The 72089-nt window shown below is 35.4% G+C and overlaps 2 protein-coding genes and 1 non-coding gene across 14 annotated transcripts; all 3 read right to left on the reverse strand.

Moving 5' to 3' along the window:
* Positions 1–771: 771 nt before the first annotated feature.
* On the reverse strand, positions 772–50056 carry LOC136042249 (uncharacterized). 12 transcript variants are annotated; one of them, XR_010621212.1, is made up of 6 exons: positions 49945–50055; positions 41216–41453; positions 38453–38661; positions 29990–30166; positions 16426–16513; positions 772–1231 (listed from the first exon to the last, which is right to left on the reverse strand). XR_010621212.1 is itself a non-coding variant. In XM_065727195.1 (6 exons), exons 1-4 carry the CDS (start codon positions 49945–49947, stop codon positions 30096–30098), a joined length of 396 nt encoding a protein of 131 aa, XP_065583267.1. In that variant the 5' UTR covers positions 49948–50047; the 3' UTR covers positions 772–1231; positions 16426–16513; positions 29990–30095. The 12 variants fall into 12 exon arrangements, 5 of the variants coding, with proteins under 5 accessions (XP_065583267.1, XP_065583268.1, XP_065583266.1 ...); XM_065727195.1 differs by lacking the exon at positions 41216–41453 and adding an exon at positions 36607–36719 and having other exon boundaries at positions 49945–50047; XM_065727196.1 differs by lacking the exon at positions 41216–41453 and adding an exon at positions 36607–36719 and having other exon boundaries at positions 16426–16526; positions 49945–50047.
* A 15367-nt stretch (positions 50057–65423) lies between these two features.
* LOC136042262 (5S ribosomal RNA) lies at positions 65424–65542 on the reverse strand. Its single transcript, XR_010621222.1, has one exon. It is a non-coding gene; the product is annotated as a 5S ribosomal RNA (ribosomal RNA).
* Positions 65543–66195: 653 nt separating this feature from the next.
* On the reverse strand, positions 66196–66576 carry LOC136042232 (histone H2A-like). The gene has a single exon (XM_065727170.1). It carries the CDS (start codon positions 66574–66576, stop codon positions 66196–66198), a length of 381 nt encoding a protein of 126 aa, XP_065583242.1.
* Between the last annotated feature and the right edge of the window lie 5513 nt (positions 66577–72089).

Genomic DNA, 72089 nt, shown 5'->3' on the forward strand with positions numbered 1-72089 from the left:
ACGCTAAAGTTTGACTCTCTCTCTTAACCCTACTTTATGAAAAGTAAAAACTTTTGCGTAAAGAGCCGGTCGTTGAGGAGGAAAAGCCCCGTTTCATATACGGCGTAATTTCTCTTCGTTTTAAGTTTTAATGTTGCTCCTTACTTTCAGTTAAAAAAAAGTTGTTTCTTTATATTTAATTTCTGAACGTTTTTGAATTAATGCTTGCTTTTATTTCGGCTCTCCGAAATAAAAAATTAAACGAAATCTCTTTTTCAGCTAAATTGCTTTCTCAGAGTTTTAATCGGAAGATTTTGAGAAAAAAGGAGTGGGGGAGGAAGCCTAATTGCCCTCCAATTTCTTATTACTTAAAAAGGCAACTAGAACTTTTAATTCTTTTTAAGAACGCTTTCATTAGTAAAAATATACGTAACTTACGAATTAACTTACGTAACGAACTTCTATATTCGTATGTTTTTACTGCGTATATGAGGGATTTCACCCCTCGTCGATACCTCGCTCTTTACACTAAAGCTTAAATTCTGTCCCAATTCCTTAAGAATGACCTCGACGTATTGGTCTATTTTATTAATTTTATGATTATTATTCTATTAATTCAGTAGTATAGATTAATGAGCGTAAAAATACGATACTTTGTTTTCTAACTTGTAAAAACAATTCTAGGATATGATTTTGAGGAAAATCACCTTCCCAACTGACTCACCCTTTTTTCCAGGATTCCTTAAATAATTCCTGACTCTATGAGCAACAAATAGTAAATAGCTTTAAAAATACAAATTAATAAAGTTTTATTTAAACAAGCCTTTCAAACTTTATAAAATAAAACGTTTCAATTTATTTTCTTTTGCAATTGTTGACTCAGGTTGCTATTTCGTGGCTGAGGAGCAGAGACTGTATAAGGAGCAAAGGAGCTTGAATGAGCAGTAAATTCGTTTAGCAAGGGATGAGCAAAAAGATAATTTATTGAACAAAGTAAAGGGTTCTATATATTTTAACATGTAAAAAAGAGTAGAGAAAAAAGGTATAAACAGCAATTTTATGGAGAATAAAGCGAACTTACGGTTGAGAACCCTATATTTTTATTTAAACTTTACAATTGCAAGTGGCCCAGTGTTTTGCAACGACTTTTTATGTAAAAATGAACGCCATTACACAAAAAGACGGCAACAGTATACAGACTACACGGAATTAGATCAAAATTTACTGCTCAGCTTATTTTCTGATTTTCAACCTAGAAAAGAAAAAAGACATTAATCGATCGGAGATAAAAGACATGTTAAGAAGTGATAAAAAATAAATAAACAAGGAAAAGAAGAAGAGAATTAAATAAACAAAGAACAGAAGAAAAAGGCTAAAACATAAAACTAACCTTCGAACAGAGAGAACCAAACTAATATTCAGTCCTCTATGAACTTTCAGCATTAAAATGCCCAAATGGGTGACTGCTTCCCTCGAACGTGAAAGATACGAGAAAAGAAAAACAAGCTTGGAGCAACACAAAGAGATATTAAACAAATAATTATTGCAAGGTGTCTGTCTAACAAATTCAAATCAATTTCTATCTCATGCATTTCGGGAAAATACAAGCTCTAGGGGGTATCCTCCATCCAATCAAACTGAATTATAAACAGGGGATTAGACCTTCTGATTATCGATCCAATGAGCCCCCTCCGAAGTTTATACAATCACCTTTTCTATATATAACTTATATGCCCATAGAGCATAGCTTACAGCCTTTACCCACAGAGGTATCTGTGTGAGAGTTTGTGCGTGTGTTGGGGGGGGATTGGTTGTCATTCTCAAAAACATAATTTCTGGGCCTTTTAATTATGTTGAACAAAATGGCCATCTCAAAATGTTGAATGAATGTGTTTTGAAAATTTTGGACGTGGGAGGGTGGTTAGTTGCCATCTAATTAATTTTGACTATTGAAAAGGGCACTAGCCCTTTTAATTTTGAATCGAATGAGCCTTTTTCGAAGTTTCTACGACAAGAAATGGCCACCTAAAAATTTTCTATCAGAGTAATTTTGAGAAAATAAGAGGTCGGGGGGGGGGGGGGGGAAAGAGTATTCACCCTACCATAGCTGTGAGTATCAATAAGAGCAGCAAAAATTCTGACTAGCAATACCATGAGCCCCTTCCGAAGTTTACACGATCATCTTTTCTATATAAACCTTCATATGCCACCAGGGCACAACTTACCACCCTTGTCCTGAATGCTCTAGGTGAGAGAGGAGTTGTCGTCCTCAAAGAGATAATTTCTGGACTTTTCAGCTGCGTTAAACAAAATGGCTCTCCAAAATTTTGATTGAATGGGTTTGGTGAAATGGTGGAAGTGAGAGGGCGGTTAGTTGGCATCCAATCACTTTCAACTAATGAAAAAAGCGCTAATCAAATCAGCCCTTTTCGAAGTTCCTACGACAGCAAAGGGCCATCTTAAAATTTCTATTAGATGCATGTTGGGAAAATACGAACATTTGGGGGGGGGGGTATCCACACTCTCATCCCTCTGAATTTTAAAATGGGCAGAAAAACTTCTTATCAGCAATCTAATGAACCCCCTCCGAATCATATACGATTACCCCTTCTATATAAATCTTATATGCCCCAAGGGTATAACAGACAACCATTGCTCTGAGGGCTCTGGGGGGGGGAGTCATCCTCAAAGATATAATTTTTGGACCTTTCGTCTATGTTGAACAAAGTGACTATGAGAGGTGGCTTTGGGAGGGTATCCACCCTCCGATCTCTTCGAATCTTAAAAAGGGTACTAGAACTTCTGATTACCAATCCAATGAGCTCCTCCGAAGTTTATACGACCACTCTTTCTATAAAAAGCTTATATATCCACAGGGCGTAACTTTTTAGACTTTTCAACTACATTGAAAAGAATTGCCATTTCAAAATTTTGATTGGATGTGTTTGGCAAAATGTTGGGCGTGAGAGGGGTGTTATATTGCCTCCATTTACTTTCAAATAGTCAAAACAGTACAAGCCCTTTCAATTTTCAATCGCATGAACCCTTTTCGAAGTTTCCACAACAACAAATGATCATGTCAAAATTTCTATCACATGTATTTTGGGAAAATACGAGGTGACGGGGGGTGTATCCACACTCCTATCATTTTGAAACTCAAAAAAGGCACCAGAACTTCTTACTAGTAATCTAGTCATCCCCTTCCGACGTTTATACGATCCCCTCTTATTTATAAGCCTTATAAGCCCCCAGGGCATAAATTACAACCCTAGCCCTAAGAACTGTAGGAGATTTTCAATCCTCAGATATATAATTTATGGGTCTTTCAACTACGTTGAGGAGAATGGTTATCTCAAAATTTTGATTGGATAGGTTTGGGAAAATGGTGGGCGTGGGAAAGGGTTAGTTGCCCTTCAGTCACTTTCGACTAGCAAAATGGCACTGGTCCTTTCAATTTTGAATCAAATATATCCTTTTTAAAGTTTGTTGTCCTACGACAACAAATTGTCATCTCAAAATTTCTATCAGATACATTTCTGGAAAATAAAAGGTGGGGGGAGTATGCACCCTCGTGCAAAAAGGGCACTGAAACTTCTACTTAGCAATCCAATGAGCACCTTGCAAAGTTTATATGACCAAACTTTCTATATTGACCTTATATACCCCCAGGGCATAACTTATAACCATTGCCCTGAAGGTTTTAGGGGTTCGTCGTCCTGAAAGACATAATTTTCAGGTTTTTCAACTGCATTAAATAAAATCACTATCTCAAAATTTAAATTGGATGTGTTAGGGGAAATGGTGGGTGCGGAAGGGGGCTAGTTGCCCTCCAATCACTTTCGACTGTTAAAAAGAGCACTAGCCCTTTCAATTTCCAATCGAATGAGCTTTTTTAGAAGTTTTTAGGACAACTGCGATACGAAGTACCCTGGTCTAAACAAAAATTAAATAAAAAAAACAAGTTTTTTTAACTGAAAGTAAGGAGCGACATTAAAACTTAAAACGAACAGAAATTACTTCGTATATGAAAGAGGCTGCTTCCTCTTCAACGCCCCGCTCTTTACGCTAAAGTTTGACTCTGTCTCTCAATTCTTCTTTTTAAAACAGTAAAAAACTTTAGCGTAAAGAGCGGGGCGTTGATGAGGAAGCAGCCTCTTTCATATACGAAGTAATTTCTGTTCGTTTTAAGTTTTAATGTCGCTCCTTACTTTCAGTTAAAAAAACTTGTTTTTTTTATTTAATTTCTGAACGTTTTTGAATCAATGCATGTTTTGATTTTGGCCCTCCGCAGAGGAATAATTAAAACGAAATTTGCATTTTTTTTTTTTTTTTTGGCTAAACGGCTTTCTCATAATTTTGATCGAATGATTTTGAGAAAAAAAGAGCGGGGGAGGAAGCCTAGTTGCCCTCCGATTTTTTGGTTAATTAAAAAGGCAACTAGAACTTTTAATTTTTTACGAATATTTTTATTAGTAAAAGATATGCGTAACTTATAAATTAGCTTACGTAAAGAACTTTTATATTCTCATATTTTTATTACATATATGAGGGGGTTCGCCTTGTCAGATCCTCGCTCTTTACACTAAAGCTTAAATTTTGTCCCAATTCATTAAGAATGACCCCAGAATCACAAAAGCCGCAGAATAAATAGTTGAAATTACTAAAAATACTTTAACGTAAAGAGCGAGGTATTAGGAGGAGGTGAGCCCCTCAAATGGGTATTAATTTCTGTTTGTTTTAAGTTTTAATGCTGTTCCTTACTTCCAGCTGAAAGAACTTTTTCATATTTATTTTTTCATTGTGTTTTTAAATAATGCTAGTAAATCCTGCACCCCCTTCATGGAGATTTTCTTCCCCCATGACAAATTATCGATGGAAAGTTCCCCCAGAATATCCCCCTCTTCTCAACCCCTCCCCCAACCAAAATAATCCTCCTGAAAACGCCTTTACACTTCCCAATAACCATTACTATATGTAAGCAGTGGTCAAAGTTTGTAACTTGTTGCCCCTCCCATGGGGACTGTGGGGGAGTAAGTCGTCCCCAAAGACATAGTTATAAGGTTTATCGACTACGCTGAATAAAATGGCTATCTCAGAATTTTGATCCGTTGACTTTGGTAAAATAATTAGCGTGGGAGGGGGCCTAGGTGCCCTCCAATTTTTTTGGTCACTTAAAAAGGGCACTAGAACTTTTCATTTCCGTTAGAATGAGCCCTCTTGCAACATTCTAGGACAACTGGGTCGATACGATCACCCCTGGGGAAAAAAAAACAACAAAAAAACAAATAAACACGCATCCGTGATCTGCCTTCTGGCAAAAAATACAAAATTCCACATTTTTGTAGATAGGAGCTTGAAACTTCTACAGTAGGGTTCTCTGATACGCTGAATCTGATGGTGTGATTTTCGTTAAGATTCTATGACCTCTAGGGGGCGTTTCCCCCTATTTTCTAAAATAACGCAAATTTTCTCAGGCTCGTAACTTTTGATGGGTAAGACTAAACTTGATGAAACTTATATATTTAAAATCAGCATTAAAATGCAATTCTTTTGATGTAGGTATTGGTATCAAAATTCCATTTTTTAGAGTTTTGGTTACAATTGAGCCGGGTCGCTCCTTACTACAGTTCGTTACCACGAACTGTTTGATAAGTAAATAATACATTGTGCCCACATCAATTTTTACTTAGGCAGCGTTATTGCACTGCCTATGATAAGAATCTTTTTGAAAGTGCTAAGAAAACACAGATAAGGGGCAAGCACCCCGCTCGTGTTTGTAATAATATGATGATCCATGTTTGTAAATGATGATCCTTGCTTCCATCTAAAAAGATTTGTTTTTTTATCACTAAAAGGTAGAAATAATTCTCACGAAAAAACTTTGACATGCTGCTAATTTTGAAGTGTCGAAAATAGCCAGTAGTTTATCCTTTTTTTTATCCTGAGCCGACCAATTTCAAATCTGGATTTATATGATATTCATTAATATAATTGAAGTTTGTTTTTAATACATGATTTTATATTATTCAAACATAAAAAATAACGTTTAAAATAATATTTAATTACAAGTTTTTTTACTGAACTTTGGCAAAGCCAAGAGTTTAACATGAAGAAAAACGAAAAAAAGATGAAAAACGAGGAAGTTTTGGGGAGCAACACTCTTCATATACGCAATAATTTCTCATCGTTTTAAGTTTTCCTTTCAGTTGAATTTTTTTTTTTAATTCAATTTGTGATCGTATTTTAAATAATAAGAGAAAATCTGGCTACTACTCCACAGAAAAATCCCTCCTCCCAAACGATTTATTCTCTAGATGATTCAATCGTGGTGAAAATCTACCCTAGACAACTATCCTTAACATCTCCACGTGTAAAATTAAATCAGCAATGAGAATTGAAGACATTAGAAGAATTTTGTATAAGAATTCAGGCAAATTCTACCAGTGTAAATTTCCCCAGAAAAATAAGCCCCTGTTAACTTCTCTCCTCATCGAAAATTAACCCAGTGGATTATCCCACAAATAATTCCACTTCTTCCCCCGAAAAATGTGTGTATACTTCCCAATAACAAATACTATACCTAAACAATGGTCAAATTTTTTTTTCTCAAAGATCTAGGGGCTGTGGGAAGCTCGTGATATACCCAAAGACATAGTTATTCGGCCTTTCAACTATGCTTAGCAAATTTGCTATCTCAAAATTTTGATTGGAAGACTCCGACCAAAAAAAAGAGTGGAGGGGAGTTTCATCCCTCTTTCTATTCTTTTTCAGATAAATAACCTGTTTTTATGGCACTTAGTATTAACCAAGTGACATATAACAATCGCAAATTCCGTCGGTCTGTCTGTCGGTCCCGGTTTTGCTACTTTATGCACTTCCAGGTAAGCTAGGACAATAAAATTTGGCAGGCTTATCAGGGACCTGACCATATTAAATTAAAAATAGTCATTTTCCCGATTTGACTATCTGGGGGGGGGGGAGTGGGGGCCATTAATTCTGAAAAAATAGAAAAAGTGAAGTATTTTTAACTTACTAACAGTTGATCAGATCTTAATGAAATTTGATGTTTGGAAGGATATCGTCTCTCAGAGCTGTTATTTCAAATCCCGACCGGATCTGGTGACATTGGGGGGAGTTGGGACGGGGAAACCTAAAATCTTGGAAAACACTTAGAGTGAAAAAAAAATTTAACTTACAAACGAGTGATAGTATATCGTTGAAATTTTATATTTAAAGGATATCCTGTCTCAAAGCTCTTATTTTAAATCCCGACCGGATCTAGTGACATTGGCGGGGGGAGTTGGTAGGGGGAACCTAAAATCTTGGAAAACAATTAGAGTGGAGGGATCGGGATGAAACTTGGTGGGAAAAATAAGCACAAGTCCTAGACACATGATTTACATAACCGGAATGGGTCCGCTCTCTTTGGGGTAGTTGGGGGGGATTAATTCTGAAAAAGTAGAAAAAATGAGGTAATTTTAACTGACAAACGGGTGATCATACCTCAATGAAATTTGATATTTAGAAGGATATCGTGTCTCAAAGCTCTTATTTTAAATCCCGACCGGATCTGGTGACAATGGGGGGAGTTTGGGGTGGGGGAACCTAAAATCATGAAAAACACTTCGATTCGGGGGATCGGGATGAAACTTGGTGGGAAAAATAAGCAGAAGTCTTACATACGTGATTTACATAATTGTAATGGATCCACTCTATTGGGGGTGAGGTTAATTCTGAAAAATTAGAAAAAGTGACGTATTTTTAACTTACGAAGGAGTGATCTGATCTTCATGAAACTTCATATTTAGAAGGACATCGTAACTCAGATCTCTAATTTTAAATCTCAACCGGATTCAGCGTCATTGGGGAGGGGGCAGTTTGGGGGACCGGAAATCTTTGAAAATACTTAAAGCGGAGAGATCATGATGAAACTGGATGGTAAGAATAAAAACCTGACTAAGATATGTGACTGACATAACTGGACCGGATTTGCTCTCTTTGGTGGAGTTGGGGGGGGGGGGGTAATTTTGAAAAGTGAGGTATTTGTAACTTACGAAAGGGTGACCAGATCTTAATGAAATTTGATATTTAAAAGGAGTTTGTGCTTTAAAGTTCTAATTTTAAATTCCGACCAGATCCTGTGACATTGGGGGGAGTCTGAGGGGGAAACCGGAATTCTTGGAAACGTGAAAATTGGGGTATTTTTATCTTACGAATAGGTGATCGGATATTAATGAAATTTAATATTTAGAAGGAATTCATGTCTCAGAGCTCTTATGTGAAATCCCGACCAGATATTTTGACATTAGTGGGAGTTGGAGGGGGAGATCTTGGAAAACACTTGGAATGGAGGAATCGGGATAAAGCTTGGTGGATAGAATAAGCAAATCGTCCCCGGTTTTCAAAATTCCGAGAAAAACAACTTTGAAGTTTTCATCTTTGCTGGAACTTACATGGTACAACCGATTTTCTTCGCAAATACATCAAAAAATAACTAGGAGGGTCTTCTGAATATGAGATGAAAAAGGTGAAGTTTTCATTGTCAAACTTGAAATGAAATACAGATGCGACGACAATCTGACCTTACCAAAATTTTAGTAAACTTAGATACGACAAAATGTTGTGGGCTGCCTATTCTTTTCACCATGAAGATACGACAAACGAGTTCTGATGCAGCAATACTATTTGAAAAAGTATAAAAATTTAAAAAAACCTCAGTAACATTCATTTTTTTTTTAGTTTCTTTGCTGGCCACCGTTTTGTTTCAATGGAATCCTCCTCTGGACATGGTCTCGTGCAGATGGAGAGGCTTCCAAACGTTCAGTATCCCCTTTGGCCTTGTAGCACTGTTCAATCTTGGTTTCAAAATACTTCTGGTCTTGGTTGGGGATGAAATTCAGGAGATACTTGAAATTTTTGATTTTCGCATCAGGTAGATCAGTATTTTTGCCACAAAGTTTGGGCAAAACAAGACGTTCAACAACACGGACAGCCGAAGTGTTGGGATACATTTAACCGAAGTACATTCTTGTAATATAGTAGCCATTTGCAAGTTTCCAGAGAAGGAAGTTTTGAACCAAACTCTCTTAGCGTTATCCTGACGGGACTCAAGTTGTTTTACCTTTGAATACGGCACCAACGAGTACTTGTAGAGCTTTGCTGGCTATTGAAAGTCAAAGAACTTTGACTGGGTCGCTTGCGGGAAATTCAAAGGACGTGTCTTTCTAACTTCCAGCAACTTCCTCACCAGATCTATTGGAGAAAATAAATCAAGGTGCTTTAGCCCCCATTCAATAGTGCTATGTACAGCATCAACCTCTTTTATAGTCGAATGACGTGGTTCACAATACTTCATAACCACTTTTTCTAAGCGTGGAAATGTTCTTAGAACATCTTGGATGGGGAAGCTTATAATTGAGTTTCGGTTCTGGGACGCGCAGGAGTCCGACCAAGTAATTAACTGACAGATATCAGGATAGGCATCAAAATTTTTTTTAGAATGGTCAATAGTCCACTAACTATTTCGTTTGCTCCACGTCCAGCCTCAAACTCGGACCAAATGCAACAGTATACCTCATTGATTTTTTTACTGTTTCAGACTGTTAGAGAAACTTACTGTTTCATTATGAATCCATTTTTTTAATGTTATATAATCTACAAGCACCTATTTTCAACGATTAAGTTAGATAAATAAATTTTACCTTGCCGTTTATGCCATTTTCTTCTTCCTTGACGCCAATTTTTCAATTAATGTAGCCTATGCGTTTTCGGTCGTTTTTGACAAAATTATACTAGGTTTTCTCAACGCCAAAATTATTTATAGTTAAGTTAGGTTGAGTTAGTTAGGTTAGGCTGGGTTAGTTAGGTGAGGGCAAAAGGTGCTTAAATTTGAATTTGCGATAGAAGCGATTATTAAATTCGTAAAGAACATAAACAAGAGCTAAAAGCTCATATGGCACTTGTAACGAGGCGAGAAGAGCTAAGAGGCAAGAGATCATATGGTTTGAGCTCTAACAAAATTCTATGAATCAATAGATTGATTTAAAAAGGAAAATAAGAGGCTTAATGCCGGTCAGGATTTAAAACAAGAGCTCTGAGTCACGATGTCCTTCTAAATATCAAAATTCATTAAGATCCGATCACCCACTCGTAAGTTATAAATACCTAGTTTTTTCTCTCCCTTTAGCCCCCCAGATGGTCGAATCTGGGAACACGACTTTATCAAGTCAAATTGTGTAGCTACCTGACACGCCTACCAATTTTCATCGTCCTAGAACGTCCAGAAGCATCAAACTCGTAAAATCACTGAACCCTTCCCACCAACTCCCCCAAAGAGAGCGAATCCAGTACGATTCTGTCAATCACGTATCAAGGACATTTGTTTATTCTATCCACCAAGCTTCATCCCAATTCCTCCACTCCAAGTGTTTTTCCAAGATTTCCCCCTCCAACTCCCCCAAATGTCAAAAGATCTGGTCGGGATTTGAAATAAGAGCTCTGAGACATGAATTCCTTCTAAAAATCAAATTTCATTAAGATCCGATCATCTCTTCGTAAGATAAAAATACCCCAATTTTCACGTTTTCCAAGAATTCCGGTTTCCCCCTTCAACTCCCCCCAATGTCACAGGATATGGTCGGAATTTAAAATTAGAACTTTAAAGCACAAGATCCTTCTAAATATAAATTTCATTAAGACCTGGTCACCCTTTCGTAAGTTACAAATACCTCAATTTTCAAAATTACCCCCCCCCCCCCAATTCCACCAAAGAGAGCAGATCCGGTTCGGTTATGTCAGTCACGTATCTTAGACAGGTTTATATTCTTCCAATCCAGTTTCATCCAGATCTCACCGCTTTAAGTATTTTCTAAGATTTCCGGTCCCCCCAACTGCCCCCCCCCAATTACGCTTGATCTGGTTGAGATTTAAAATAAGAGATCTGAGTTAAGACGTCCTTCTAAATATGAAGTTTCATGAAGATCCGATCACTCCTTCGTAAGTTAAGAATACGTAATTTTTTTTATGTTTCAGAATTAACCCCCCCCCCCAATAGAGCAGATCCGTTCTAATTATGTAAATCACATATGTAAGACTTCTGCTTATTTTTCCCACCAAGTTTCATCCCGATCCCTCCAATCTAAGCGTTTTCCATGATTTTAGGTTCCCCCACCCCAAACTTCCCCCAATGTCACCAGATCCGGTCAGGATTTAAAATAAGAGCTTTGAGACACGATATCCTTCTAAATATCAAATTTCATTGAGATCCGATCACCCGTTCGTAAGTTAAAAATACCTCATTTTTTCTAGTTTTTCAGAATTAACCCCTCCCCCAACTATCCCAAAGAGAGCGGATCCGTTCCGGTTATGTCAATCATTTATCTAGGACTCGTGATTATTTTTCCCACCAAGTTTCATCCCGATCCCTCCACTCTAAGTGTTTTCCAAGTTTTAGGTTTCCCCCTCCCAACTCCCCCCCCCCAATGTCACCAGATCCAGTCGGGTTTAAAATAAGAGCTCTGAGCCACGATATCCTTCTAAATATCAAATTTCATTGAGATCCGATCACCCGTTGGTAAGTTAAAAATACCTCTTTTTTTCTAATTTTTCAGAATTAACCCCTCCGCCAACTACCCCAAAGAGAGCGGATACGTTCCGATTATGTCAATCATGTATCTGGGACTTGTGCTTATTTTTCCCATCAAGTTTCATCCCGATCCCTCCATTCTAAGTGTTTTCCAAGATTTTAGGTTCCCCCCCTCCAACTCCCCCCAACGTCATCAGATCCGATCGAGATTTAAAATAAGAGCTCTGAGACACAATATCATTCCAATCATCAAATTTCATTACATTCGGTTATGTCAGTCACGTATATTAGACAGGTTTATATTCTTCCCATCCAGTTTCATCCAGATCTCACCGCTTTAAGTATTTTCTAAGATTTCCGGTCCCCCCAACTACCCCCCCCCCCCCAATTACGCTTGATCCGTTGAGATTTAAAATAAGAGATCTGAGTTACGAGGTCCTTCTAAATATGAAGTTTCATGAAGATCCGATCACTCCTTCGTAAGTTAAAAATACGTAATTTTTTTTATGTTTCAGAATTAACCCCCCCCCCCCCCCAATAGAGCGGATCCGTTCTAATTATGTAAATCACATATATAAGACTTCTGCTTATTTTTCTCACCAAGTTTCATCCCGATCCCTCCAATCTAAGCGTTTTCCATGATTTTAGGTTCCCCCACCCCAAACTTCCCCCAATGTCACCAGATCCGGTCAGGATTTAAAATAAGAGCTTTGAGACACGATATCCTTCTAAATATCGAATTTCATTGAGATCCGATCACCCGTTCGGAAGTTAAAAATACCTCATTTTTTCTAATTTTTCAGAATTAAACCCTCCCCCAACTACTCCAAAGAGAGCGGATACGTTCCGATTATGTCAATCATGTATCTTGGACTTGTGCTTATTTTTCCCATCAAGTTTCATCCCGATCCCTCCACTCTAAGTGTTTTCCAAGATTTTAGGTTCCCCCCCTCCAACTCTCCCCAACGTCATCAGATCCGATCGAGATTTAAAATAAGAGCTCTGAGACACAATATCATTCCAATCATCAAATTTCATTAAGATCCCATCACCCGCTCATAAGGTAAAAATACTTCATTTTTTTATTTTTTCCGAATTAACCGGCCCCCACTCCCCCCCCCAGATAGTCAAATCGGGAAAACGATTATTTCTAATTTAATCTGTTCCGGTCCCTGATACGCTTGCCAAATCTCATCGTCCTAGCTTACCTGGAAGTGCCTAAAGTAGCAAAACCGGGACCGACAGACAGACAGACCGACAGAATTTGCGATTGCTATATGTCACTTGGTTAATACCAAGTGCCATAAAAAGGCGTCGAGTGGTATGTTTACTTTATTTGTAAGGCAATAATACTAACTGCGAAAAATTTACCGACAGGCTGCTGCGTTACAAGGAAGCACTACCAAAATACGATCATAGCCAAGATTTATTCTGACCACTGATACGCAACAAAAATCATAACAAATCTGGTATTTGATAATATTAAATTATACTCTATATATGTACATTATATAATATAATATATAATATAAGATATAAAATATATTAATTCTTGGAACAAAATATTAGTCGATTCCACAAAAATGAGGAACTGGATTCCGGTAAATATTCCGCAGCTTGTGCAAATGTTAATAATGTCCGTTTGTGACTCATTGTGAAACTTTTACCAAATTTTTTCTTCTTTTAAAGTGTACGTCGACAGAGTTACGACAAAAATGCCCATGGAATTTTTCCATACGAGATACGACAAAACCGCTCTTAACAAAACGGTAAAATGTGAGATACGATAAACGAGAAATTTAAAATTGAGGCACTCCCAGTTGAGATACAATAAAATGATCGACGGAATCGGATAGAGCGAAAAATTTCACATTAGATGGCAGTCTTAACTCCACTTCCCGAAAAAGCTCCTCCACTGTCGTATCCGAGTGTCGCAGATACGACAAAACCACTCTCAGGGGACGAAATGTCCTTGATACGTGATTGACGAAATTGTACTGGATTCACACCCTTTGGGGGAGTTGGGGGGAGGGATTCAGTGATTTGGCGAGTTTGGTGCTTCTCGACGTGCTAAGACGATGAAAATTGGGAGACATGTCAGGAAGCTGCACAAATTGACTTGATAAAGTCGTTTTCCCAGATTCGACCATCTGGGGGGCTAAAGGGAGAGGAAAAATTAGAAAAAAATAGGTATTTTTAACTTACGAGTGGATCAGATCTTAAATAATTTAATATTTAGAATAACATCGTGACTCAGAGCTTTTAATTTAAATCCTGACTAGCATTAAGCCTCTGATTTTCCTTTTATATAAATCTATTGATTCTTAGAATTTTGCTAGAGCTCATACCATATGAGCTCTTGGCTCGTCACAAGTGCCATATGAGCTCTTAGCTCTTGTTGTTTCTGTATTCAAATTTGCTTAGATTTGCCAATAGCAAAATTTTCAATGATAAGTTATAAGTCTCTCTGTTAAGCTATGGTGGTTTTGCAATAATTGAGCATTCAAGTTAAATTCAATTTTTTCCTTCCTGGTCTGGGCCACTGAAAAAGAATGCTATGCAAAGAAGCCAACGAATTTGAGCTCTAATTTACTGGATTTGTCTGTGCGATTCTGCCCCCCTTCCCAAGACAAGTGTTGATTCTTTGAAAATAGGGAATTTGGAATTGATTCTTCTATAGACTTCAGAGTCTAGGTTTTTGTGTTATATTGTGTTTTATCGGATTTGACATCGGAAAATATAAATGAGCCCCGGAAAACCTGACGGGTAGGAAAAGAGTCTACGAGAAGTACAGTCATTACAATTTCGATAGGGGATCAGCTTATCCTTCAAATAGATAGCTATATATATTAGGTGTGCCCCAGTGGGTGCACCCTTGGCCAATAGTTTGGCCCGTTTTATCGTTCCAACACGTTACCATACCTTGGAATATGGTATATCATAATAGGGTATTACCATACCCTCTATTTACATTGCGGTAGTGGTGGCTGCCAGGTTTTCCACTCCAATAGTATTTTTTCACTATGTATTGTCTCTGTGCCCTTTATAATTTGTTTTGTTGGTGATTTCCTTATTTTTTTTTTAATTTTTGTGCGTATATGGTCCTTGAGCTTTTGGAATACACAATCTATCTATCTAGAAAAAATAGTCGCTAACAGAATAATGAGTTAACGAAAGATACAAAATTAGATATCAGGAAGGCTGTACAAAAAAAACCATTAAGATAGAGTTAAAAAGTAAATCCACCTTCATTTCAATAGGTAAATAAGATTGTGTTCTATTCATAGTCAAAAAGTCGAAAACCACCCTCAAGAAGGACGGCTTCAAAGCATAAAAAATTCTACCAAAACAGAAATTACAAAAAAAACACACATAAGAATAAAAATAAATGGGGATAAGTACATTCATTAAAAACAGCTCTTCTTTTCCACAAAGAAGATTGACCCGCCTTCATTAGATATTTTACTTTCATTTTGGCAATATTAAAGAGGAAAATTTGCAACACAAGACTTTGGAAGGACCGTGCTAATGAAATTTCACAATTTCTGCTAATGGACATCACTGTACCTGTGATCAAAATCTTAAGAAAATTACTACTACTACTACTACTAATAACTCACTGCAGCACCAATCCACCTGAGGCCAACACAGCTACGCACGCTCCTCCTCCAACCTAATCTAATACAAAAATAGTCGCTAACAGAATAATGAGTTAACGAAAGATACAAAATTAGACATCTGCAAGGCTGTACAAAAAAAAGAAAGAAAAAAAGATAGAATTAAAAAGTAATTCAAACTTAAATTCAATAGGTAAATAAGATTGTCTTCTATTCATAGTAAAAAGTCGAGAACCACTCTCAAGAAGGACGGCTTCAAAGCATAAAAAATTCTACCAAAACAAAAATTACAAAATAAAACACATAAGAATAAAAATAAATGGGGTTAAGTACATTCATTAAAACAGCTTATCTTTTCGACAAAGAAGATTGACCCGCCTTGGTTAGATATTTTACTTTCATTTTGGCAATATTAAAGAAGAAAATTTGCAACACAAGACATTGGAAGGACCCTGCTAATGAACTTCCACAATTTCTGCTAATTGACATCACTGTACCTGTGATCGACATATATAGACGGTTACTACTACTACTAATAATAACTCACTGCAGCACCAAGCCGCCTGAGGCCAACACAGCTACGCACGCTCCTCCTCCAACCTAATCTATTTAAAGCCTCCCTCTTTACACTCTCCCAGAAAGTTCCCATTTCCTTTAAATCTTTATTTATGACATCCTCCCAACCCAGACAAGGACGACCTGCTTTCCGTGTAGCCCAAGACTGTTAAGTCCGATGTCTACCTTACCTAATATGCTTAAATCATTAGCATAATCTAAGTCCAGGAGCGATTTCCCTCCCCATTTGATTCCATGGTCTCCAATTGCCTTTCCTGTGCTCCCTAAGACGAAGTCCATCAAAATGATCCATACAAAGGGGGATAGAACACAACCCAGCTTAACTCCTGATTTAATACAAAACCAGTTGCTAACCTCATGGGATTTTTGACCTGTGATCGAAATACTAAGTCTTTTGCATCTTTTTTACTTTCAAATAAATAAACTTATCCATATCTGAATGAAATGAAACCAGCAGCTGACCTTATTTTCTACCTTAACCTTCACACAATTTTTTTTATTTAATTTCTATTCATCTTCACTATCATTTTCGTTGTAATCCACTATTGGATTTTATACCAAAGTTTACAGAGTTTCAGTTCCTGGTGTCGCTGTTTATTTGGTTTGGCAAGGGCTAGTGGCGTTATTCTGTATGCTTAGCCCAGAGTCGACTCAGTTTTAAATTAGTACCTAGAGAATCCACGGAAGGTAAACAGGAGGGGCTTGCGTGAGCAAAAGGTGGTTGTCTTCCCCCATCATACTTCCAGACGGAAGAGCCCTAAAACGAAGATCTGCACTACAATTAAGAACTGTTAAGTCTAATGTCTACCTTACCTTACCTAAGTCCACTTTACCTTTACCTTTAGTTTCCATTACGATGTCATTGAGGGAGAAGCTATGGGAAAGCGGATATAAACGTTGTTTTTTACTGAGTATTGTAGTGGTGGAAGAAGACTAGAAGGAATTTCAAAATTGGAATAGGGCAGTCAAAGAAGCAGAATACGGGAGAGGAGATAATTAAAACTTAGGCAATCAGTAATTAATTAACATGATATGTGGACTAATGTTTCCTGACATCTCACTGTCTGCGCTACAGCGAATACAGTTTGTCATTTCTTCACGATTATTCCCATCCAAGTGTGAAAATAGAAAACAAATCAAAACCACGCTTTAGAATCATACCCGACCAGTGTGATTGTTTGCTTCTGGTTTTCTAATCTTAGGTCAAAATTTCATCTTCCTATTTTAAACTAGGAAAAAGACTCTGGGCCTTGGCTAACACCTTCGCAACACCAGTCGTCTTTGCCAATAGTATTACCTAAATAAGTGCAGCTGTCCAATTGATCAATGTTCTTGTTACTCAACATCACCACTAAACATTCTCTATTTCTAGTATCAGTGACTTAGTTTTCTTAACATTAATTTTCAAACCTATTCTAGTACCCTAAACTTAAAGTTGAAAGAATTGTTTTTTGTTTGACCGTTTCCAAATAATGCCGGTTAATCTGGCTCATCCTCCATGAAAATCCCCCCCCCCTCACAGGAAATTACTCTGTGGAAATTTTTTCAATGTAAAATACATCCCCCCCCCCTCTAGTGGAATTCTCTTCAGACAATTCTATTATCGCTAAAATCTCTCCTTCCCCTCCTGTCAAATATCTAGCGGAATAATTCAACCAGAAAAATTCTCCTTACCATATATTTGGACAAAATTCAATTTCTAATACTTTTTTCGATCACTCCAGAAATCTCCCATGTCACGGAACATCTTCCAAGAAATCCAAACCTGCTGAGAATTTTCCCTGGACAATTCCTGCTGAATATCTCCACCCATAAATCAAGTTGACAAAGAGGAAATAAGACAATGAAAAAGAATATCAGATAGAATTACATTCTCCACGCAGAAACCCAACCAAATCACAAAATCTACCCCCCCCCCCAAATATATGTTTGGCTCAACAGAAAATAACTATATGCAAGCAATGGGCAAATCTTATGCTTTAAATACCCGGGGGTTGAGGGAGATCATGTTATCTCCAAAAGCATGAACAAAACAAAGAAACACACATTCATAGTCTCTCTTCTGGCCAAAAACACAAAATTCAACAATTTTAAAAATAGAAGCTTGAAACCTCTACAGTATGGTTCTCTGATACGCTGAATTTGATGGTATGATTTTTATTAACATTCTTTTACTTTTTGGGGGTGGATCCCCCCTTTTTTTAAAAATAGGAAATTTCTATGGCAGGGTCCGCTCGAATCTTTTGACGGGTAAAACGAAACTTGATAAACCTTGTATATATTTGGAATCAAATAATAAGCCAATTCATTTGATATATCTTGTTGTTGTCAAGGGGAAACCATATGTCTCCCTTTTTTATAGCAGGTGAAAAAATATATAATAACTTTCTATAACTTTCCCTGTTCTTAGTTACGCGGTTGAAATCTTTACATTAGAAAGGAAGCTTTCTATGGTAGATCGCATGGAAAGAACAAAACCACCTCGACTAAAGAAATTCTAGCCAAGCCTCGGCACTGTTTCTGTTCTTATTTCTGTTTTTGTCTAACCTGTTTCTGTTTTCAAAAATCAAAAGAGAAAACAGAAACAGTTTATCTACTTTTTTCGGTTAAATTTCTCTTCTTTTTTCATTTCTATTTGATTTTAACCTGTTTACGGTTTGTTTGCTGTATGTTTTCATTTTACCGAGCACTTGCGTTTGCGCAAACATCTAGCAGATAAATGACAGTGAACTTGTACGCTGCTATCCGGTGGCAAACTGTTTGGATACCGCAAGAAGAAAATAAAAGGAAAAGAATAAGTCACGTATGGTCTTGAAGGACAAGGAGTAAACCCTTCCTCAGCATACTTGATAATTCTCTGAAGGACCCGCTCTTATTCCATTTGAAGAAGTACTTTGTTCAGAGCCCTAAATTCAAATTGGAACTTTACCAACGTGCAGTTTACTTCGATCCATCTATCTACGAATGACTTTGGCAGAGAGAGAGATGCGGCCAGACAGAAAATCACAAGCTTACTGAGCAGCTCATGTTAAATTGCTCCCTTTGGTGAGAGCCAGAGTCTGAGTGAAGTTGATGCATACTTTTCTTTGTTTTTTAACAAAACAGGACAAACACACTCTGTCCAAAGATCAGATACTAATTTATATATATATATATTTTTTGTATATATATATATATATATATATATATATATATATATATATATATATATATATATATATATATATATATATATATATATATATATATATATATATATATATACATCAACCCTCGTTTCTTTCTTAAGGATTTCAGCCTCTATTGACACAGGATTCTTAGTAATGACCATCTCCGTGAGTGGTTTTCGGTACTTACCTGGAGCTGTGTGGGTACTTTTGGTTAGAAATTATTGTTTCGCTTCATCCTCGGCAATGATTGATTTTATGATTTTAATGTGCTTTTGCAAAATCCTTGCGCTTTTCTTCCATAATTTTACCGAAGGTATTTTTTTTGTATTAGGAATCTATTCAGGTAATAGATTTATGGTTAAGCATTGACAAGATCGCAACCGAAGAGGAAATTTTAAAGCTTAGTAATTCGATTAGTAAAATTTTAAAGCTTAGTAAACTTACACACACAAACAGACGTTTGTGTGTGTGTGTGTGTGTGTGAGAGAGAGACTTTTATTTCACAAATGACTTTCACAGCGCGTGGCTTCGAATTAGCGATTTACGTCGTATATTGCAGTCAGATAAATTTGTAATTGAGCTCTAAAGTGAAGTAGAAGTTATATTTAAGGATTAAAAAAAGCTAGTTATTTTTTCTTTCACTTTTTTCTATTCACTTTGCTTCTTTGAAGTAATCATCTGTTTTTTGTTTATTCATTTATTTTATCACTTCTTTATAGGTCTTTTATCTCCAATCGATTAACGTCCTTTTTATTTTCTAGGCTAAGTCTCTGCTGCCATCTTTTTGTGTGATGGCGATAATTTTCACCTAAAAAGTCGTTGCAACAGACACGTCTTCTTGTAATTTTAAAGTTTCAAAAGTCTTTTTCAAAAAGAAAAGTTGGTAAAAGCAAGAGAATTTGTGGATATACGTCTGTTAAACTTCTAAACCGTTTAGCTTAGACAAACATAGATGGCACCAACAGAAAGAACGTGAAAATTTACCATGGAAAGTACTAGTATCTCATTTTTTTTCCAAAATGACGTTTACGTCTGTTTCACAAAAACGGCTAAATTAAAGTCGTATAGTATGCGCATATGGTTGACTAAAAAAGAGATGTGTAAGTGGATTTGGGATGGTTTCAAGACGGTTTCTTTACGCTAGCTTGGGAATCGCAGCCTCTATTCTCGCCATAATGTGTTGAGTATTTATGGCTGGGTGCTACATCCTTAAAAAAGAGGAAGATAAACAAAGGAGAGGTGTTAAAACAGCTGTTCTTCTTATAAAAACAATCACCTGTTTTTGTTGGACCTGTTTCTGTTGTTTCTTTATTTGTTTTTATTTTTTTGTTTCTATTTTTCTGAAAAACAGAGACAGTGCCGAGGCTTAGTTATAACAGAAAAACCAATACATGATTTTCGCTTGACAAAATCACAAGGCTACGACAGAGTGTCAAACGTAAAAACACGCATCAAGGGAAATAATACAATTCAGCTAGACTGTTTTCATCCAATTCAATCATAAAAAGTGCAAATATTAAATCAGGCTATTAATAGGCTATTCCTCAAACGATTTGTCATTTTCTTCGTCTTCATCAGTCTCAAGAAGGGTCTCTTCCGTACCCTAAAGTTTTCAAACTTTCATGTTCATGGTGGAATAGACGTAGAATCACCTTCTCCCTTCAGAGGGCTACAAGATCGCTCTTTTTCACTTTTTCATTTCTGCCTTCAGTGCTTGTTTTTAACAGCAAAGTTCAAAGCGCCTCTCATTTATTTACGTGACTGGAGTAAAACTTTACTACTGACCAGTTTCAAGTAAAGTTTACCGACCTTTGCTTACTGCAAAAATTTTCAAATTGGTTTGTGTCCCATACAGTAGATGGAATGAATGGTGTCTTGAGCTGCCTTCCAGTCGTCAAAGTTTTTGAACGCTAGTAATTCGAAAATGCAAAGCACAGCTTAGATATACAATACAGTTATGAAGACTCCTATCTTGCCTATGAGAAGCTTTAGGTACAGACCTCTGAACTTGGCACCTCCTCCAAGCTCGAGCTCTGACACGTATATCGTACTAAAACACCATAAGCAGGAACGAAATTTTGTTTTGTTTCCAACCGGCATAATTTTGACATAGTAAAGTATCACAGCTTTACGGTTCTATTCACGACGTCAGTCGAATTGCTCCAACTTTGAGATTCAGATTGCGAGTTTCCTCGCTAGGAGCTACTAGGATCGCTACCGCTCTTTTGTAAATTATATGAAGGATTTCTGACTGATTGGCTCAAATCAAAAATTGAAGAACTTATTGACCCAACAATGTTTTAACCACAATGTTTTAGTTTAAAAACTCCTAAAAGAATTTCATGTTAACTCAAACCTTGTTAGAATAGTAGCGTCTTTCCTTTCCAGTAGAACTCAATGTGTAAATATAAAAATTTCTATTCAGATCTCCTTCCAGATTACTGTGGTGTTCCCTAGGGTACTCTCCTTGGCCCGCTCCTGTTCCTGATTATGATAGATGGACTTGCTACTGAACACCCTGACCGCAGGAAATTTGTCGACGACATGTCCTTACTGGAATAATTTGAAAAGCTCAGCGAAGGATATCTTGGAAGATATTTCCAGTGACTCTGCACAGGCAGACATGACTGTGAATGCCAAAATGTCAAATATCATGACTATCAGTTTCTTGAAGAGCTTCGTTCAAGCAACCAATCCCTTCGGAGATGTCGGTCCAGAAGTGCAAACTCCTGGTTATCACTATCTTGAGCTATCTATCAAGTGGAAGGTTCGCGTTCCTACCATCACGTAGCAAGCTAATTTGACACTTTCTACAGTTATATTTTCTTGAGTTTTCTTGCCCTGCAATCCACTTTTCGAGAATTTATACAGGTTTCAGCCGCCCTTATCTTGAATTTGTTGTATTTACTCAGTTTTTTAGTTGATGATCGGTTTTTTTTTTAATCTGAAGTGTCTGTCTGACACTGTGTGTCAGTGTCTGTGTTTGCTTTTTTCTTTTTTTTATTTGACAAATATTATCTGACTGTAATACCTGACATAAAGCACTAATTAAGCGCCATTGGCTGTGAGTCTTTTTGAAAATAAAAGTCTCTCTCTCTCTCACTCTCATAATCAAACACCCCCCAATTAATAAGCTTATAAATTTCCTCTTCGGTTGAAAATTTGGACCATAGTCCCAAAAATTATATTTCACATCTTTGCTACTATTTCACAAAGCTAATTATTTATATCATAGTGTCTTTTACCCTATTTGTAGTTATTAAATGGTCTTAATCCTTTGATGCCCAACTGTTAACAGCACCCTGTTTTAATGGTCTCTTTTTCGCATACTTAAGAGCAAGTTGAGCGAAATTTCCTAGTTTTCCACACAGATTCTTATGAAAACACACAGGGTTTTCCCATGTTGAACACTTCCCAATAGCATGTATCCAATCCTCTAAATTATCAAACTTGAGACTGAATATATTGTTTGCCAATTGATTGCTCTAAAATTATATTCAACGTATTGGTCCATTTTCTAATTATTGTTCTATCATAATAATATGGTACTTCTTTTTCTAACGTAAAAAAAAAATTTTTTTAGGGTTCCAACACTATGATTTTTAGCATAGTGGCCTTTCTAACTGAATCAACCTCTATCAGGTCTCTTAAGTGATTCTTGACTTTAGGAATTGCAAGTATTAAGCATATGATAAGCTACAAGAATACGAAATAATAATGTTTTACTTAAATCTTTATTTAAATAAAAAAAAAAAAATGTCTCGAATTTATTTTGTTGACTCGGGATGCTATTTCTTCACTAAGGAGTAGAGGCTTTATAACGAGCAGAAGAGCTTGAATGAGCAGTAAATTCGTTTAGCGTAGGATGAGAAAAAAAATTAGTCCAAAAATTTTAAGGGCTCTATTTCTTTTAAAATATGAAAATGAAGGAGAAAAAAAGCCATAAACAACAATTTTACAGACAATGAAACGAATTTAAGGTTGAAAGCCCTTGATTTTTATTTTAACTCTAAAATTACAAGAAGTCATGTCTGCTGCAACGCCTTTCTCTGTGAAAATTAAAGCTATCACACAAAAAGACGGCAACAGTGTACAGACTTACACAGTTGCGAAATTTACCGCTCAGCTCTTTAATTTCTTAGCCTAGAAAAGAAAAAAGACGATAATCGAATGAAGATAAAAGACATGTAAAGAAGTGATAAAATACATGAATAAATAAAGAACAGATGATTACTTCAAAGGAGTTGAAGTGAATACGTCATCGGGTTAAAATCAAGATTTTGACCCACGTACAAGGAAAGTAAAACAGTTCAAAATAGGGATGAAACCTTTTTATTGAACTATTCAAAATAGGATGAAACCTATTTTGAACTGTTTTACTTTCGTCATGGAAAGGCAGTGTGGTCTTCGAAGTTATCCACATTCAAGGAAGACTACAACAGCCACTGGTCATCTTGAGGCAATCTTTTCTATTAGCTATTTCTATCTATTCTATTCTATTAGCTCTTTCTATCTAATCTATTCTGTTAACTATTTCTATTATGCTGTATAAAGACTTAAGTATCAAGATTCGAACCTTATTACATTTGTTCTTTTTCTTTGACAGCATTTGGAAAGTCATAGATTTTTATTTCCTTATAAATTGTCTTAACCACCTTCCCACAAAGGAATGTAAGAGCATGTTAAAAATTACATTTGAACGTACTTGCAAGTAATACATGCATTTAGTGTTCTGGTTCAAGTTATTTCAGGTTTATATATTGATACTTATAAATAGTAAAAAATATCTGGTAGAGAGTCAAGCTTTTTGATTACTTCTCAGAGAAGAAAAGAATAGAGACAGAGAAAAATGACAGTTTCTGAAAGGAGACAAGAATGTCAACCGCAGAGTAGGTCATCCTTTGACGGAGCCAAGGGTCCCTGAAATTCCCCTATACGCCATGTAAGGAAATGGTAAATTTTATGTTCCAGTGTTTTGTAAGCAATACACACGCTTCATATTCATTTTAGTACTCTTTACAAGGAACTTTTGATTTCCAATTGAATGAGCCCACACCAAAGTGTATATGACCACCTTTCCAATGAAAACTATAAAGTATTTTAACAATGGTTAACTTGCATAGTTTACAGCCCTTGCCATGGGGACTGCCAGGGGAAATACCAAACCTGGATGCATGGTTATTTGATCTTTGCACTATTTTAAACAAAATGGTAATGCATTTTTTCCCTGGTCAGTTTGAGTCTTACGAGGGCCAAGAAAAGTTGCACAAAAGAATTATGGGCATACCCCCCCCCCACTCTCCAAAAGTGGGGTCCGAAAAAGGATCAATTTGTCTCTTGTGATCAGCCCAAAACTTATATTGGTAAGTCATTAGACTAAAGAGACTTCAACTCAGAAGAGACTCAAAGATCCAACATATATTCCCTCTCTAGGGATTAAAAAAAGTTCTTGAGACGTAAAGGGAGCCCACAGACAGTTAAACTCTTTAATAAGCTTGTTGTACACTGGTAATAACAGCAGCCATTGACTTAATAAACTGATAAAAAAAAACATATTTGATACATAAAATACCAATAGGAAATAAATAACTAGCACCCTAGCCCAAAAGTACCTCCCTGACAGGGAAAAACAAGTCTGTGCGATTATCCTCCTTCCTATTAGGTCTCAGTGTATTAGGTCTTAAAGAATTAGGAATTATTAGGTCATTAGGAAGAACTCGTCTCTGACGCTATTATGACCTTCGATATTGATTGAAACACCAAATGAGGCGCAAAATCATTTAGGTCCATCATACTGATAATATTGGCATAATTGAGACATAATTCTCAAGACAAAGTTCCTTACTAGATGTTTTCAATTTTCCAGCAATCTACACACTAGTGTTTCAAAATCCAAAGTTTTCAAGTTTAACTAAAACTTTAGATTAACTACATTGCAAGCAGAGGCAGTTTCGGGGGGAGGGGGTCAGAGGGGAAACTCGCCCCAAACAGAGAAATTATGGAGGGGGACCAAATTGCAATTGAATAATACAACGTTTATAAATATTTTCTAATTTTTAAAATCTAATTCTAACTAAATTTAAGTAAACAGCTGACAGTACGCATTGCAGCTGACAGCAAATTGAATCAAAATTCTATTTTTCTCACATATTTTCCCATATAAAGTAAGATAAGTCAGATTTCAATGAATGATTTGCTTTTAATAATAAAAATTTTGTTGAAATGAAGCCTGAAATTTTTGGGAGACGGGAGGGGCAATCAAGATTTAGACCCAGACGCAAGAGGCCAGAACCGCCAATGATTGCATACCCATATATCTCCTCAGCATCCAATTTCCCACTATATAACCTCTTAAACATACATTGTCTTTCTATACCGTAAATACCATTCAGATTAACTCAAAACTAAGAAATGATAAGTATTGAAAGTTGAGTAGCCCTGTGTGTTGGTTTGAAAAAAGAAACCAGAGCAGTCATAAAAAAAATTAAAGAAAAAACATTGATTTGAATACACAATTGAAAAAGAAAACAACTAGTGCAGGTAACAATTAATAAACGGGTAGCTTTCAATTATTTAAACCATTGTTTTATCATAAGGAAATGTTAATTCTCAACTTCGGTACAAAACAGAAGCGAGTCGCATAGTCGCTCAAATAGATTTTTTTTCGTCAGACGACGTAAAATATTGTGTCGAAAGCAAAATCTGACTGTCGTAAGATCAAGGCAGTTTTTGGGGAGGAACAGAGGGGACACTTGCCCGGGCACAGAAATTTTAAGGGCACAAAATTTCAAACAAATAATCCAATTGTTGTGATCGTTTTGTAATTTTTGAAATATCATTAATAAAGTAGAGGGCGCAGTTAATAAATGAAAATAATTAGCAAATTGTTGATTAATTATTTAATAAAATAAAATCAAATTTAAAAAAATAAACAATAAAAATCAACAAATGATCAATAAACGGAAAAAATGATAATAAATATAAATTTTTCGGAGACAGGAGGGCACTAATCAAGATTTGGCCCCGAGCTTATAGTGCCTAGAACCACCACTGTCATAAGATCCTTTTCTGTTGCTCAACCGTCTTAAAAGCTATGCGTTTTTTGAATATAATTACAAGTTGAGGAGTATGTCATGAAGCTAGCAAAATAAGAAGATACGTTCTTATTTCGAAACAATCACAAGATCAAAATTTGTGTTTTATTAACTTAAAAAACATGGATGGATTGATACTGTCTTAGATCTTTATAGATTAATTTGGTAAACAATATGATAAAAAAGGGTGATAAAATAAAAAAATACACAAACTCAAAAAGGAAAAAAATAAGTCAAGATAAAACCGATATGAAAAGAAAGAAAACAGAAAACTACAAAACATGTGAAAACTTCTTAAACTTAAAAGTAAATCAAAGAAAAACAATTGTCAAAGATAGAAAGCAGTCAAAAACTAGACCTACGTTGCCCGGGCAACGTGAAGTGTTTCGGCAACCTTTGTCCGGCTTCGCCGACTAAAGTGTTGCGAGAGTAACACTTTGGTTTTGTTTCTTCGCTATTGATTAGTAATCACATGATCAAAGGCTATTTCTCAGCGTTAAAAAAAAACAACAACAAAATAGTATCGAAAGAAGGGACTAAATTGACTTTGCAGCCAGTTGAACTTTATCCTTTTCAATCGTGGACATCGTGACGGATGAAAACTCGGAATAATATCTTATATAATCAAGTTGGCATTATAAAGCTATCCCTAACTTTTCAGGATAAAAATACCATAGATGACATTCAAGTTTTCCTTTTAAGTTTTAATGTCTCTCCTTACTTTCAGTTAAAAAACTTGTTTTCTTTAAGGAAGGAGTTGCATGGGAAGATTTCTCCAAGGAAGATTTTTTCGGTTGACGGGAATTTTTCATGCTGGAGGAAGGTAAATTTTCCGGCATAATTTAAAAAACAATCACATATTAAATAAAAAATAAGTTTTTTCAACTGAAAATAAGCGGCAAACTTTAAACTCGAAATGAAGAAAATTATTACGCATATGAAGGGGGCTGACCATCCTTGATACCTTGCTGTTTACGCTAAAGTTTCTTTTTTATATAAATTTCTCATACAAACAAAACACAAAAAAATCATAATAAAATAAAAGCTAATCGCACTTACATAAAATATAATCATGTAATAATACAGAACGCAAGCCATGATGTCAATTGCAGTCTATTTGTAAAGTGCATACTGAATTAATCTTCTGAATGGGACTTAAGCAAAATGAAACAAGGCCATCAAATTCACTTACAATCGTTTAGTATGTTTTCTAACCATTTATATTTGTCTGTTTGGCAAAACTACTAATTATCCGTCCCAATAGGTCAAAGGTTTGTCGGGGATTGTTGTTCGAGGAAGAGGGGGGGGGGGTACAGAAAAACCATATGTTTTGGCAAGTCGGACAAAAAGTTCAGGTGAGGGGTTAAAGGGCTTTACACTTAATTATTATAACTGGGAAGAGCATAAAAAAGCATCAAGCAGTCCGTTTAGTTAAGAAAAATGAATTTTCCATGCGCGACTCTTTCTTCAAATTAATTTAACGGCAAACAAAATTGCGACCAGCAATAAGTGTATTCATTCCGTACGTTCAATTAATTAAAAAAACTTTTTCCACAAAATAAGTTTCTCGAAAAAAAAGTAAAAATGAAACCCATAAAATACATAAATGTATAATAAAACGGATGATTTCGATTTTGAAGTGATTAATTTCCCGTTCCCTGAAAGTAATATACACTCAAATATCACATATTCAGCATTTTACCCACAGTTACTTAGATATGCAAGGATTTGTAGTAATTGTATTGGTTTTAAAAAAGTTTAAAATTTTATGCCAAAAAATGATTTTAAGAGGTTTTTCTGCAAATATATTAACTTGGCAATTTAAAAAAATTTAGTTTTCATTATAAACAAACTTTTAAATAAATACCGAAAGAATTATCTTGAAATACTTTGCGAAATTTTTGGTTGATTTTGATTTTCTTTGATACTGAGTTTGGCGTGTCCCTAATTTTTGACAGTGGATTTCTGGAGGATTTTGCATATATATTGCATTTTCAAATGGTCTTATTTTGCATTCGTTTCCTTGATTTTTATCTTGGTTATATTTACATAATAGAAAAAATTTGATATAGCAAAAAATTTTTTTAATAATTGATTAGTATTAATATAGATTTTGAATTCGTAACATAAATATACGAGGGCCAGAATCAAGGTATGATAAACTTGTTTTGGTGTTACTTGGTTATTCTACATTTTTTTTAAATGCATATATTCTGGGGGTGATACCTAGCACGGGGATACCATAGCGAATTTATGGAAGGCAAACCACTGGTCTCGGTAGGGAATTTAAAGTGCTGAAACCCTATAGGCAAATGTGTATTCTCCTGATGAGCCCTTGTGTTGGGTTGTTGCCTCTGAATTAATTGTGTTTTTTTACTGTGTTTAATATTTGGTAAATGACGACTTATACTTAACTACGACACGACTGACTGTCCATGGATTATTCTTTATGGTTGATTGTGTATGGCTATGCTGTTTGACCTATGTAATTGTATGGATGAGTAGGGTTAAGGCCTCATTCAAGTACTGATCTATATTAATTACTAATGTAGGAAAACAGTTTTCCTTTTCTCCTTCAATCTTCCTTTTTTTTATGTGTTTGTGCTGTTGCTTGGGTGATTTTTTTTTGTTTCGTTATAAATTACAATAAATGACCAAGTCCAACTCAAAACGAGAAGAAATTAAAATGAGTAGGGCTCAAAGCCCCCCTATACCTTCCTAATGCTAGAACATAATTTACACTTCACTAAAAAAAATACAAATGTATATCATGGTCAGTTTAACACACATATGTTGATTTTTATTCCTTAAAATGTTTGTCATATTTGACTTCTTACAGTTATAAAAGTGAGAACATTAATTTTTTTTAATAGAGTTTCAGTAAAATCAACTTTCCTTCTATTTTGTGTAGATAATTAAAACTTATATGAGACCATTAAAGAGGGGAAACAAATTGTACAAAACACAAAAATTAGCAAAACATCATTAATCTAAAATTCTCCTAGTTGCATACTTCCTTAAGATGAAACACAGTTGTGAAACTTTATCCGCCCCTCCTAAAGAGAATTCTTTTCATTGGGAAATTTCTTGGCAAGTTTCTTGCGCATGTCAAAATGTATAATCTATAATCTAATGCCAAACTGGTCGAGTCACGTGCATTAAACAAGTAGTCGTTTGCATTTGAAGATCATTTTGTAAATTGTTTTTGATATTACCAAACAGCCTAAATTGTCTTTCAGCAGCTGCCGACGAGTCAACATGCCACATAATATCATTATAAAACCCCGAAAATCCTTGTGTTTTTTCCCCTTGGCATCCTTACTTTTTCTTAAGGCAGACCAAAAAACTGACGAATTCACTTCTGCATAATATGCGATATATGAAACTCGCGAATAATATGTTTTTTGTTGTTTTTTTTTGTCACGACATTTCTGAGTTCTGGGTACATAATTCTAAGTTTTAATTTCTCAATTTTCCTAATAAAGTATTATATTTTCATCGTATTTTGTTTTATTTCATTAGCTTTATCAAAACTTTGGGCTATACATTTGCACATAAGGCGGGGGGGGGGGGTAAACCATAGCATGTATTAAATACAGCGATGGTTAGTTTGCACGTTTAATGTATGCTATGCTTTACTTCCACCCCCCCCCCCTAATGTGCAAATATATAGCCCAAATTTGATTCTAAACTATTATATATTCATCATATTTTGTTTCATTTCATTAGCATTAATCGAACTTTACTTCCCGAGTGTCTATTATATAGCCGATAATTACTGAAATGTCTTATCATTATTAAGTACATCTTGTTAACGAAATTATTTAGTCTATCAATTATGACATGACCAACAAGTCGGTTTTAGCTCGGTTTATTTTTTTACTTTGTTCCGCAGGTGGTTTCAAACCTAGCACAACATGACAAAAGAAGCTTTTCATTATGCAGCTTTATAGAACAAAAAAAAGTTACCGTTAAAGTTGTCTTCGTCTTGGCAGTTAAAGGAAACATTTTCTCCCAAGAAAATTCCCCCCAAAAAATTGCGAATTATTGGCTAAAATACTGGCGTCCATGTCGTTCAACCGAACAGCGCATTGCCATTTAGAGAAACCCGTTCTTCTTTCCAATCTTTGGCTGGTTTTGCTGACACTAAAAAAGTTATGTACTTGTTAATTAAACGAAGCACACTCAGAACTAAGCTTAGGTTAAATCTCAGAAACCAGTTTCATTGCCATAAAGAGAAGTCAAAAGGATGATAGAATGCATCGGACTTGAATAATTTTGGCTATAAATATGCAAATTAGGGGGGGGGGGTATGGACATGGTCCAAATACTCACCCCCTTAATGTGCAAATACATAGCGCAAATAATATTAAAGGTTACATGAAGGTTATGTTCATTAGGATTAACCTAACTTCATTTCTTGCGTCTGTTTCGTTTAATGAAAAAGTTAATTAATTACCAAAATTACTTTAAATTACCAAAAACTAAAAATGTTAAATAAAAGAGAAACTTGACGTCAACGAAAAAAGCATAATCACAGTGCTATTATTAATGACTGCTATTTATTATCTATCTTAGGGTTTCGTGTTTAAGTTCAAAAATGTAATTGAGCGCAGTGGCGCTTGTTCTCGCTCTGTACGCTCAGTATCACAAGGACGCAATGCCATTTGTTACAAAGAGATTATAGCAGAAGAAACAGTGATTCAATAAATTTACTATTTTAGCATCTCAACCTACTTAAAAATGAGGTATCACTTTTGAAGTCGTATCCAGGGGGTGACCTGGGCTCTACTCCCCTCTCCCAAAATTTCAGTCCGACACGTAACAACGTAACAAAAATGCAAATAAACTAACATTTTTCAAGTTTCTTTTTGTAAAATCTCCCCCCGCCAAAAAAAAAAAATATTTACCTCCCCTAAACAAGACTCCTGGATACGCCTATAATCCTTACGTATACAGAGACATATAATTTTCAAAGGGCATAAATTATTCAGACCATAAAAATTACTTCTGACTAAAAAAATGCTTTTTCGAGAAATTAGTTATAAATATTTATGAAATTCTAGATAAGTTTAGCTAACACTTTAATTCTAATTGACTTTTTTTCTAATAAAAAGAACTATTGTTTCAGCAATGTATGTTCGAAAAGCTTATTTTTGTAACTTAGTTTCCCATAGTACAACCTTTTTTCCTGTCCCCTTGAAGTTTTGAGCACTCCCCTTGCATTCCCTCTTCTGATTAAACAGCTGTACAGCCTGATCTGACAACTCAAATTTGTTGACAAGAAAACGAAATGTTAAAAAACTGTTAAGCATTTAGAAATCTAGAACTGTCAATCTCCAGGCCAAAGAAAAGAAAATTAATTAAGCGATTCAATTAAAAACAAATGACAAGAGAGGAAAAGCCTGACAGAATTCTTTGGCAAATGAAAAACCGATTTTTTAAACAAAGTTGAAAGAATTATAAAGCTTTTCTTATCTATAAGTCTTTCTGAAGAAGGTACTTGGGTCAGAATATACCAAGGATATAAAGCTATAATGGTCCAGAACTAATAAATTTGAAAGATGTAAAAAAATTAAGAAGGGGGGGGGAGAGAATTCAAAAATTTATAAGAAATAGCTTTGAAGGTCAAATATGAAAATTATATTGTTTTTTTCCCGAGAAGCAGTTGGACAATTTTACCCCCAATAAACAAAACTTTGCATATTTCCATGTATTTCCCCAATACTCCCTGTGGTTTGATAAACAGCTCTGAAGACTTGGAAATCTGTATGTTTGTACAACTGAAAATTGTACCAAGGTTACAGCAGTAGCTGCAACCTTGCAAAAGAGGAACGTTAAATATGGTTAGAATACTTGGGACAACGACAATCAGAACAATTCAAAATTATAATTGAAGAACAAAGAAATACCCGGTTAGAAGATAATAATAATAATAATAACTTTATTCCTCACGCCTCTCAATACAAAATTTCTATACAACTGACACCTTTTTAAAAGAAAAATGTTATGGCAGGGCGAAGAGCGTATCGACTGCGGCACGATTGCCATTTAAAGTGGTCCTACGTTAAAAGTCTCGAGATATGGTATGTTTATGTTTAGGCAATTGGAGAAGGCTTCCAGTGATTTCATCTTTTCGACTGGGAATGGTAGTTGTTCCAGATCCTGATGACCCGGGGTATGAACGAATGATGGTAAGAATTAGATCTTGCAATCTTCATCTTCACGGGCTCCATTGATAAGCTCTATTGAGAATTAAAACAAGTCAAAGACCAAAGTGAAGAACAGAGAAATATGTGGTTGCAAGACACACGACAACGAGGAACAGAACGAACTAAAAATAAAAGTGAAGAAAAAAGAAATATGCGATTGAAGTGATATGCTACAGCAAGAATAAAGAAATATATGATTAGAAGATAAGCAGCAGCAAGAATTACAAGCGACAATAAAAATTAGAAGGTGTCAAAAATATTTTGGAAAATTGGAATCTCGGGATTTTTGACCTGCATAACGATCTACATGTATCACAAGTTTCAGGAAATTCGTTCAGAGCTTTAATTTTTAGTCAAAGTTCATATTAGTGAAGTCATATTTTCAGCGCATTTCAAGAGAATAAATACCACCATTTGAAATCCAAGGAGTGATCTTACGATTTTATATCCATGGCGCATGCAAGATTAAAAAGGAAACATATCTAAGTATAAAATACCATGCGTAATAAGTCTATTTACAAAAGGCGTTTCAAACAGTTTAGTAAAGCCTAGGGGACAAATAAATAACCTAGACCATTAACTGTTACAAAACCAATCTGAGCAGCCAAGGTTAAAGTTATTGAAGAAAAATGTCTGAAGTACTGATAAAATAAAATAAAGAATAAAGAAATATATACATTTAGAATTCTTGCGCCAGCGACGATTACAACGAGTCAAAAACTGATGAGAAGAACAAAGAAATGCAGAAGAAAATGAAAATAAGTCAAGTATAAAAACGAAGACATATAGAAATATGCGATTACAAGACATGCAACAACGAAGAGCAGAACAAAGAGCATAAAAATGAAAGCAAAGAGCAAGGGAACATGCACTTAAAAGATATACCACAGCGAGAACAAAGAAATATCCGGTTAAAAGATACACAGCAGCGAGAATTACAAGTGACACCGAGAATAAGAACGTGTAAAAAGCAAGGGCTCATTCATTTTTCCGAGGAAATAGGAGCAAACAAAGCTGATTTATTTGGAGGTTGCTACTATACTATATATAATATTTATATTCATTTATATACAGCAAAATCTGAAATAGGTATCATAAATTTTTCGTTCAATTGGAAACAATAAGTCTTAAAAAATAAACATGTAACTTAATTTCCATTATCAAAAGTCCTGTATTGAGCCCTTTCAGGCATTGGCCTGGGTATACACGCCTATTTTCTCTTTGAACTGATTCGGTCAAACAGTTCGTGGTAAAAAAAATCATTAGTAAGGAGCAATTCAGCCTGGTAGTAAACAAAATTCTAAAGAACGGAATTTCGATAACATTAGATACATCAAAAGAATTGGTTTCTTATGCTGATCAATGTAGAATTTTTTTTAACAAAATTGGTTCTTCAAACAAAAATAAACAACTATATTAAAAAAAATAGTAGAAATAAAATTAAATTATCAACCAAGCGTAAAACTGCCACAAATCAATAATAAATGAAACCAAAAACAAAGTGAAACTGCAATAAATGACCGAGTCAAACTCAAAACAACAGGAATTAACATGAATAGCGCTAACAACCCCCATGGGGCTAATAGTCCAAGTGGCCAGTACCCCCCAGATGGGACTATACTGCAAGCAGCCAGTACATTTAGAATTACCAACCATACGTACCCGGTTGGCCAAGCATCTGGTATTTCGTATTTATGCTTTTTGTGGATGAAACATTGCCATGAATACAAGTAGCCATTACTCCCACCATTCTTACGACACTCATAGCGTTGTCTCAACTTCCGGTGATAAGAGTTTTTCCAGGGAACATTGCTTGCTGCGTGTTATTTCTCGGTAAAATGGGCCTTTGGATACAATTGGCCAGTTCTCGGTATCTTGTGTAAGACTTCATGTGATGGATAAAGTTGAATGCCCAAATATTTGATATAATAGAATAGTAAGTGAACCAGGTGATTATCCTTAGACAAATTGATTTTTTAAACCTGGACCTACTGGAGACGGTAAAGAGCAGTATCCAAAATAAAAAGGAGCATTTACCGAATGGTATGTGTTTGTGCACCATATATAATCGTAAGTTAAAAGAAACACCTCTCCCAACTAGCCACTCTTGAGCTATTGAACTCAATCCGTAGAATATTTTTAAACATGAACCTTCAGGGGACGGTAAGGAACAATATCAAAACTAAAAAAAGAGGATTTACTGAATTTTCTGTGTCTGTATATCTTATATAATCAATGGTTTTAAAAAACACCCCACCACACTAGCCATTCTTGAACTATTGAATCCAATTGGAATATATTTTCGAATCCGGACCTTTAGAGAAGGTAAAGAGCAATATCAAAACTAAAAAGCACATAAAAACTACGTTTGGGTGTTTTAAGAGCTTAGTCCTTGAGGTAAATATTATTTATTTTTGATTCTGAACATTTTTTTTTTTACTTGGAATTGTTTCGGGCTCTAAAATTTTTTGGATTGCTCGACTATGCTAAATAGTATTTGTAGCTCTGATGAATAATCCAGAACAGCTTGAGCTTGGGGTTGCCAGGGTCAATGGTAAAATGTTAAACTTCATGCAGCTAAAATTACTAATTTTTGTAGATACAATCAGAAAGATTGACTTAGTTCCAAAACGAATATTTCTTCTAAGGTTGCGATGGACGAATCTAAATTCACTGTGCCAAAAACAGTAGAATGTGAGTACTCACAATTATGAAAAAATTACGGCCACACCCAATTTCATTGGCACAAGCTGTGAGTTTTGTTCTTTGTCCAGATAAAACGTCTGACCTGGAAGACCTACCAAGTGAAGATGAAAACCCATCTGATCCACAGTATGTTCCTCCTGATGAATCTTTAGAAGAAATGATCGAAGCTGAAATAGAAACCGGCTAATGGAGGTGATGGAAATTCTTCCACAAACTTCAAGTATTCCTATTTCAATACCAATGAGACGACGAGGCATTGCTATGAGGAAAGTATCTTTTATCAACCAGACACTCTGTGGAAAGATCATCTTTGAGTTGACCAAGAAATGAGCGGCAAGATCGGAATATGTTAGGTTGTTTTTTTGACAACGTAGAAATAAGCCACACACGCAACTAGACGAATATATTCTGAAAGATGACAAGCAGTTAAGCGTTTCTTTGAATGACATTGAGCGTTTCCTGAGATTTCTCTCGTTTAGAGTAATAGTGAAAATGCACTACTAACGCGGCTACTGTTAATATAAGAAAACTAACGCAGCTACTGTTCAAACAAAACTCTTTACTAACGTCCCTAGATAGAGAAGGTTCGAACGAACTACACTAAGATACATCCAAAAAACAGCATTTAAAATAACAGCTCTAAGACACGATATCCTTCCAAACATCAAATTTCATTAAAATCTGATCAACCGTTCGTAAGTTAAAAATACTTCAATTTTTCAATTTTTCCGAATTAACGGGCCCCCCACTCCCCCCCCAGATGGTCAAATCGGGAAACGACTATTTCTAATTTAATCTGGTCCTGTCCCTGATACGCCTGCCAAATTTCATCGTCCTAGCTTACCTGGAAGTGCCTAAAGTAGCAAAACCGGGACCGACAGGCCGACAGAATTTGCAATTGCTATGTCACTTGGTTAATACCAAGTGCCATAAAAACCCAAAGTTAGGAGATAATATCAAACCAAAAAGTTTAACATTCTTTTTAAGCAAAAGTACAGAAATAAATTTTGCAGTGAACCGTTATAAGAATCTCAGCTTTGAACAGTCCGAGAAAACCTAAATATCTCAGTACGGTACCTCTGATTATAGACATTTGTCTTTTGTCTGGTATTAGAACTATGCAAATATTGCAATTGGGAAAATAAATCCAGATACAGATGCACATAATATCTTTAATGTCATATTTGTGCTTAAAATAACTTCGAAACAGAACAGTGAGTTAATTTTCTGTATTTTTTAATGTGTTGTTTTGGGTTTTATATTGAAGTGTTTCGTTGTTTATTTTTATGTTGGTTTAGGTAAATGGTCTCATGCTCCAAACTCTTTCTCTTTTTCTATTTTTTATTTTAGCACATCCTCGCAAACTCCGCTTTTGTTGTGCTATTATATAAAATGATTATTTTCAATGAAATTGTTCTAGTACTATTACTACTGTTTAAAAAACAAACTGATAGGACATCTGAAAGCATATGCAAATTGCAACTATACTCTAGAAGACTTTATTGGACGTGCAACTAGTAAAGAATTTTTTTTCTTGAAAAGTTTGGATCAATTACTCGACTCCGACATACTCCGTAACATCCCCCTCGTTTGAAATTAAAAAATGCTGCAGAAATAAGTTGCTTATATACGGATATGAATTTGAATTTCTGTCAAAACAGGAATTACCACTACCAGCAGTAGAAGTACTCAACCCTAAACCTTCAAAAGGCCAGAATGTCCTTTGCGGTTTACTGGAAACAAAATATGTTGTATGCATTCTCTCGTTTATCATTATAAAACTGAAAAAATAAAATTAAATAATTGAAAATCATTGAAAACTACTGAGACTTCTGGGAATGGCCATCATTATATATTAACAATTAGCCTCATTTCCTTATTTCTTACCAATAGTCTGATATTATTATGATTAATTTTTCGGAAATACTTTGACAAATAAACGACACACTGTTCAAAATTTATTTCGTTTCAATGAAGACAAAAGAGATTTTGAGAGGCTTTTGAGAGGGAGGAAGGGGAATAGAAGTACCTCTTATTAACAAATCTTGATTAGCCATTCCATATTACTATTCTTATGTTTTTACTGATGGTTTGACAAATAAAAAACACGTGGCTTGAAATAAAAATTATTTCCATGGAAGCGCAAAACATACCCTGGCCTTGAGAAGGTCTGTGGGGCGGTAACCCTACTTCTGTGACTGGTAATTCCCGTTTGTCTGAGTTTTAATTATTATGTGACTTTACTTCTCCTTTCAAAGGATTTAATGTTACTTGATGAAAGAGTTTAACCTTTGTAATTAATGTTACAAAGTTGTTTTTTTCAATTAATACTGAGTAAGAGCAATTATAAGATGTTCATGGTTAAGCCAGATTGACAACTTACCCAAAAATGATTAAAGAAATCATAAAAACAGAAATCAGCCCATAACCAAATGGATTTTGAGGATAACCAACCTTATTGATTCGGACTTAATGAAAACATTCTGAATATATACTTGAAATGAATCGTTCCCTTCCCCCCCCCCCCATGCGTCTCAGGACATTAAGCATCCTTTTTGTAAACTTTTCTGGATGTAACTATGAAGCGTACATGAGCGTAATGAATGTAAATGAGTATACGCAAACCTTTGTGGGTAGAGATTTAAAATTCTTACTTCGAAAAGAATCGCCTTTATGATGCAGAATCATTCTCGAAAGCTTCAAAAGCCTAAATTCTATAAATAAAGTACAATAACGAAACAAAAACCTTCCAGACAAAGTTGAATGTAATGAAAGCTATCAATCCTCTTACGCCCCTAGGTAGCCCCACTTCAGGAGGCGAAGTAGGCAACTTGAAAATGTGAGAGGGCACAACCTACATAATTTTGCATATATGGAATAACATTGCACAAAAGGCAAATTTAGCCAGAAAAGTATTATGAAAATTGGTCTGATTTTTGTCTTAATTTCAAACTTTTTATGGCTCAATTTCAACTCAGATATAATTCAGCAAAAATGTAATAGAACAATAATTTCTTATCTGATAACGTAGGATATATTTTAGCCCTGAAACTTACTACTAATTCCAAATGAAGTGCAGGAGAAGAGGAACTCTGCGCATGTAGCTCAAATATCAAAATCCTGCTTTCTTTTCAATTACGGCCTTCTTCCCAGCTCAAAATACATACTCACTTAAAACCAATGCACTGCTATGCAAGTGCGACAAATCTGCTCACAACGGCTAGGGTACAAAACTGTACACACAGAGGGGGAGGGAAAAATTGGGAAAAAAATCTCCTTCAAGGACTGATCATAAAAACCTCAAGGTGAAACTCGAATATTAAGAAAAGACAGCTTTATCATGTTTTCCCCCTTTATCATTCCATGGGCTGGAGTCTTTGAGCCTCTATTCAAGGGCGCATTAAATACTTCTTCGGCTATAAGTAACTCCAGCAGTGGCAATAAACAGCAGGTTTTAATCTTATCGTCTTCAAATTTTGTTTTGATAACAAACACTATAAACACTTAAACTTACTTTTTTTCATATTCGTCCCCCCTTCTGATAGCAAGAACCAAGGATTCCTCCAATTCTGACTTCTGCTCTTGATGGGCGTTGAATTTGATGTATGCCTTGAACAGCTCTTCCTTGATCCTCACGGCATCTTTCAGGTTGGCGTCAAGATCTTGGTTTAAGTCCTCAATATTGCTCGATCTCTCAAGCACGGTCATCTTCAAATGGTCATTCTGTATAGAGAACATTGTATTGTCTTATGGATAATACTTGGCATTGATATACATAATATCATAGTGCATGTCGTTGAACTGAAAGTATCCCACTTTTTGTTAACATAAGAGCTATCTAATTATCTACAAGTAAACATTTCTCAAAAAGAGATATATATATATAAGGACTCCTAATAGTCCTGAAAGAGATTTTCCTCTACAGCCCCACAAAGGCGTGTATTTCAAAATAGATGGGAAAGATTATCCATGATCAAGATGCTCTCTAAAATGCAGATTTTTACCCCCAGGTTTTTCACCAAGCGGTTTTTCTTTAACAATTTTCATATTCATTCTGGGAAAAAACTGTTTTAGCGAAAGCTAAAGTTAATCTGAGATGTGGCCTTTGATTTAGCACAATGCTAACATATAATAGAAAACTCCAAAAAAGAAATTATCTGAGAATAGCAAGTCATTATTTTCTCATTTATCTGCCCCTGTTTATTATCAGAAGCACTAGCATGTTTTCAGCTGTCATTAGTTCTAGAACTTGTATATTTACTTGAATTAATAATGAAACTAGTTTTCAGAGAAGACATTAAATATATTACAACCATAACAACCATAACATTTTAATTGCTAGCTTTTTGGCGATATACTGAAGTTTCTGAGGTTCAAGCATTTAAATATGGCTTGAAAATACAGTGTCGAAACCCCCAATTTAATCCGTAAATAAGCGTGTGCGCATGACATTGCTGCTTTTATATTACCTTAATATGATCTTTGCTAATAACAATAAAATTAAGCCAAATTTAATTTGGCTATTCTACAATAGTAATGCACCAATCTAACTTTTAAGTTAAGCCCCCAGGGCATAACTTACGACCTTTGCACTGAGAGCTGTGGGGATCATCATCCTCAAAGACGTAATTTACGGACCTTTTAAGTACACTGAACAAAATGGCTATCTCAAATTTTTGATTGAATGCGTTTGGAGAAATGGTGGGCGTAAGAGGGGGGTTAGTTACCCTCTAACCACTTTCGATTATTAAAAGGGGCACTAGCCACTTCAATTTCTAATCAAGTAAGCCCTTTTAGAAGTTGCTACGACAAAAAATGGCCATCTCAAATTTTGTATCTGATGCATTACGGGAAAATACGAGGTGTGGGGGGGGGTATCCACCCTCCAATCACTCTGAATCTTAAAGAGGGCACTAGAGCTTTTGATTACCGATCAAATGAGCCCCCTGCGAAGTTTATATCATCACCCTTTCTACATAAACCTTAAATGCCCCTAGGGCATAACTTACAACCATTGCCCTGATGGCTGTCAGAGGGGTGGGGGTTGTCATTCTCAAAAACATAATTTCCGGATCTTTCAACTATGTTCAAAATAGCTATCAAAAAATATTGACCGAATGTGTTTGGGGAAATGACGGGCGTGGGAGGGGGGTTAGTTGCCCTCCAATCACTTTCGACTATTAAAAAGGCACTAGTTCTTTCAATTTCTAAGCGAATGAGCCCTTCTCGGAGTTCCTACGACAACTCCTTTCATACGAATTGCTTTGGTCTAAACAAAAAAAAATTTGCTCATATCGCTCTTTACTTAGGCAGCGCTATTGTGCTGCCTATAATTATATTCACTTTTGCTGCAAAGCAAACGATCTTCCCACTTGAATTTGCTTAATGATATTACATATTGCGCAAACATCTCGTCCCATTCTAGGGTTAGCAGGCAACCTCTTGTAATTTCTGCAACAACTTTAGACACTCTAAGTTTCATTTCGCCATTATTAGCGCCTTCAATATCCAATAGAATAAAAACATTCATTACTAAAGAATAAAAATAATATCCTCAATGTTCTCTGATGTTCTCAATGTTCTTGATGAACTCTTTTTCAATACTTAAACAAATCGCAAGATCCGAAAAGTCACGGAAGATTGCATAACCCGCAATAAATTTAACATCTCCTATTACATAACAGACACCTGCATCTTGTAGAAAATTAATAGCACCCGCGTCTTGAGGGAATCGCCGATAAACTTCCTCGTCATCTTGATTCATTAAAGGAAGAAAGGAGTAGCAGTTATGGGCCATTCTAAAACCATGGAGGGGATACTACTCACACCGCCTCACCCACGCAAAGTTCCACCACATAGCTTCCCACCTTTAGAAATACCTTACTCCATACAACCACTCCTAACTATACAAATTATAACCACGAGTATTACACAGTTAGTGCCTTTTTTAAAAAAAAAACCTGTATAAAGAATGAGGTTGGTTCTCAGGCTGCATAAAGAGTGAGGTTGGTTCTTCAGCTCAGTTAGTGCCTTCAAATTTTTGACGAAATTGTCCTGTATAAAGAGCGATATTAGTTCTCAGGCTGTTATAAAGAGTGGGGTGGTTCTTCAGCTCAGTTACAGCCTTCAGCTTCACACAGTTAGTCTTAAGCTTTTTGACGAAAGTGCCCTGTATAAAGAGTGAGGTTGGTTCTCAGGCTGTGTAAAGAGTGGGGCTGGTTCTTAGGCTGTATGAAGAGTGAGGTTGTTTTTCAAATAGAGATTGAAAAGTACTCACGCGGAAAAGTCTTCCTGGTGCATCATCAAAAGGATTGCTTCCACTGAATCTGAAATTGAATCAAGCAGCAGTTGAACGGTTGCTCTCATCAAGTTTGAGCTTGAATCCGAAATTGAATTGAAGTCTTCTCTGCATTCTTCAGATAGATGACTCTCAATATGCTTCTTCATAGATTCACGAAAATAAATTAGTGAAGCGAACATCAAACCATTTGATTTCTGGACTGCATTTGGGATGGCTGAAAGAAAGAAAGGGTTCTAGACAAAATACAAAACTTCTAAATTTTTTTTTTAAAAAAGAGCCACCATTGCTTCATTTAGATAAGAGATAAGATAAGATAATATTTATTTGCAAAAGAACTATCACAAGCTCTAAAGAGCCGAATTCGCTTTATATGTCACTAAAAGCTAAGAAAAAAAAAAATCAAAATAGTACATTAAGTCAAACACTTAAAATTAAAAGGAATTAAAAAAGCAAAATCATCAAAGAATAAATCATCAAAGATAAACTTAAAAATTAAATTACAAAAACATTGCAGTAAAAAGGGGAATTTGGCAATTACATGATCACGAATTATTATTAAGGGGTTTCGGAATAAATGGTATAAAACTTTTGCGAAACCTTTCTGTAACAGCATGAATCGGAGGGTAAGTTGGGATTGCTAAGGAGGCTGACCGGGGGAGTCGGAGTCTAATGGGATTGTGAAAATCAGGGAGTAAGTCCTCACTGCGGGGATTGGAAATGACTGATTTAGCGAAAAGCAGGCAAATTTTTTCCCTCCTTTCTTTTAAGGTGGTAATGCGCGCAGCTTTAAGGAGGAAGGAGTATGGAATTTTGCCTTCTTTGTAAATGATCCTGAGCGAACGCTTTTGGACTGACACGATTTTGTCACTAAGTTCATTTGAAAGTTGCGAATGCCAGACCGGACATGCATATTCCAACAACGGTCTGATAAAGGATAAGTAAACACGGAGGGAATGTATCTTAGGACAATTAAATTTGTTTAGTAGCTTAAAAATGGATAGTGAAACATTTGCTTGTTTAACAATGTTGGATACATGTGTTTCCCAATTAAGATCATTAGAAATTGTGACACCAAGAAGCTTAACATGTTTCACTAGCATTTCGCTTGGGATCGGATCGCAAAAAGCAGGAGTAGATTTCAAGAAGTTGATTGTCATATGAAAAACAGACACAAAGAAAGACAGCCTTGGAATGAGCAAAACTCAGCATGAATTCTTATTTGTCAATTATTTCCTACAATGTCAACAGTTTAGTTCTATAAGCTACTTCTTTCTTATTCATGTTAAACAACTATATTTCAACTGTAGTTGAATGGTTAAAATATTACGATGGTTAAATTTCAAATGGTTAAATTGTCAAAACCCGCAGTACGTTAGGAAAGCAAAGAACCGTTAACGTCAAAGTAAAACAAAATTGTCAATATTCATATACAATTGACAAAATCGACAAAACCTGGTCGATCATATGCAAGGCTGAACAATGCTTCCAAATTCATTGAAAATCTAAGAAATTCCATTTTATTTCAATTTGGCCCTTGTTGAGTCTAAATTGTCATTTTGGGGAAAAAGTAGCCTTTTGTTGCACCAAAACCTCTTCCCTCAGAGTCATTTGATTTAGCATGATATATTCCTTTTCATTAACAGTAACAATAGTTCTAATTTTTTTTAAATAAATGGACTCCAGATTTCCTGAAACACAATTTCCAATGAACTTATCTCTAGAAAAAAAGGTTGTGGCATCAACAAATTTTTTTTTCTTAACAAAAGAGTTGTTGTATCATATATTTGGTTCTCTATCCTGCTGGATTCGTACTAAAAAATTTTACTAATTGCTTTCTTAGCCATGCAGATTTATTACGCAAATTATATTTTGTTCTAAGATTTCACAAATTTATTCTGAATCAAAGACAGTTTTAGATGGGGGGGGGGGCTGAGGGCCATTTACCCCGGACGCAGACACTCTCAGGATGCAAAATTTCAAATAAATAATCTGACGGTTGTGCTCATTTTTAATGTTAGTAGATTTATTAAAATTGGGTGAAAGCAGAGGACAGAACTAGAACTTAGACAATTATCATGGGATTAACATTTTTCCTTGTGGATAAAGCTTTTAAAACTAAAAATATTCAAAATCCCTTGGCCTTCTTCACATGTATTGATATTTAAAAAGGTACTTAAACTTTTCATTTTTGCTCGACTGAGCTCTCTGCCGATTTCCTAGGACCCTTATTTTGACATGATCACTCCTAAGAAAAGCTAAGGCCATTGAAGCGTACTCCATCTAGTATTCTACCATCCCCCTCACTATACAAAGATCAACCACCCCTCCTTAATAGTAGGTCAATGTATTATGAAGAAAATCATTTCAGTTGAATAAACACTTACAATAGACACAAAAGAAAGAAAGAAACAAAAAAAGAAAGAAACAAAAGAGAAACTCGCATGCAATAAAAGGGGAATTATGATGATCCAAATAATAATCTCACAGTTTTGCTCAAATTTTGTTGAAATATATAGAATAAGATTTATTCGTCAAGAAATACTCGTAAAATTTTACATTATCCTATTCCCCTAAAGCGCTTTGGCATATAAAGAAGGGGAAAGACAAATGAGTCACTTACTCAGAGGAGAACAAAAAAACAACAAAAAACACAAAAAAACAGTTACTCACAAAGAGAACAGCAAAAAGGAGAAGAAAAGAAAACATAAATCAAAAAAGAACAATAGAAAACAAAAATGAATAGATTGAATTAATTAATTAGCTTAGTAGATTAAATAGACTCCAATAAAATATATATATATATATATATATATATATATATATATATATATATATATATATATATATATATATATATATATATACATATATATATGTTTATATATATATATATATATATATATACATATGTATATATATATATATATATATATATATATATATATATATATATATATATATATATATATATATATATATATACTTGAAGATGATTTTTCAAATTGCGAAGATTATAATTATATCAGATCTTCGCAATAGATCAGAGGTGAAAGATGATGAAACACTTAGGGGATGTCACCATGAAGCTTAGAAAAGGTAAAACATGCAAAGAAAAGAATATACAGTGACTTGAGATCAAATAATGGGATACATCCTGAACGATTAGTTTCCTTAATGTAGTTTCTAGCTTTATTGCAAACCTTAGAAAGTGGTTTTAACAGTGAATGAAAGATTTACATCCATGCTATTGGACTGTAAGAAAAGTAAGATTGGATCAAGCAGTGAAAAAGGCTTTTCAAAATTGACCCAGAAAAAGTGTACTTAAGTTTCTTTAAAATACCAAAACTAATGCATATCTTCATTTCAATCAAATCAATAAGACGCTTGAAAGACAAGTTTCTGGAACCAAGAATGCCAAAAAAAAACGAACATATAAATCCTTAGATCTATGAATTATCCCATTTGGCTAATGAATTTCTGATAACTGGAGATGAATCTGAGAAACATGCGAAAATATAAAAAAAATGAACTTATAAAATTACTCCCTCAAACAAATTTTCCAAATTTAATCCAAGCTCTAATTTGCAATTCCCAAAGTGCCAAGTGTGCTGTTATCAGCAAAACAAACAAGGGCATTAGAAGATAGCAAACTATAGTTGGCACTTTGGGTAAGGGAAAGCTTAGGATGACAAAGTCTACAGTTATAAGTTTATACTTTTTACTACATAAAAAAAGATTATTTAAATAAATAAAAAACTGCACAAGCCCTAAAACTGATCCCTGAGGGGCACCAAAATTCACTTGTGAAGGGAGAACAGAAATTAACCTATCATTCGAAATAAGACTGAAAATAAGATAATGCATTACCCCTAATGCCAAAATGAGGCATCTTCAATAGAATAATCTCATGTGGTAAGGAATTGAATGCCTTATGCATATCCAAGAATATAGCAGCTAGAATTGATCCCAAATCATTTAAATTCAGAAGGGTCATACAGGCATGTTCAGTGGAGTGCTTCATTTTGGAAATCAAATTGAAAACCATGAAGATTTTTTTTGGATTTTAGAAAAGTAAGGAGACGAGAAAGCATGATATTTTTGAAGATTTTACTAAATAAAGATAAAATTGAAATTGCTTGATAATTTGCTGGACCATTTCTTTGTCCACCTTCAGGCAGAGCAATAATCCAAGCATGATTGAGAGCATCTGGAAAACACCACATCTAAATGAAAGATTAACAAGATTTGTTAGAGGCAAAACTATGAGAAGATGGGAGTATTGGGGGCATTTGACATGCATTACTGAAAAATACCCCCAAAACAATTTATGGTGTTGGACCCAAACCAGCATTCAAATGAGTGGAAGAAGATGCAGCACACTTGGTCGATCCCTGGAGAAAGAGGAAACGAGTCTCCAAACCACTCTAAACGAACTTTGATCTTTGGCACATGATTGCTCAATGATCCTGGATACCAGTGCAGGACAGGGATCAATATATCTTTTCAAATATATACCAAAGTGCATAGGCTGGCTTAGAGCTGGACTGCAAGTAATCACCAAGGGCTCTAGCATGAATGGAGGTTTTGTGCCATCCTGAGCCCATCTTGGTTGCAACATGGTTTTCAGCACTTGTTGATACTCTTCTATCAACAAGAGTCGAAATCCTGCAGAGACAGTCCCAAGCATATTACCTCCAACTCATTATATATTCATGCCTACAAATACTATGCTACCACAGGGATACTAGTATGGACCTAAAATCTGCAGTAACATACCTAGGACTCTGACAGCTGATCTTTAGTTCAATGCTTAAACCAAGTACACTTACACAACTAATTTTCTATGCATGACTCTTTGCTTTAAACTGATTCAATTGCAAACAAGCATTACAACAGCAGATCCAGTGTATAGAAATTTACTGCAACTATAAAATTAGGGGTTACGTTATTAGGTAAAGTTACCTCATTTTTGAAAATAGAGAGAAACACCTTCTAAAAGTCATAGAATCTTAACAAAAATCCCACCAACATATTTAACATATCAGAGAACCCTAATGTAAATGTTTCAAGCTCCTATCTACAAAAATGTGGAATTTTGTATTTTTTTTTGCTACAAGACAGATCACAGATGCATGTTTATAGGGTATTTTTTTCCAGGGGTGATTGTATTGACCCAGTGGTCCTAGTAAGTCGCAAGAACTCATTCTAACGGAAATTAAAGGTTCTAGTACCCTTTTTAAGAGACCAAAAAATTGGAGGACACCTAGGCCTTCTTCCCACTCATTTTCCTCCAAAGTCACTGGATCAAAATTTTGAGATAGCCATTTTGTTCAGCATAGTCAAAAAACCAATTATTTATCTCTTTTTGGGATGACTTAATTCCCCCACAGTCCTTGGGGGGAGAGCTACAAATTGTAATCTTTGACCACTGTTTACATATAGTAGTGGTTATTGGGAAGTGTCAAGACGTTTTCAGGGTGACTTTTTCATTTAGAGTGGGGGACTCAGGGGGAAGGCGGTTACTTGAGAGGATCTTTCCATGGAGGAATTTATCATGAGGGAAGAGAATTTCCATAAAAGGGCTACTGGATTTTCTAGCATTATTTAAAAAAAAACCATCCAGACGTAAAGAGCAGCATTAAAACCTAAAACAAACAGAAATTATTATGTATATAAGCAGGTTTGTCTCCTCCACAATACCTTGCTTTTAATGCTAAAGCATTTTTATTAATTTTAACTATGTATTCTGTGGCCTTTGTGACTAAGGGGTTATTCTTAGAGTTAGGACCAAATTCAAGCATTAGTGTAAAAAGTGAGGTATTGACATGGGCGCATACCCCTCATATACATAATAAAAATATACAAATATATAAGTTTGTTATGTAAATTAATTTGTAAGTTACATATATTTATTATAATAAAAACGTTTGCAAAAAAATGAAAAGTTCTAGTTGCCTTTTTAAGTAACAAAACATTGAAGGGCAACTAGGCCGCCTCTCCCACCCTTTTTTATATCAAAATCATCTGATCAAAAATATAAGAAAACCATTTAGCCAAAACAATACACAAATTTCGTTTTAATTATTCATGCACAGTGAGCCAAAATCAAAACATGCATTAATTCAAAAACATAAAGATATTAAGTAAAATAACAAGTTTTTTTTAATTGCAAGTTAGGAGCAACCTTTAAAATCTGTATTCACAGAAACCCTACAATATTCAGCATTGTAGACAATTTTGAGAATGTCATACTTGAGATCTATGTGAGTTTATAACTGACAATATCAAATTCCAAGATTTTTTTGGAACAAAACAAATAGTGGAAAAAATTTCTTGTTTGATGATTGCTCAAACTTCACTCCCTTTATTACAAATAATCATAATTATTTTCAACCCACAAATATTACTGAGCAGCCATCTGTTTCATTTTACTGGATATTAGATAGTGCAGCATTATCAAGTACCTGGATGAATTCAGCCAAGTAAGAGCACATGGCACCAAAACCTGTTACAAGTGGAATACATTGAACAGTTATTTTTAGCCATGATTAGCTCAATTGTGTGAGCTGAACTTATTATTATTATTGAACTTATTATTATTAGCTTTGATATCTGATGGATAAGTTTCTAAAGGATGGGAATGCAAAAGAAAATAATAAAAACTCTATGCCTTCCTGTGTCTACAGCAATGAGTCAAGGTGACATATGTTATATGAAGTCTTTTGCAGGAAATATCATTTTCATTTTGGATACAGTTAAAGGAAATGCTGCCACTTTGGAATCATGATCTAACATCAAGGCAAATGAAGTTAATGTAAAAAAAAAAGAAACTGCTTCTGAATAAACTTGTGTTCAGAATTAAGAAATGAGATGAAAGTGTAGCCAATCAAATATCTGTGATGCCAGTGAAAAGTATAGCATTCAAGTCATATATTGCCAATATATTGCTTACTTTGATTAAATTGGAAAGTAAGGAAAATGATAAACAATTAGTAATATGGAGTCTGAAACTTCAAGATGATTGCTGCTGATGTTTGTTATGTGAGGTCTTGATCTGAGGCCCAGTTGAGTTGGTGGATTTCAGTGAAAGTGAATTTTCTAAAATTCAAATTGCCATTGAAGTAAGGAATAAGATTTTTATTATCCTAGAAGACTGAAAAAAAATTAGATGGAAAATTGATTTTTCATAAAATTGTTAGCTAGCTGTTTTGTGCTTGACCAGTCGAAAAACTCCTATATAAAACAGTATCTGTACAAAATAGTTGCTACATTTGTCTACATCACATTTATATATAAACAAAATCTTATCCTAAAACTGCCATCATATATATATATATATATATATATATATATATATATTTATGTATGTATAAATATAGTGTCTGTTACACTATCTTCTATAAAAAAAGGGTAAGAAAAACTAAAAATTTAGAATAAAAAGAAAACTTAAAAAAAAAAAAAAAAAACAAAAAAAAACTTAAAAAAACAAAAAGAGAAAAAGTTAAAAAAAAGAAATAAAAAAAAGAAATAAAAAACCAGTTAGAGTTGGAGGAGGGTTGTTAATTTGGAAAAATTAGTTAAATGCATTTTGTTACATGTGCAACTGTATCCAAGGGTGAGGGGTTAGGATGTGACCCACCCCCTTCCCACCCCAATAGTCTATACCTATTGAAATTTTTACAAAACAACATTTTACCTAAATTTTCAACTAGCCTACTAGATGAATCTTCTCTGCCTTTAGTTCTGAAAATGCAATTCCTGTTATTTGAGTTGAATTTTGAGCAATATCAATGTTTTTTTTTTTCACAATTTAGGAAATGTATTTGCATATCATTAAAACCTTATAAAATGGAATTGAGAAAAGTTATGAAGCTGAAAACAATTTTGTTGGACTTTAATTAAGCAGATCTATTTTGCAAGGTTTTATTTTTATACCACACATATTTTTAAAGGTCATGAAAGGTCAGGGCCCTCTAGAGAGAGGAGTGGAGGTAGTTGCTTCAAAATAATTTCCTGGAACATGCTTTAGTCTGTAGATTCATCCCTGAAAGTTTCATTTTCCAAACCCAAACCTTTTCTGAGATAGCAAAATGTCAATTACTTAGAATTTTACCTAATTATGGAATATAGGCCTAGTGGCTTAAAAAACAGTGAAAAGTTGACTTTTTGGAAGGTAAGCAAAGATTTGCAAACACTTTTAATAGCAATAAGGGATCAAATTTGACCAAAAAATATAAGCTGTAATGCACAAAAGTTACATTATATAGAGGAGGGAGGGGTTTAGTTTGTGACCTCAAAGAACTTTCCTGGGATGTACTTTTTTCTGTAGACCTACCCTGGAAAGTTTCATTTCCCTAACCCAACAACTTTCCAAGATAGCAAGAAGTCAAACAACTAGAATTTTACCAAAGTGTTTTGTTTTTTATTGTGCTGAGGATGCCTAAGTTGGTTACAGGCAAAATATCTATGTTATTTTAGTGTTCCATCTCTTTTCTCTCTACTGGCTGCAGTCTCATTAAAGGCTTTTTTTTAGTTTTATCCCTGTTTGTTGTTAATGGGATGGAGTAAGTAGCCAATTCTGTTAATATAGGCCTATAGGTTAACCATAGACACGACAGAGGCCTACAGCTTTGTTAGACTAGTTTTCCATTAGCACAGTTTGGCGGCTATATATTTGTAGAAGGTGTAAAGAGCTACATGCTTACCATCTTTTAGACTAGTTTTTAGCCAGCCATTTGGCTGCCAAGAAGGGCAGCCAAATGGCTTTGTCCTCTGCTCCTAATTTTAAGAAAAGCTCCCGGATGTCTTGATGATGGTGAAAACATACATCCGACCAGAAATGCCATATTTTCGGTCTATAGAAATGTCCCCTGAGTATCCATGTATGTCACACTTAAACCCTGTCTTAATTGATGCATCGGCTTGTCTTAATTGGGAGATAGGGGCATAAGTTATGGATTCTTGATTTAAATATTAAGAATTGCCAATTCATACACATTAGCAAAATGAATCCTTGCTGCTTTTGTTTTCTATCAAACCATCCAATCTTCCCTGTTAATAACGAAGGAGGCCTTTAATTTACTATTAACAGTGAATCAAACTTAAGTACCCCTGCTAAGAAATCTGTGCCTAGATAGATATAACCTTTCCACTTCCTAACCAAAAGCCATAAAGCTTCAGTATAATGTGCTTGTTGAATCCAAGCCTAAAGCTGTAATATATATATATATATATATATATATATATATATATATATATATATATATATATATATATATATATATATATATATATCCTCCCCATATTAAATGAAACAATTAACAGTTTTGAAAGACGTGCTACCAAACTCATATCGAGCAGATGGAAGCTTTTCCACTCTTCAAGACTAGATTAGGTAATACTCCATACACTTGTATAAAGAAGAAATAGAGATAAGCCCCTTCCAGAGTTTAAAACACCACCTTTTCCATGAAAAACTTATATGCCCTCGCGGGCATAAAATACAACCTTTGTACTCTGGGCTGTGGGGAAGGGGGGTTGTTATCCTCAAATACACAATTTCCAGACCTTTGAACTAAGCGGAGCGTACTGGCTGCCTAAAAATTTTGATTACATGGGTTTTGGAATTGATGGGCTAAGGGGAGGGGGGGGGTCTTTTTGCTTTACAATTACTTTTGTCTATTGTAAAAGACCCTTTTGATTTTTCATCAAATGTACCATCGAATGATCGAATATGCCATCTACAAATGTCTATCAGATACATTTCAGATAGGGAAATTCTGGTTGTGGGAAGGGAGTTTATGTTTGGATGTGTTTTTGGGAATTATGCTCTCTAACCACTTTTGACTATTAACAGAGGCACTAGTCCCTTCAATTTCAAGTCGAATGAGCCGGCTTAGAAATTTATACGACAACAAATTGCCAGGTAAAAAAATATCCATCAAATATATTTCAAGAAAATAAAAGGTTAGGGGGGCATTATCCGCCCTTCAATCACTTTGAATCTTAAAAAGGTAGTAGAATTTCCGATTAATAATGCAATAACATCCCTCTGAAGTTTAAACGACCTCACTTTCTCTAAAACTTTATATGCCCCCATGACATAACTTACAACCCTTGCCCAGAGGGTGGTGGGGGAGGGCATTATCCTCACAAAACACACCCTTTTGATCTTCAACCATTTGAGCTCTTTTTGAAGTTTCTACGACAACGATTTCATATCAAATTCCAACTCATGCATCCTCTGATCACACTGAATCACAAAAAGGGCACTAGAACTCCTTTCTATATAGATCTTACATGCCCCCATAGTATAGCATAAGACCTTTGCTCTGAGGTCCTTGTGGGGGGGAGCTTGTCATTCTCAGACATAGCTTCTGGGCCCTTCAACTACGTTGAACAAAATAACTGTCTAACAATTTTGAATGGATGCGCTTTGAAAATTGTGGCCGTGGGAGGGGAGTTAGTTGCCATATAATCACCTTTGACAATTGAAATGGGCGCTAGTCCTTTCAATTTTGAATTGAATGAGCCAGCCATTTTTGAAGATTCTATGACAACAAATGGCCATCGTAAAATTTTCTATCAGAAGAATTTTGGAAAAATATGAGGTTTGAGGGGAGGGGGGGTTGAACACATTACTATAACTCTGAATATCAGTAAGAGCTGCAAAACTTCTCATTATCAATTCCAAGAGTCCGTTCAACAATTTATACGATCATCCTTTCTATATAAACCACATATGCCTTCAGGGTATGACTTACCACCCTTGTCCTGAGGGCTCTAAGAGGGAAGTTATCGTTTTCAAAGACATGATTTCTGGACTTTTCAACTGCGTTAATCAAACTGGTTATTCAAAATTTTCATTGAACAGGTTTGGGGAAATGATGAGGGTGGAAGGGGGGTTAGTTACCATCCAACCACTTTTGTATAATAAAAAAGGCACTATCCCTTTCAATATCTGATCAAATGAACCTTTTCCAAAGTTTCTAGGACAAAATAGGGCCATCTTAAAATTTCTGTCAGATACAATTTGAGAAAATACGAGATATGATGGGGGGTAACCATCCTCCCATCACTCTTATTTTCAAAAAGGGCAGATAAATTTCTTATTGGCAATCCAATGAGCTCCAATTTCTTATTGGCAATCCAATGAGCTCCCTCCAAATTTTAAATTATCACCCTTTCTTCATAAATCTTATATGTCCCTAGGGAACAACTGACAGCCATTGCTCTGAGGTTTCTGGGGGGGATGTCATCCTCAAAGACGTAATTTGTGGACCTTTCATTTACGTTGAAAAAAATGACTATGCGAGGTAGCTTTGGGATGGTATCCACCCTCCGATCACTTCGAATCTTAAAAAGAGTTCTAGAATTTCTGATTACCTATCCAATGAACCCCTCCGAAGTTATGCGACCACTCTTTCTATAAAAACCTTATGTGCCCACAGGGTATAGCTTGCAACTCATGCCCTGAGAGTGTTTGGGGGTTGTAATCCTTAGACAAAATTTCCAGAGCTTTTATCTTCGTTGAAGAAAATGGCAACCTCGAAATTTTCATTGAATGTGTTTAGGGAAATAATGGACATGTGAAGGGGTTAGCTACCCTCTTATCGCTTATGACTATCAAAAGAGGCACTTACCTCTTCAATTTCAATTCGTATGAGCGTTTTTGAAGTTTCTACGACAACAAATGGCCATCTCAAAATTTCAACTTTTTGCATTTAAGGAAAATACGAGGTCGGGGGTATCCACTCTCTAATTATTCTGAATCTTAAAAAGGACAAAAGAACTTCTGATTATCATTGCAATAAACACTCTCCGAAGTTTATACGGTCACCCCTTTTATATAAAAGGCTGTTGGAGGGTTATCATCCTCAAATGCATGATTTTGGGATCTTTTAACAACGTTCAACAGAATCGTTATATATAAATTTTCATTTCATATCTTTGGGGAAATGGTGGGCGTGAGAGAGGGTTAGTTGGCCTTCAATCACTTTTGACTATTAAAAACGGCACCTGCCCTTTCAATTTCCAATCGAATGAGCCCTTTTTGAAATTTCTACGAAAACAAATAGTCATCTCAAAATTTCTATCAGATATATTTTAGGAAAATAAAACGTAGTGGGAGGGGGGATTCCACCCTCCAACAAAAATACACAAGAACTTCCAATTACCAATTCAATGAACACCCTCCGAAGTTTATATGATCACCCTTTCTATATAAGCCTTTTATGCGCCCAGGGCGTAACTTACGACCCTTTTCCTGAGTGCTCTGCGGGGGAGTGTTATCCTCAGACGTAATTTACGGGCGTTTCAAGTATGTTGAACAGAATGGTTATCCCAAAACTTTGATCGGATGGGTTTGGGGAAGTGATGGGGGTGAGAGGGTTTTAGTTGCCCTTCAATCACTTTTGACTATTAAAAATGGCACTGGCTCTTTCAACTTCCAATCGAATGTATCCTTTCTAAAGTTTCTACGACAACAAATGGTCATTTCAAAATTTCTATTAAATACATTTTGGGAAAATACAAGGTATGGGCAGGGGGGATATCCACCCTCCATCAAAAAGGGCAGTGAAACTTCTGATTAGCAATCCAAAAAAAACCCTTGCGAAGTTTATATGATCAACCTTTCTATAAAAACCTTACATGCCCCCAAAACATAACTTATAACCATGTTAACAATCGACAACTAGTATAAGTCATATTCCTTGCCCTGAGGGGCTTTGTGCGGGGAGGAGGTGTCATCCTGAAAAAACTGATTACTAGATCTTTCACCTATGTTGAACAAAATGACAATAGCAAAATTTTGATTTGATGTTTGAGGAAAGGATGGGCGGGGGCTAGATTTCAAATCAATGTGTTTGATTGATTTCCAATCAATTTTCATTCTTAAAATGGGTACTAGAACTTTAATTTTTCGCTCTAATGATGCTTTTTTCAAGGATTATATGACAAATAATGTTATGCAAAGAGCCTTAAATTGAAAATATGCTTGAAAATATAGTTAAAATATAGAATTGAAATATAGTTAGAAATGATAATAGAAAAATCATTAAAACGAAGGCTATTATCCAATATCGTAACAAAGCAATACATTATTGACGTATATAGAAATAACCACTCTTTTGAGAGGAGAAAGTGCCGATCAAAAAAAAAAAATTAAATAGTCGAAATTGACCAATAGGAAGATGGGTAAGGACAACAGGTAGACCCAGAATACTTTTCCAGAAAAAGGCTATTTTTCTAGCATTCATAATTTCATGATTACACATATGCATAGTGGTAATATTCCTCTAATACTCACGTAATGAATCTAAAGACACAAGAAAAATTTGAATATATTTTGTATATGCCCAGTATTTAAATAAAACTTAGATCTAAGAAAAAACTTGTAGCATCCAATCGAAATAGCCGATGCTATACATTCTCAATTTATTTAACCTATTGTTCATAAGGTAATTGTTTTGCTTCGGGCCATTTACTTGTTTTGTTTAATTAAATTAATAAACCCATCTTTCTTTCTCACTCTCTCTCTCTCTCTCTCTCTCTCTCTCTCTCTCTCTCTCTCTCTCTCTCTCTCTCTCTCTCTCTAAAAAAAAAAAAAAAAAAAAAAAAAAAAAAAAAAAAAAAAAAAAAAAAAAAATTGATGTTGGCAGCCAAAGTAAATTTTCCTAAATACGCGTTCCAAAAAACAACAAAGTAAAATTTTGTTGTCTCGTATTTAATTTCTCTAAATTATTTCTGTAAATTAAAATATACAAGTACTTGTAACTAAATAGGCAAAGCAAACACCCGTCTTTTTTTAATATTATTGCTTCAATCGAAATATAATTTAATGAATTAAAATCAAGTTGTTAGAGGCATGTATCAAGCTATGACTAATTGTAGAAAAAGCCAAAAAAGTATAGTCCATTTTTTATTTTGTTGATAGATAATTCCATCTATCATCCGTTGATACGTCGTTCCTAGGGTTAAAGAGCAAGGGTCGAGAAAGGGGCAGCCCCATTCATATTTAAAATGGCTTTATTTGTTTTAAGCTTAAAACTTTGTTTTATAAATTGACTTTCAAAGTTTGGCAAGAAATCCTTTCTCGCTTTCTGTGTAAAATTTGCCATAGAAATTTCCCCTGAATCTCCTTACCATGGTTATTATTCCCATGGAAAGTCTTAATACCCCCCCCCCCAAGACACCCTTCCCACAAAAATGCCCTTCCCATAATAAAATTTTGTATATTCTGCGATAAGAAATACTATATGTGAACGATGGGGAAACTGCGTAACTGGAAGTTCCCTCTTTCGGGACTATAAAAGATCATATCCTCTCAAAAGATGAAGTCAATTGACCTTTCTACTATTTCAATCCAAATAATATCTCCAAATTTTGATCTGATATTATATGGGTAAAAAGAGGCGTCTAACAGGAGCTAGCCGTGCTACAATCTTTTTGGTTACTCTCAAACATAACAAAATTTGTGATTCCCGATCATGCCAGCCCTCTTATAATTTTCTAGGTTGAGTTTGATGCGACTATGCCTGGGGAAAAAAAATATATAAACCAGTATCTCTTCTAGCAAAAAGTACAAACTCCTATATTTTAGATAGAAATAGAAGTTTGAAACTTCTACAGCTGGTCTCTCTAATATGCTAAATATTAATTTCCTTGACATTTCAATGCTGTTTCCTCCTTTGTCAAAAATCAGGTGAAATTCCTCAGACCCGTAGATTTTGATGAATAAATTTTGTTTTTAAATTTTGATTGCTATTGGGCTGAGTCGCTCTTTCTTGATATTTTCCTTATGAATTACAAAAATTTTGGAGATGAATATTCAACTGAACCAAAAATGTGTCCTGAAACTTAAATGCTCTATATAAGCTTTAGATAGTTTTAAACTGATAGTTTTAAAAAATGACAAATTTGATATGACACTTTGTTATTTAAAAATGACTAAATCTCAAGATTTTGCTGGAATGAGCTCCATCTTGACATCCTAAAACAGATATTACCATTATGACCACTCGAAGAAACAGCTAAAAAACGGTTGCATATCCCTAAGCATCTTTGTTGGGAAGAATAAACAATTTATATCTTAAGTGTGCATTATATTCAAGGCCCTTTTTAACAAACCGATAGTTTATCAGCAAAATACGATTTGAAATGATAAAATATTTTACTAGTCCCTTGTTTTCCAACGTTATCTGATCAAAATTTTGAGAGAGCCTTTATAATTACTGTGGGGAATAAAAATAACCCCTACAAGCCACGGGGCGACACCTGTAAGCTATGAAATTTATTCAATCTGTTCGTATAGTATTTGTTATAGGGAAGCATGCAGACACTTTTTGGGAGGGGAGAATTTTCTGTTTGGGGTGGTTTTCTTTGGTAGAATGTTTCTTGGAGAGGGAAATCTCTGGGGGAGGGGTTTTTCCATGGAAAATTCTACATGGGGCGATCTGAAAGAATTACTGTTCAAAATTCTTTTTAATTGTCATACTTTCTCTTTCCCAAGTCAGATTTTTACTGAAGATGGTTCCGGAAAAATTATCCTGAGGCTATTTTCAGCATATTTGGATTTCGAGAAAAACCATTTTACGGAAAGAGAGGATTTCCAAGGTGATTGAGGAAATGATTGGAAATTAGTCTTTTTCAAATGACAGCATACTAAGGAGAACTTTTTAAGCTGAATCCACCGCAAGAAAATTTACGGGGGCGAGTTTTTTACTGTCTGGAGGGGGTTTAACGGGAATACATTTACGTGGTAAAAATTTCTACGCATGAGTTTCCTGTGAGAAGGGAATATTTAAGAAGAGTGAACCAAATTTACGGGCGCTATTTCAAAAATGATCAGAATAAAAAAAAAAAGATTTTTTTAACTGAAATTAAAGATAATAAAAACTCAAATGACCAGAATTTACTTTGTATATGAAGGGACTACCCCCCTCCTCGATACTTTGCTATTTACGCTGAAGTTTGGCTGTTTGTCCCAATTTTTTAAGAACAGCTACTGAAACATGGGTAGTTTGATTAGAAAAGGAGGCATTTCGTAAAGTCCTTAAGGCCTTAGCGTAAAGAGCAAGGTATTGAGGAGGGAAGCGACTCCTTCATAAACAATTTCTGCTTGTTTTGAATTTTAATTTTGCTCCTTACTTTCCTAAAAAAAAACTTCTTCAGTTAATATCCATTACAATTATTGTTTTGTAGGAGTAAAAAGAGCAAAGAATTACAAATTTGTTATGACATTTTCTATTCAAAAACAGAGGCGCCATTTGGACCAAATCTTGGGGTGGGCATAAACTCCATCTTGCCCCCCCCCCCCGACTCACTTCGTATCGCGTAATCACCTAGGAAATGGGCATTCGACAGAACTCGAGAATTTTATTATGTATCTTACCTACTTTCAAAGTTTACAATAATTAATAGCAAATAGCGTAATTACCCCAAGGGTCGTCAAGTAATTACGCTCTTTGGTTAATAGGCGTGCAGTAATTTCAAATCAATTGGACAGAATGGATTATGTTGGACATAATGGATTATTATGGCCGGCAAAGGGCCCTTTGTGGTGGAAACTTGGGCCCCCCTGGAAAATCTGGGGTGGGCATTTGCCCACCCCTGACCCCCCAAATGGCGCCTCTGTTTAAAAATGACTAAATCTTAAGATTCTGATGGAATGAACTCCATCTTAACATTCTAAGACAAATATGTTTTACCATTATGATCACTTAAAGAAACACGTAAAAAACGGTTGCATATCCCTAAGCATCTTCTTAGGGAAGAATATACAATTTGTATCTTGAATACGTATTATATTTAGGGCCTTTCAGACGCCTTTAAGCTATGAAATTTGTAAAATCTACGTATAGCATTTGTTATTGGGATGCATAGACACTTTCGGAGGGGGGATTTTAAGATTCGGGTGAGTTTCTGTGGTAGAGTTTTTCATGGAGAATAAAATTTCTGGGGGGAATTTTTGTAGGAATTTCTACCTGGGGTGATTTGAAAGAATTAAAAAATACAATTTTTAACTGAAAGTAAAGGTCATTAAAATAAATGAACAGAATTCATTTTGTATATGAAGGGGCTGCCCCCCTCCTCAATACTTTGCTATGTACGCTAGTTTGACTGTTTGTCCCAATTTTATAAGAACAGCTACTGAAACACGGGTCGCTTAATTAGAAAAGAAAGCATTTTTTAAAGCACTTAAAAGCTGTAGCGTAAAGAGCAAGGTATTGAGGAGGGGAATAACCCCTTCATAAACAATAATTTCTGTTTGTTTCAAGTTTTAATGCTGCTCCTTACTTTCAGAAATAAACCTTCATTTAATATCCATTACGTTTATGCTTAGCTTAGTGTTTTCAAACAGTTCGTGGTAACGAACTGTAGTAAGGAGCGACCCGGCTCAATAGTAACCAAAACTCTAAAAAACGGAGTTTTGATACCAATAGTTACATAAAAAGAATCGCATTTTAATGCTGATTTTAAATATATAAGTTTCATCAAGTTTAGTCTTACCCATCAAAAGTTACGAGCCTGAGAAAATCTACCCTATTTTAGAAAAAAGGGTGAAACACCCCCTAAAAGTCATAGAATCTTGATGAAAATCACACCATCAGATTCAGCGTATCAGAGAACCCTATTGTACAAGTTCCAAGATCCTATCTACAAAAATGTGGAATTTTGTGTTTTTTGCCAGAAGACAAATCACGGATGCGTGTTAATTTTTTTTTTCCAGGGGTGATTGTATCGACCCAGTGGTCCTAGAATTTTGCGAGAGGGCTCATTCAAACGGAAATGAAAAGTTCTAGTGCCCTTTTTAAGTGACCAAAAAAATCGGAGGGCACCTAGGCCCCCTCCCACGCTCATTTTTTTCCCAAAGTAGTCGGATCAAAATTCTGAGAGAGCATCGTCAAATGTCATTTATTCAGCATCGTCAAAAAGTCTTATAACTATGTCTTTGAGGAAGACTTACTCCCCCACAGTCCCTGTGGGAGGGGCTGCAAGTTGCAAATTTTGACCAGTGTTTGCATATATTAATGGTTATTGGGGAATGCAGAGACATTTTCAGGGGAATTTTTTGGTTGGGAGGGGGGGGGGGTGAGAAGAGGGGGCTATGTGGGGGAAATTTTCCATGGAGGAATTTGTCATGGGGGAAGAAGATTTCCATAAAGGGGGCGCAGCATTTTCTAGCATTATTTAAAAAAACAATGAGAAAATAAATATGAAAAAGTTTTTTTTCAACTGGAAGTATGGAGTAGCATTAAAACTTAAAACGAACAGAAAATATTACGCATGTAAGGGGTTCACCTCCTCCTAATACCCCACTCTTTACACTAAAGGAATTTTAGTAATTTCAACTATTTATTCTACGGCCTTTGTGATTCAGGGAACAAAATTTAAGCTTTAATGCAAAGAGTTATTGACGAGGTATTGACGAGTGGGCGAACCTTCTCATATACGTAATAAAAACATACGAACATAGAAGTTTGTTACGTAAGCTGATTCGTAAGTTACGTATATCTTTTACTAATGAAAACGTTCGTAAAAACTAAAAGTTCTAGTTGCCTTTTTAAGTACCCAACAAATTGGAGAGCAACTGGGCCTCCTTCCCCTCCTTTTTTCGCAAAATCATTCGATCAAAACTATGGGAAAGCCATTTAGCCAAATAAATAAATATGCAAATTTCGCTTTAATTATTCATCTGCGGAGAGCCGAAATCAAAACATGGATTAACTAAAAAACGTTCAGAAAATAAATAAAATAACAAGTTTTTTTTAACTAAAAGTAAGGACCGACATTAAAACTTAAAACGAACAGAAATTACCCCGTATATGAAAGGGGCTGCTCTTTCTTCAACGCCCTGCTCTTTACGCTAAAGTTTTTACTGTTTTAAAAAGTAGAGTTGAGAGAAAGAGTCAAACTTTAGCGTAAAGAGAGGGCCATTGATGAGGAAACAGCCCCTTTCATATAAGAAGTAATTTCTGTTCGTTTTAAGTTTTAGTGCAGCTCCTTACTTTCTGTTAAAAAAACTTGTTTTTTTTATTTAATATCTGAACGTTTATGAATCAATGCATGTTTTGATTCTGGCTCTCCGCAGATGAATAATTAAAACGAAATTTGTATATTTATTTTTTCGGCTAAATGGCTTTCTCATAGTTTCAATCGAATGATTTTGAGAAAAAAAAGAGCGGGGGAGGAAGCCTAGTTACCCTCCGATTTTTTGGCTACTTAAAAAGGCAACTAGAACTTTTAATTTTTTTATGAATATTTTTATTATTAAAAGATACAGGTAACCTATAAATTAGCTTACATAACGAACTTCTGTATTCTCATGTTTTTATTATGTATATGAGGGGATTCACCCCCTCGTCAGTACCTCATTCTCTACATTAAAGCTTGAATTTTGTCCCAATTTCTTAAGAATGACCCCTGAATCACAAAGGCCGTAAAATAAATAGTTGAAATTACTAAAATTACTTTTGCGTAAAGAGCGGGGTATTAGGAGGAGGTGAGCCCATCATTTGCTTAATAATTTCTGTTCGTTTTAAGTTTTAATATTTTTCCTTACTTTCAGTTGAAAAAACTTTTTTATATTTATTTTTTCATTTTTTTTCAAATAATGATAGAAAATCCTGCGCTCCCTTCATGAAATTTTTTTTTCGCCCATGATAAATTCCTCTAAGGAAAGTTCCCCCAACATATTCCCCTCTTTCAACCCCCCCCCAAAAAAAAAAGCGTCTGTACATTTCCAAATAAACATTACTATACGTAAGCACTGGTCAAAGTTTGTAACTTGTAGCCCCTCCTACGGGGACTGTGGGGGAGTAAGTCGTCCCCGAAGACATTTTTTTAAGGTTTTTCGACTATGATGAATAAAATGGCTATCTCAGAATTTTAATCCGGTGACTTTGGGAAAATAATTGGTGTGGGAGGGGGCCTAGGTACCCTCCAGTTTTTTGGTCACTTAAAAAGGGCACTAGAACTCTTCATTTCCGTTAGAATGAGCCCTCTCGCAAGATTGTAGGACCAATGGGGCGATACGATCACCCCTGGGAAAAAACAAAACAACAAAAAAATAAATAAACACACATCCGTGATCTGCCTTCTGTCAAAAAATACAAAATTCCGCATTTTTGTAGACAGGAGTTTGAAACTATTACAACAGGGTTCTCTGATACGCTAAATCTGATGGTGTGATTTTACGTTAAGATTCTACGACTTTTAAGGGTTGTTTCCCCCTATTTTCTAAAATAAGCAAAATTTTCTCAGGCTCATTATATTTATATGACTTGCAGGTCTTTAGCAATGACTTCTATTCTTTTTGAATTGTTGTTTCAACTATTCTAACACAATTCCTTCTGATGAAATATTTGAGGTATTTATGCGCCCATTCAGAGGTTCCGGCGTTAGCCAGATCCACTAAAAGAGCTTCAAAAATTATTTAATTACACATTTTATGATCTTCCGATGATAATCGATCTTCCCGTCAATTTAAATTTTTTTCTCTAAATCATTTGGCTCAGAAACAATCCTTACACAAAAATATATTTGTTTAGATAAAGGACTAAAATTATACTATTAATCATTTTAATCATTTATAAAATCTTTATCGTTGACGAAAAAGTATTTTAAAAGTTTTAATAATGTACTATATGGCAAGCAAATTAATTTGTCAAATTTTAGATTTCGAATTCATAGTCGTATTCGACCAAAAAAGGTGAGGAATACTACTCTAATGGAATTTATTTTTAAAAACTTTAATTCTAAGAAATTAATTCACTTAAAAGAGCACTATATCTATAAGTATTCATTGGAATGAACCTCTAAAATCAATCATTATTGTAAATGAAACGTAGGAGGGCGAGGGGCTGGTAAAATATACGATACAAAATCTAAGAGACAATCTTTTCTGTTTTGTCAACATTTATGTAATTTTTTTTTTATTTTTCCAATGAAACTACGGAGAAACGGAGCATATTTAGCAGATATACCAATACACATTTTTGGAATCAAGGGGAGCAGTGGCTATAGGCATTTACCTCGCATCCTCCCTGGAAAACAACCTCCCCGACACAAAATATCTCCCTGGAATATACCCTTCCCAAACATAGCCCCTTGGAATTTATCTCCAGCAGAAAATACCCCTAGGAAAAAATCTTCCTTGGAAATCCCCCCCCCATTCGAAAATTACCCCCTCACGGAAGATACATCTTCGCTGAAAGAAAATTATCCTAAGATTTCTTCCTACTGGAAATTCCTCAGACAATCCCTTCTCCCTGCAGGAAACTCCACCGCGAAAAATGTCCGTATATTTCCCAATAACAAATACCATCTATATGCAATGAACAAATTACTAAACTTAGAAAGGCACTTGAACTCCTACAATAGGGTTCACTTATTGTGTTGTATGTAGTTAGGGAGAGAGATGCCTCAAAAAAGGCAATTTCATGCCGAAACATCCCAGTAAAAAAAAGAGTGCGAGATGCCTACTTTTGCTCTTAAATGTTGATAATAGAAGAAGACAGAAAAAATTGAAAGGCCTTTTATGCACTTTGATTCTAGAATCATAAACAAATAAATATCTTTGGGCTATCTCATTTCACACAAGATGTAATATACAGAGCTTTTTGCTGAAAAATTGCAAGTGCTAGGGGTACTGGGATTTTGGTAGGGCTGTGGACCAACTTTATAATATGGAAAACCTGTCTTTCTAAAAAAAAAAGACTTGGAAAGGACTGCGGGAATTTTTGAAAGACCGTGAGCCCACTTTATGCTTTCACTTGTGCTTCCAACAATTCTTTTATGATTTCTTTTTGAACCAGGTGCCACGCGTTTACCGGTAAGGCCTGAGTTATACGCCACTTTCCAAAATCTATTGCTGCAACCATCTATTCTACCAGAGGTCCATAGTTTCCGTGAAATAACAAACTTTGTCTATCAAATTCTGTCTGAACCTTATGGCAATATGAAAAAAAAAGAAAAATATATATATTTAATATAAAAAAAGAAGTTTATAAGCATGATGGCCATGCTGAATACATACAATGTGTTTCTATTTTACCGAATTATACTTTCATAAGACAAACGTTTGTGGCTCTGCAAACAATTTGAATCCTTGTCCTAGCTGCTAGGTAATAAAACCCCTACACATGCGTTACCTTTTGTTTCTTTGTAAGCATTTATTCATTTCTCTATTGTTTTTACAGAAGAATCTTTTATCATGATTGCAGCGGTAGCTGCAACCTAGTAAAGAGTTCAAGCTTATGAATAAAGTGGTCATATTAATAAATACATAGATACCTCGCCATTGCCGAATGGATAGAGCAGCGCCTTCAAATCGTGGGAACTGAGGTTCTATTCCGACTAGGCTGATAAACGATAACCAATATAATTATATAGCGGAATATAAATAATTATAAAACGGAAAAAAAGTGATGTAATTCTATTATATTTTTGCTTAAGCCAAATTCTGTGAATCCAGTTATAACTTTTTTTTCTTTTTTTTTTTTGAAAAGATTAATAGAGGAAGTATAAATCGTCAGAGTTGAGATTCCATTCCAATTAATCTTATAAATAACGGTACTACATAACAGGAAAGTAATCTTTGCAAAATTTAAAGAAGAAGAAACACAGATTATCTGGAAATGACGCTTCTGAACAGAAATTGTTGTTAGCCCGGTTACAGCGGTTGCCAGAATATAGTTTAGAAGTTAGTCTTATATTTGAGAGAGGCGTTGACGCGGCGCTGTTGAAGGAACAACTTTAAAAGTTGGTCTTTGATTGAAATCAGTTGTTTACGTGGCGCTACTGAAGGAACCAGTAGACTTCTGCTATGTAGGTAGATGCTATTGAAAGACTAAGGCAATTTGAACTTTGCAATGGAGTTGAGCCCGAAAACATATCAAGAGGATTTGGACATGGACAAATCAAAGACTAACTTTAAAGTAAGTCTTTGATTTTGGTCAGTTGTTGACGCGGCGCTATTGAAGGAATTAGTAGATTTTGCTATAGATGCTATTGAAAGACTAGAGCAATTTGAGCATTGATGGACCCGAAAACATATGAAGAGGATTTGGACATGGACAAATCAAAGACTAACTTTAAAGTAGGTCAGTTGTTTACGCGGCCTATTGAAGGAACAAGTAGAATTTTGCTATAGATGCTATTGAAAGACCAAGGCACTTTGAACTTTGCAATGGAGTTGAGCCCGAAAACATATCAAGAGGATTTGGACATGGACAAATCAAAGACTAACTTTAAAGTAAGTCTTTGATTTTGGTCAGTTGTTGACGCGGCGCTATTGAAGGAATTAGTAGATTTTGCTATAGATGCTATTGAAAGACTAGAGCAATTTGAGCATTGATGGACCCGAAAACATATGAAGAGGATTTGGACATGGACAAATCAAAGACTAACTTTAAAGTAGGTCAGTTGTTTACGCGGCCCTATTGAAGGAACAAGTAGAATTTTGCTATAGATGCTATTGAAAGACCAAGGCACTTTGAACTTTGCAAGGGAGTTGAGCCCACAAAATATTTGACGAGGATTTGGACATGCCACTAATGCTAATTAGAGGTAAAGTGCCCCCAATGGAATATACTGAATTACACGTCAACTTTTCAGAAATCAGGAATGAGTGGTAGTCAACTGTTGTTTTGGCTTAGCTGATGAGCCAAAAAATAAGTTAAGTCAAAAATTGTGATATTATAAGCCTTCAATATATGTTACCGATAGATGGGACTCAAGGAGATGCCCCAAGGGCTAAAGAACCAATCCCGGCATAGGAGAATTAGCCAGTGAAAACTGTCTGTTTCTTGGTGGCTTTCAACTTGATTTCGTTGCTCGAATGGTCAACTAAAATATCTTGGGGAGCTTATAATGTCACTTTGGTTACAATTTTGGACTTTGTTTATTGGCTTAAATAAATGTGAGTCAACTGTTGTGGCCATTCAATTCGTCAACTTCATTCACTGGTTTATCACCTAAGCGAAAACAGTTGACTCAAAATTATTTATTACAGATGGATGGGAATCAAGGAGATGTCCCATTTAGTCTTTTTCTTCTTTTTTTTCTTGTAAAAGATATAATCAATTTGGTGCTATTAGAATAAGGAAATGCGTCTGTTTTGGAAAATTATTTTACTTGGAAAAACAGAAATCATAATAATAATTGAAATAAAAAAAGAAAACGCCAACAGCACCCGGTGTTCCCAGGCGGTCACCCATCCAAGTACTGACCGGGCCCGACGTTGTGTGAATTCCAGGATCTGACGAGACTGGGTACTTTCAACGTGGTATGGCCGTTGGCTGAGAGATTTTGTAACAAAATAGTTGATGGTCAACAAAGTGAAAAGAAATATAAAAAAGCCAAATTTTAGCGAGTTCATGAAGCATGGTTTCAGTAGAATAACATTTAGAAAGAATCAAACCATGTTTATTCATTTAATTTTTTTTCAACTTTTTTCCTTCCAAAACAAAGCTGGAAGCCTCCAAAATTTTTCTACCTTTGATGACAACCTTATAGCTTCCTAATTTAGATTTGTCAAATTAGAAGGCTCTTGTTTTTCAAACAGCTCATCGATTTCGAAGTAAAATCTATTGGTTTTTGGGGGAAGTGAGCTACCTCTCCTATAATAAATTCCTATGCATTGTAACTAGATCAGTGTGCGAGCAAACTTTATTTCTTTTAATAAAAGGGCAAGTCTCGAAAATTTATTTAGATTTTGTCGGGGTACAATTTATGAGTTTTTTAAGAAGAAAAAAAAATTATGTCCCCCGCCTCCAGTAAATTCTTGCGCATTTGTTACTAATTAAGGCCCCTTTTTTTTGCCTTTTTAGATTCAGTTTATTTTCTTTTCATAGGTTTGTCCTTTCCACGTGGTCACGTGCTACATTGTTATTCAATTAATTGGTAGCCCTTAAAAGGGCTGTTGGGTATCTTGAAGCAGGGCCGAAGTTCATTTAAGCCTTTGCCGGTTTTTCAGTCTTCTTTGGTAGAAGGACTGCTTGAATGTTGGGCAAAACGCCTCCTTGAGCAATGGTAACGCTCGACAGGAGCTTGTTCAGTTCTTCGTCGTTTCTAATGGCAAGCTGAAGGTGACGAGGAATGATGCGAGTTTTTTTGTTGTCTCGTGCAGCATTGCCCGCAAGCTCAAGGACCTCGGCCGCCAAATACTCCATCACTGGTGCAAGGTAAACAGGTGCCCCTGCACCAACTCGCTCCGCATAGTTGCCCTTTCTCAGAAGACGGTGGATTCTTCCAACTGGGAATTGAAGACCGGCCCTATTTGAACGAGACTTTGCCTTTCCTTTCGCTTTTCCACCCTTTCCTCTTCCTGACATGATTTCTTGGTTACGAAATTCGCTTTGACTACAATCACCACAAATTCACAAGGCTGTCTGTTTCTGAATAACAAAAGCGCAACCTATTTATACTGGAGCCAAGAGCTTGAGTTCCTCTGAAAACAAACTTGTGCGAGAACTGTAGCTTGTGTATGAACAGGTCGAATTTTACACACACTATCCAGTCGAAAACTAGATTTTGTCAAAGAATCATTGATCATGGCACCTAAAACTTCAGGAAAAGCAGCAAAGAAAGCTGGAAAGGCACAGAAAAATGTAACTAAAACTGATAAGAAAAGGAAACGAAAGAGGAAGGAAAGCTACGCCATTTACATTTACAAAGTTCTCAAGCAAGTGCACCCCGACACTGGTGTTTCCAGTAAGGCCATGAGCATCATGAATAGCTTTGTCAACGACATCTTTGAAAGGATTGCCGCGGAGGCCTCTCGCCTAGCTCACTACAACAAAAGGTCCACCATCACTAGCGGAGAGGTTCAAACTGCTGTGAGGTTACTCCTTCCCGGGGAACTTGCCAAGCACGCTGTTAGCGAAGGTACTAAAGCTGTAACAAAATACACAAGCTCCAAATAAGGTGTTTTCTCCCATCTACTACCGCCCAATTAGCTGGACCCTAACAAACAGCCCTTTTAAAGGCTAACACCCTATTTTAAAACCTCTCAAATTACTTTCATTGCTCGTGGCTTTGATGTGTGAAATTTCGGGTAAAGTCAATAATACAACTTGTCCATTTTCAAAATTCCCTTTTTCGGTGGTTGGTCTCAATTTGCTAGTATAGAAAGTAATATTGACGGAGAGTTGGAAGAGAATGGGGGGCGGGTTGGCTTTTTTCAACACTTTCCCATGGAAACCATAGAAACCCTTTTAATAGGTCTCTTGGGAATTTCTGGATGCTGGCCTAATTTTGCGTTTGTATATAGTTCTTTTTAATCAGATTTTGTTGAATGCCACACCGAATCTATGACCCATTTTATCAATAATGAGGTCTATCTTAACAATTTCAACCACTTTGTTATTGTTTCAAGCTTCTTTTCTTTCTTTTTTCTAGCAGCACAATGATGTTGTTTAAGGATATTTCACGTGTTTGTTTGAACCAAGAAGTGGCCCTTAAAAGGACCGTTGGTTAAGAATCAGTTATATAGAATAAGGGCACTTAAGCTCTCTCGCCACGGATACGACGGGCAAGTTGAATGTCTTTTGGCATGATGGTCACCCTTTTAGCGTGAATGGCGCACAAGTTGGTATCTTCAAAAAGTCCAACTAGGTACGCCTCACTGGCTTCTTGTAGGGCCATCACAGCCGAGCTCTGGAACCTTAAGTCAGTTTTGAAATCCTGGGCAATCTCTCGCACAAGTCTCTGAAACGGCAATTTCCGTATCAAGAGTTCGGTACTCTTTTGATAGCGATGAATCTCTCTTAGGGCTACAGTTCCTGGCCTATATCTGTGTGGTTTCTTGACCCCAACAGTGGCAGGAGCCAACTTACGTGCTGCCTTTGTCGCAAGCTGCTTTCTAGGTGCCTTTCCACCTAGCTAGACTAGCTAGCTAGTAGGTGATTGCGTAGATCTTCATAAGATAGCGCACACCCCTGAGACGGTTATTTATCCTATGAGGGAACACGATTATGATTTAGTGGGTGATGTGAATGGCCAAGAAATTAAGTTGGTATTTAAGATTTTAAAAGGTGGTACTGCTGTGGGTGTTGATGATATACCAATAAAGCTATTTAAGAATTTTCTTACCATTTTTATGCCAATAATTGTTCTTCTTTGTAATAATGTGTTATCATCAGGGCAATGGCCAAAATTTTGGAAGACATCATTGTTTATACCACTTTTTAAGAGAAGGAACCAGAAGGCTCACGAAAATTAATGTTTAATAGCGCTTGTCCTTGCTTTAAGTAAGAGATTAGAGAAAATATTAGATACTAGGCTTTTCAATTGGTTAAATAAAAACAACATAATACACGAAGAACAAGGAGGCTCCAGGACAGGGTGTGGGACGACATATGGTTTGTTCATTTCAAAGGCATTAATAGGTAAACATGGAAAGGGAAAAACTTGCCTTTATGTCGGATTTAAATAATAACATAAATAATAAGCCGGTGTTCAAGTTTTTTTAACAGAAAGTAAGGAGCTGCATTGAAACTTAAAACGAACAGAAATTACTTCGTACATGAAAGGGGCTGTTTCCTCATCAACGCCCCTCTCTTTACGCTAAAGTTTGACTCTCTCTCTTAACTCTACTTTTTAAAACGGTAAAAAAAACTTTAGCGTAAAGAGCGGGGCGTTGATGAGGAAGCAGCCCCTTTCATATGCGAAGTAATTTCTGTTTGTTTTAAGTTTTAATGCCGCTCCTTACTTTCTGTTGAAAAAACTTGTTTTTTTTTATTTATTATCTGAACGTTTTTGAATCAATGCATGTTTTGATTTTGGCTCTCCGCAGATGAATAATTAAAACGAAATTTGTATATTTATTTTTTCGGCTAAATGCCTTCTTATAGTTTCGATCGAATGATTTTGAGAAAAAAAAGAGCGGGGGAGGAAGCCTAGTTACCCTCCGATTTTTTGGCTACTTAAAAAGCCAACTAGAACTTTCAATTTTTTATGAATGTTTTTATTATTAAAAGATATAGGTAACCTATAAATTAGCTTACATAACGAACTTCTGTATTCTCATGTTTTTATTACGTATACGAGGAGATTCACCCCCTCGTCAGTACCTCATTCTTTACATTAAAGCTTGAATCTTGTCCCAATTTCTTAAGAATGACCCCTGAATCACAAAAGCCGTAAAATAAATAGTTGAAATAACTAAACTTACTTTAGCGTAAAGAGCGGGGTATTAGAAGGAGGTGAGCCCATCATATGCTTAATAATTTCTGTTCGTTTTAAGTTTTAATACTTTTCCTTACTTTCAGTTGAAAAAACTTTTTTATATTTATTTTTTCATTTTTTTCAAATAATGCTAGAAAATCCTGCGCTCCCTTCATGAAAATTTTTTTCGCCCATGATAAATTCCTCTAAGGAAAGTTCCCCCAACACATCCCCCTCTTTCAACCCCCCCAAAAAAACGTCTGTACATTTCCAAATAAACATTACTATACGTAAGCACTGGTCAAAGTTTGTAACTTGTAGCCCCTCCTACGGGGACTGTGGGGGAGTAAGTCGTCCCCGAAGACATAGTTTTAAGGTTTTTCGACTATAATGAATAAAATGGCTATCTCAGAATTTTAACCCGGTGACTTTGGGAAAATAATTGGTGTGGGAGGGGGCCTAGGTACCCTCCAGTTTTTTTTGTCACTAGAACTCTTCATTTCTGTTAGAATGAGCCCTCTCGCAAGATTGTAGGACCAATGGGGCGATACGATCACCCCTGGGAAAAAGCAAAACAACAAAAATACAAACAAACAAATAAACACGTATCCGTGATCTGCCTTCTGTCAAAAAATACAAAATTCCGCATTTTTGTAGACAGGAGTTTGAAGCTATTACAACAGGGTTCTCTGATACGCTAAATCTGATGGTGTGATTTTACGTTAAGATTGTACGACTTTTAAGGGTTGTTTCCCCCTATTTTCTAAAATAAGCAAAATTTTCTCAGGCTCATTATATTTATATGACTTGCAGGTCTTTAGCAATGACTTCTATTCTTTTTGAATTGTTGTTTCAACTATTCTAACACAATTCCTTCTGATGAAATATTTGAGCTATTTATGCGCCCATTCAGAGGTTCCGGCGTTATCCAGATCCGCTAAAGGAGCTTCAAAAATTGTTTAATCACATATTTTATTCTCTTCAGATAATAGTCGATCTTCCCGTCAATTAAAATTTTTTTTCTCTAAATCATTTGGCTCAGAAACAATCCTTACACAAAAATATATTTGTTTAGATAAAGGACTAAAATTATACTATTAATCATTTTAATTATTTATAAAATCTTTATCGTTGACGAAAAAGTATTTTAAAAATTTTAATAATGTACTGTATAGCAAGCAAATTAATTTGTCAAATTTTAGATTTCGAATTCATAGTCGTATTTGACCACCCTCAAACACATAATTCCTGGACCTTTCAACTACGTTTAGCAGAATAGTTATCGATGGGTTTGGATGGGTTTGGGGAAATGGTGGGTGTGGTAAGGGGCTAGTTGCCCTTCAATCACTTTCAAATATTAAAAATGGCACTGGCCCTTTCAATTTCTAATCGAATGTATCCTTTTCAAAGTTTCTACAACAACAAACGGTAATTTCAAAGTTTCTATCTGATACATTTTTGGGACAATACAAGGTGGGGCGGGGATATCCACCCTCTTACAAGAAAGGCTCTGAAACTTCTCATTTCCCCAGATATTTTTGAAACAGACAGGTAAGAATTAGATATTTTTTTAGACAGAAGTATGTACAGCAGCATTAATTGTAGTTTGCTTCAACAGTTTTAAAGGAGGTGCTAATGAAGGTTCATGGGCAGAAAAGGCTGGGTCAAAGATGTCAGTCAAGGAAACAGATGAGGTGGTAGGCTATTAACCCTTGCGCCACTGAACATACAACTGAACATGAGCTTGGTTCTCAACATTAGGTATATTTGCTTAAAAGTTTTTCCTCTACTACCAAAGACCTTCTATGTTAGATCATTGATAGGGTAGCCACTAAAAAAAAAAATTATCAAACCTGAGCTTTTGAAGATCAGAATGTGATTCTCCTATATTTCAGCTTTGATTTGAGGCCAAAATCACCTCTCTATTTTGCCTCTAAGCATTTTAAATCTTTTTTAGAAAACTGTGTTTTACAGAAGGAAATGCCTGTGTTTAACTATTGACTTTAGAGTTATGCCCATCTAGTAGCCAAATTGGAACTATGTGCTTCAATGAAATTCTATGAAACTGGGTGGTTTTAAGCTGGTTTTGGGTGCATGGGAAACCCCAGCAAGTGAGTTAGATGGGAAAATGTGATTATGATCATCAAGGTTATAGTCCAGTGGACCTATTACTGCTGTATAACACTGACTTTTCCTCCTTAGTATCTGTAAATTTTTGTAGGCAAGTTCAGCTGCTTTTTTTACATCTAAATTTACATTGAAAATTAAGAAATAATATTAAATAGCTAGGACATCTTACTGATGGACTTTTAAAACACACAATTTAGTCCTGAATGCAATGGTATTTTTAAAATATTTTTTAGAGATGTTTTAGACATGTAAAACTGAAAAGGAAAATTCAGAGTAGTTCAATCTTCTATTACAAAAAAATCGCCAATTTGTGCCACTAGGTGTTTATTTGGCTACCCTATCATTGAGACTGACACCCTGGCATAGTTAATGAAAGTAATTTAGTTACACTAGGCTATCAAAGCTGGAGAAAACCCATATGATGGCCAGAATGGAGAACATAAAGCTTTCTTTTTTAGCCCCGAAGATTTGTCTTCAGATTCTGATGAAGATTCTGACCCAACGCATTTCCCGCAAGTAGAAAGTGGCGATAATACTGAAAATCCAGAAT

This window comes from Artemia franciscana, unplaced genomic scaffold (assembly GCF_032884065.1).
Source record: "Artemia franciscana unplaced genomic scaffold, ASM3288406v1 PGA_scaffold_89, whole genome shotgun sequence".
NCBI classification, from domain to species: domain Eukaryota; kingdom Metazoa; phylum Arthropoda; class Branchiopoda; order Anostraca; family Artemiidae; genus Artemia; species Artemia franciscana.

What these genes read in the sequence shown, in the direction of transcription:
- LOC136042232 (XM_065727170.1), bottom strand. Translation starts at nt 66,576, where the DNA reads ATGTCAGGAAGAGGAAAGGGTGGAAAAGCGAAAGGAAAGGCAAAGTCT.
- LOC136042249 (XM_065727193.1), bottom strand. An exon ending in GGGGACGAATATGAAAAAAA is followed by an intron (nt 36,720 to 38,452) that starts GTAAGTTTAAGT and finishes TTATTTTTTCAG; the next exon opens with TTTTATAATGATAAACGAGA. An exon ending in TACTTCTACTGCTGGTAGTG is followed by an intron (nt 32,355 to 36,606) that starts GTAATTCCTGTT and finishes TTTTATTTTTAG; the next exon opens with TTCGTTCTGTTCCTCGTTGT.